The 72,089-nt window shown below is 35.5% G+C and overlaps 1 protein-coding gene across 5 annotated transcripts; it reads right to left on the reverse strand.

The window, feature by feature from the left end:
• Positions 1-7,628: 7,628 nt before the first annotated feature.
• Positions 7,629-36,806, reverse strand: GOS11 (golgi snare 11). Of its 5 annotated transcripts, none has more exons than XR_016046177.1 (6): positions 36,500-36,806; positions 34,936-36,300; positions 9,662-9,889; positions 9,399-9,563; positions 8,386-8,507; positions 7,629-7,931 (listed from the first exon to the last, which is right to left on the reverse strand). XR_016046177.1 is itself a non-coding variant. In XM_088854195.1 (6 exons), exons 3-6 carry the CDS (start codon positions 9,746-9,748, stop codon positions 7,818-7,820), a joined length of 480 nt encoding a protein of 159 aa, XP_088710321.1. In that variant the 5' UTR covers positions 9,749-9,889; positions 36,159-36,300; positions 36,500-36,806; the 3' UTR covers positions 7,629-7,817. The 5 variants fall into 5 exon arrangements, 3 of the variants coding, with proteins under 3 accessions (XP_088710321.1, XP_088710320.1, XP_011624305.1); XM_088854195.1 differs by having other exon boundaries at positions 8,386-8,499; positions 36,159-36,300; XM_088854194.1 differs by having other exon boundaries at positions 8,386-8,499.
• Positions 36,807-72,089: the final 35,283 nt, after the last annotated feature.

A 72,089-nucleotide genomic window follows, 5' to 3' on the forward strand; every position in this document is an offset into this window, starting at 1 on the left:
ATTTATTTATGGGGTTATATCTCATAGTTGGAGGGTGGTTTAAAAAAGGGTGAAAATTCGGCATTCCACTACAACTTCAGCATTTGGGACCAAATACTCTAAACTTTAATTGACATTGCCCATATATTATTATATTGAGCAACAACTGTTCCTTATTGTCTCTTTAGTTGAGAGAGAGAAAGAGAGAGATTAGTAGGGTGTCCAATCAAATCCCTAATGGGAATATATAGTTTCCACTTTGAAAGCAGTAGGTATGAAGTGTGGAAAGTCTAAAGCCTTAATCAGGCTTTGATTTGCCTGATTTAACATAAAGTAATATTTAAAAGTCGTCGAAATGCAAGAGGAGACATCCTTCAAACAAAAGATGTGGTTCGCACTCTTTTGATGTACATGTACATGTCTCTCCAACTAGACAATAATAAAAGAAAAATAATAATAATAAGTGAGAGCCATGTGTTTAAGACCAAATCAAAGATCCCCATGATGATCGAATGCATATATTCCTGTCTACTTTATTATTAACAGATCTTTTAAGTTGGTAATCAAGTTTAAGTCATATACACCAGTGGGTTTCTATTTTTTGGACCAAAGGCCAAGGGACATTTACGAGGTTCACCCAACCAAATGGATTAGGGATGCACTTAATGAGGTTAGGGTTTTGAACCATTTGACTGTTGGCCTCTTCTTTCAAATGCCCCATTTGGATAAGTAGGTCTATTCAACAGCTTTCAATAGGTTCGACATACTTTGATGGCGGGCCCAACTAACTGACTTTCAAATAGTGAGTTGCTTGCTCTTAAAAGTTCAGAGTGGAGGGAGCAAACTGTACACTTGCTCCCTGTGACAAAACACCAATTTTCTTATGAGTTTTGGGACCCGCTTTGGAATCAGTAATGAGTATTTTTGAAAAATTATTAGAAGAGAAAATAGTTTAGAGATCCTAACACCTGGATCTAACCTTCGAAGTGATATTTTATGATACTTTTAGAGAGCATAATGACTTTTATTTTCGAAGGTTCTTCTCTAGGTTGAGTTGGTTACGTTTCCAAAATTCGAGGTCTAAAAAACACTCCTTGCTAGGGTTTTATAAAAGGGAGAAGTGTATAATATGGTTCTGCAAAAGCACAAGATCTAATCAAGTCATCTCTTCATATATAAGGTACCAATCTGGTCCCCCCTCTCTCCAAGTCCCATCGATATACTGTTCATTAAAATCGCCCATTCGGATGTGATTTTGAGATAGCCATGGAGATGGAGCAATTTCAGAGTTCCAGATCGTCCTTTCTCATGAGAATGCTTTTGGGAAGGAGGATAAATTGTTTTGGGTCCTCAAAGAATTGAAAAATGGTGAGATGAGGTGCAGCTACATGGTTTCCGTTGTTCAACAGAGGCAGTTTTCCATCAAGAAGACGAGTATAGTGGACCACAATCCAGAATATAGAGACGGTGTTTTGTTTCGCACCTCAACCATCTGTTGTGAAAAAGGGACGGCTAAGATGTGCTCCCCTTCCCCTGTTCCAAGTTAAATATATAGATGAAGCAGCTCAGCCAAGGTCGCTTTGGTGGTTTAATGGTTTAGATCAATGAATATGGTGGTACATCATAGGAAAGCACTGTTAGATTAGCAGTGCTATTCCATCATCTTACCTACAAAGCTCGTAATTTTTCAACAGCGCTGATGAGGAAATTATCGTTTAAAAAAGGAATGGACAAAGAAATTTCACTATCATAAGGCTAAGTGGGAGAATACAACAGAACAATGATGCAATGGATGGATAATATAGGTCAGCTAATGGCTCCATCTGAGGGACCTCTTCCTACTTACAGCTCGCCCCGCTTCGTCCTGCCTAGCCCCTACCCCGCTCCCACCTCTCTACCATAGTTATGCCCACGTCATCCATAAAGGCGCTTCCCTTCACCCTGTGTTTTAAAATGCAAGATGTGGCCCGATGCATGGGGGGCGCCGATGCGGCAATGCGGTCTAGATGTGGGTGCATCACGGCGATGCGGTCAATGAATATAACAAAATTCTAAAAAATCTAAAAAAATAGGTTAATGCATAGAAAAAATATGGAGGTGATTTATGTGATAATAGGTAGTTAGTTTATTCATTAACTCTAAAAGTATCAGTTTTTACCTGTCAAAATTTTGTATCAACTATCCCCTGATAGAAACTAGAAACTTGAAACTACATTCATAAAACATTCAACAACCATAATCACAAATTGGCAACCACAAACTTTAAAGTTACAAAATACAAACTAAAAGTCCATGAAGATTAAAGAGTTTAAAAGTCAAGCTCAAGACAAATCATCATCATTTCTCAACTTTCCAAGTCTTGAGATTTTAAATTTCAAACCCCTAATTAGAGAAGTTATCTTGAGAGTTTCCATGTGCATCATCGTTCTAAACTTCGCCTAAATTTCCCCAAATCAACACCAAAAGAAGTAAATCAACAACCAATCATCAAGCAATACGAAAATCATCTTATATGAAAAAGTTCCGCCACTTCTCTTTTTGGATTGATTTGATTAAAAAAAGCCACGGATGTAGCTGTTTTTAGTTGTTTGTGGGCTATAATACCCCTCCAAAATCCTTTTCCCCCTTTTTTACAGGCTTCAAATGTCCAAAATACATGTGCTCGACGGTTTTGTTTTTCATATAAATGACTGACCACATATGAGAATTATGTAAGACGCGGCCGCATATCTAGAGAGATGCAGCGCATATGCAGGCACATCTCTCTAAAGCACAAATGCGGCCTGTTGCGATGCGCTGCCCAACGCATAATGCTTTATGCGGCCGCATTTTAAAACCACGCCCCCACCTCCGAACAGACTTTCATTCAAGCTTCCTCTCCTCGACCCCCTCTTACCCCGCTTCCTACCATCCACTCGGGGCCTCCCGCCCTTGCCTAGTTGACCCTTCTCCATTCCTATTGGGCAGTCTCACTCAACCTTATTGTCAGTGCCATGAGATTTCCTCTGGTGGGAAACTTCACTCCCATGAAGAATGACACAAAAGGGTAGAAGCTTGGAGTAGAGACATCTGGGAAGTACCGGACCACATATCGCTGTCTGTCCTCAAACGATGTACTATTGTATTTCCCATTCGAAGCCTGCTGTAGCAGAGCCCTGTAGGGACCTAATCCTCGTTTCGAAGGGGTAACCCTCTCCCTATAAGCCTGGAACCAAGAGATGGGAGCCATAGCTCCGCAAAAGATATGGCTCAAAGCCTCACACATTCCCATGCAGGAATGGCCCATCGACACTTTTAAGAAGATTGGGAACTCTTACAGAGCCTTCATTTTTGTCCACCGAAAGTCGTCAGGTTTTCTTCCCCTTGGGTCGAGCTAACTTCATGTGGATACCCTTATCCCTTCCCTTATTTTGCCTTTCCTATGGCTCGAAGCAGACACCATTTTCTTCCGTATTCCCTTGACATGGTCCTCTGCATCTTCCCCCTCTCCTCGCCATTTTAGGGACCACGAAATCCCTCCTCATGGTCCTTAGCCTCGGAATCCTTCAGTAGTCCAGACTATGGTTTCTCGTAGAAGACGTGCGAGGAAACATAGCACCCATCGTGATCACCATCAAGGCTGACCTTGTCAACAGGCCCCCCCACCCTAAGGATGCCCATCCTCATGGGATGACCAATCACGATCTTGATGTGACGACAGGGGTCACCCCCCTAGGTTAGATGCACTTGGTGCATCGGGCAGCATTTGGATCCTCTAGGATCCATCCTTACATTGGCTTTCCATATTTGGCTAATTCTCGATCACTGACCCTAGCTAGGATCTCAGACTCCATGCTATGGAAGTGCCCTGTGGTCCTACTTTCTGGAGAGAACTACAATTGGCGGCCTACTTTCCCCAACCTAGTGCCTAGGAGGAGATTTTAACGTAACCGGATGGTCCCATGAGCATAACTCCCACAATAGAATCACTCCATCCCATCGTCCAGTTTTCATATCCCTTTGAAAGGAGCTAAATTCATCTGGTCTAGCCACTCTGCCAGCCCTAGCCTCTCAAAACTCAATAGATTTCTAACCTCTATTGACTGGGATAATCTATTCCCCAGGCACCGCCCAAACCCACCTCGAACCAGCGGCCCATACTTTCAGACACCCAAGCCTTACCTCGGACCATCGGCCCATACTTTTAGACACCCAAGCCTTACCCCGGGGGCCAAAACCCTTCCGATTTGAGTTGGAATGGCTCCAAGGTGCAAGTTTCGCCTCCCTTGTCCGTTCCTAATAGGATTCCTTCTCTCTTCTTGTGAGAGGTTGTGCTGGTTTCAAGTAGCATAAGAAAGTTCAACTACTCAAAGCCTTTCTCAAATCGTGGAGTTCTCAACTCCCTGGGAATTTTCGCAGCCAAAAGGACTACATGTTGCAGTCTATACAACAACGGGATTCCGTCTAAGACAATAAACCTTTCTCCTTCTGAGATGGATTCTTGCTCCAAGGAGAAACATGATTACCATTGCCTCCTCAAGAAAGAAGAAATACACTGGTCATAACGTGCCAAAGTTAAAAGGCTTAAGATCGGGGACCAAAATACTGCCTATTTGGACAAAATCACCAATTGCCGGAGAAGGGAAAACTCCATTACCTATCTAAAGGTAGGAGAACATACTGTTGACCAACCCCATCTAACGGACCTAATAGCAGACCAATACTTCTCCTAGCTTTTCTCAACGCCAAATCGACCTAGACCGGAAATGGCAGACCTCTCCTTTTCAACCATCTCCCCTGAAATTGCAGCCTCCGTTGAAAGACCCTTCTTTGAGGACGAGGTCCTTCAAGCTATCAAAGATCTCAACGGTAACCAAGCTCCCGATCTCAATGGATTCCCTACGGCACTTTTCAAAGACTTTCGGGACACCCTAAACCCTGATATCACGGCTTTTGTTGCCGAATTCTACCCTAGGGCCACTATCCATAAGGCTATGAATGCTACCTTCTTCCCCTTGATTCCCAAAAAAGGGAGCTAAGGAGCTCAAAGATTTTAGGCCCATTAGCCTGATCAACTCTTCCTACAAGATACTTTCAAAGGTCCTCGTGTCTTGGCTTAAGTCAGGTCTCAACCTGGTTCTCTCTCAGTCCCAAGGGGCTTTTGTAGGTAACTGCCAAATCCTCGACGGGGCCTTAATCGCTCATGAATGTATCCAATCTTGGTCAAGCTCCAAAACTCCTGGCTTTGTTATCAAACTAGACTGGGAGAAAGACTATGACCATTTTGATTAGAAAATCCTAGATGAAACCTTTTTTTTTATGGGATTTGGGCTGCTCTGGTGAAAATGGATCCAAGGGTGCATCTCCAAACCCCAATGCTCGGTCCTCATAAACAGCACCCCAAAGGATTACTTCCAAGCATTGTGAGAGCTCTGCTAAGGGGACCCCCTTGCACCGTTCCTCTTTGCCATAGTGGCTGAGGTTTTCAGTGCCTCCATTTCTCGCATGTATAGTGCAGGTCTCTTCTCGGGCTTTGAAATTGGAAGGTCGGGTCCCTCAATCTCTCACCTCCAATACACCGGCAATACTCTCCTCTTTTTTTAATGCCACCCAACAAGAAGTCAATTGCTTACAGCTCTTTCTTCAATGCTTGAGCTGGCCATGGGTTTTAGAGTGAACTTAGAGAAAACCAAGATGATAGGCAATTGCCTAGATCCTGATGTGGTTCAAAGTTTTGCTAACTATTGAAGGTGCGCTATTGATGCCTTTCCCTCCACCTAACTTGATATTCCGCAATATATTGGCCTTCCTTGAATCCAACATTGAAGCCCTGTCAGACAAATTTGAGAGGCGATTGGCTACTTGGAAAGGGAGATTCTTATCTCCAACTGGTAGAGTGATGCTCAGTAAGGCCACTCTCTCTAGCATTCCCCTTTTCTTCATGTCACTCTTCTTTATGTTTCTGCAAGGTTGGAAAAGCTCATGAGAAAGTTCATAACCACAAATTCCATCTTATCTCCTGGGCCAAAGTATACCGACCTAAAGCTCTAGGGGGTCTTGGAATCCGGGATCTTAGATCCATCAACATCGCCCTAATGGGAAAGTGGTGGTGGCATTTTACGACCCAACCAAACCATCCATCTCTGGCAAGAGGTAATTATGCACGAGTAATGTTGTGAAGACCATGATTGGCTCCCCTTTTGTAGGATGGGAGGTAACAACTCACATGGCCCTCTAGACTGATTTGCTCCTTCTCTTTAACTGGCAGTGGGTAACTCCCCCTTCAGCCCCTCACCTATTCTCCACATGTCTTCATACCCCTTGAAGGAAATCAGGAGAACTACTTTGGAGGGCCTCCATATCCGCCACTCTCTAGATCATTTGGCTAGAAAGGAACAACAGGACGTTCAGAGGGGAGAAAGCCACCATTTCAACCCTCATCGAGAAGCGAAGGTCTCTCGTCACTTTCTAGACCATCAATCACAAAATTCCCAAGCTTCTTTTATGGAGGCCGCCAAACACCGGGGTCATTAAGTTGAATTTTGATGGTCGCTATCTCGGTGACTTTGGTCCCTCCAGCATTGCAAGCATATTTAGGAATTCCAAAGGCCTAATTATTCTCGCCTACACCTTCCCCATTGGAGTCACGAACCCCACTACTCAAAAGGCAATGGCCTTGCTAGAAGGGCTAAGAAGATTCGATCACAATTGGAGTTCACAGGTACCAGTCGAGGGTGACTCCAAAAATACCATCTATTGGGCCTCTGGAATTGCCCTTAGCCCGTGGACACTAGACCACATTTTTACATATATAGCTCATATCTGCAACAATACTCGTGTCTCTTGGAGACGCACACATAGGGAAGCTAACGATGTTGTCAACACCTTAGCAAGGGCAGGAGCTAATCTCAACACCTTGCAGGGGACTGCAGGCATTTTTTTAGCATGCATCCCATTAATTTTCTCGATTCTGGTGCTGAGCATTTTTTGGACCCCTAGGGGTTTTTGTACAGGGAACCCAATCATTGGGATTGCCTAATTTTGTATCTACCCTTAACCTGTATCTCTTTATACTTATCAATATCACAGTCAAACTTATTCAACAAAAAAATAAAGGAATGGATAAAATTTTTCTACATAAGCGTTTTGGAAGATAATAAGAGTGTTCGTGTGCCATTTATAAGACTTAATGCTTTGATTTCATCCTGAAGACTACTTGGGTGGTATGTTTTGAACAACCGATTTGCACAAGGCTCCTCCTGCAAAAAGGTATCCTCATGCGTGGCCTCGGTATGTTACTTTTCCTTTTTTACAGGCTTTATCAAGATAATGGGAATCAGTGTATCCATGTGGCCTTGTTGCCCTTAAGTTTCTGCCCTTTTTCTATATTCCCTTTAGTAATTGCTGCCCTTCAATATAGGTACAAAACCCAAGTGTTTGAGCCGACTTGACCACAGAGATGAGATGATAATGCCGAAAGATGGATACAGCTGCACATCGCTCCCTAGATCTTATTAACTGTGTTTTACTTCTATTTAGTAGGAGAAAATGGCATTGAAAGCACAATGGTATTCAGCCTCCAGAAAAGCGACGGGATTGAAATAGTTATCACACCGAGAGAACACCTACATGAGTTCTTAAAGAAACAAGATAGGCAAACACAGAGCATAGAGTACTGTGATACTGTGACAAATTTTCAATCATTAGAGAGCATGAAACAGTAAACAATGGACAAAAATATGCACTAAATCACAATGGAAATTGATACCCAAGTTAAAACCAAACTCTATCACAAATAAGAGAATCTATAATTACAGGCTTTTTTGAGGACAAGTGTGTTTCTTTCCTGGTGAAGCAACTCATTTTGACAGCCAGTAGAGAAGTATAAGAAACGTGCATGTTGATGCCACAAGGGAAAGAATGATAGTGTCCATTGACTTTCGTCGTTTTATGGCTGAGAGGATGTGGTTTACCTGCACAGTTGTTTCATAGCGTATCCATTGATACCAAACTCCAAATTGCATATCTCAAATATTCAAACGCCAAAAGTTCTAAAGTAGATCAACAATTGAGTATGTCCTATGGAGGACTGACTCACTGACTTGCATCCCAAAGCTTTAACCAAAGAAGGGAAACATTGATATGGGGAATGTAAACCATAGTTAGAAAAAGACCATGGTACCCCAAGGCTATATCCGTTGTGCATTATAACAGGGGAATGGTTAGAGATTAACTGGAGAGGAAACCCAATGGACACATTCACCAGAGTATACCAACCATCCATCCATTTAAACAGACAATGGATGTAGCTTGAGGGTACCATGTACCATCATCCTTAGGACTTGGATCATCATAGTACACATAGTTCATAGGACTATGGCATACTTCCCCTGCATTGTGAGCAAAGAAGAAAATATTGGCACTTACAGAAGGGAGTCGGCTGCTGACGTTGCTTATTTTATAGCTGATACCACTGAATGTTGAGCGCTGAAGAACGAGCTCACCAAAAGTAGCTTGGGCTTGGGAGATCACATTGTCAATCTGTACAACTGCAAGAGTTCAGATGATGACATTGGAAAAAACCTAGGCACAAGCGCCAGAATCTTACTTTCTAGTTTCAATTTCACTAATAAGCAGGAAATTCCCTAAGCCAAATTGCCAACCATTCTTACACATAATGAGGAAACAAAAAACATGTATCGATAATCTAATTTTACAAACACCCAAATTTGTTGTAGACACGGGTTCTGCAACCCACAAAGCTGCATAACCATTGTGGCACTCTTATCCAAGTACTGGGGTATTATATGTCAGCGAAAACAAAAACAAAAAAAAAAAAACTACTGCAACAATGGCCACATAATGGAATATATTCTAAAACACATATTTTAAGGACTTTCCCCAAATATTTCTTCCGACTAAATATCAAAGAAGATTAAGTTACAAACTCTAGCTTATGGTGCTTATACAAATTAATAGAAGAATTTGGAGGACTAGCAGAAATTGTATCGATTTTATAAACTTTACACTTCATATCTGCAGCAAATGTCATTAGCATTAGCAAGCCGAAATCCTATAACATACTAGTTAAACAAAAATGACTGCCCATTTAAATACTGTAAGTGAGGGCATTCAGTTGCTAGGATTGCGCTAACTGCAATGGATATATCACTAATAAACAACTGGCACATCTTTCTCTATGCAAGTTGAACAATTAAACTAACTATAAAAATATGAAAACGGCCATTTCTAAGTGAAAGAATAACATTTCCCTGATAACAGTTGCATGAAAATAACTAGTATTTCCGGCGTGCTATATTTAGCACTAAGCTAATTTGTATTCTAGTCGAATACTACCCAAATTCATAAGCCACTGAGATACTTTTGAACCTAAATTGAAAAATACATACAATACACACATTGTGTAGTCTTTATCCTACCTGTCCTGTACCTCTGCTCAATGCTGCTTGCTCTCTAAGAAGGGCTTGCTCAGCAGAACTACCATCTTCTAGATCTCCCTTTGACTGATCAGAGACACCATAATTTTTTAGTAGTGATGCATGCTCCTGTGCAGCTCTGAGGCTCGACCGAAGTCGGTAAAATTCCTGGGATTTTAATTAGGAGTACATGACAGAACAAGAGAAATGAGGAACCTCTTCCATACTACTTAATAATGCTAAACTAAAACATTGTAAAATATTACCTGAGTAAAATCGTGGAGAATCTCTTGATGCCGAGTCAGAGTATGAGAAAAAACTTCTGAACTTCCAGAAGATACCCAGATTTGCATCTGTGAATTCACATGCTGAAGCTGTTTTAACAGATGGTCGATTCCAGATTCAAGATCCTTCTCATTCACATCACCTTTTGCAGCTACCAATTTGCGATACAAATTTATTTGCTCATCCAATTGTGCTTCGAGCTTTCTTGCCTGCATGCCAAGCAAAAGTTCTTTGGATTTGTCACACATTCAACAGAAACAGCACAGTAAAGAATTTACATAATATTGGTTCAAGCATACAGAAATGACACCAGATTTCAATCATTGGCATGTTCATCAGTTAAATGTGGATGTCCAGAAATCCATCAGGAACAGAAGAATGACGTGTTAGATAAAATAGTATCCTATTAGCTCTGTTTTCAGTACCTTCTTTAGTAAGAGTACGGTTAGCATTCAGAACCAGATCTTAGATTGAAGGCAGACCAGCACCAGAGAGGATGCTTGTTAATTAATTTGTTTGCTCCCAATGGCTAGCATGAGAAATTTGCAGCAGGCACACCCACTGATTTATCAATTCACAAACATGACATTTCCATTCGTAAATGTATAATAAATAAATATAGATATATATATTTCATGCTAACCCCATACTGCTGACTGATCTTGTTTGACTTAATCACATGCGTGTAATTTACTGGAATCCACAAAAATGAGAAATAAATATTAAAATGATTTAGTGCAATATAGGACGATTGAGCCCCAACTTCTAGGAGGGGAGAGCCCACGCCTCCAAGACCTTGCCGGGGGCCTTACCAGATGGTAAAATCTAGGAACTTAACCATATGTGAGTGTTGCACCCGATTTTCGTGTGTGCGTGAGTATGTGCGTGAAAACACATATAGAAATGACACCAAAATAACAAGAAGCAAACACACAATAAAATAGAACACAATCTTCCAATTAAATCAAGTAAAATACTTACAAGATGGGGTTTGGAATCTCCCAGGGCTCTATCTCTCTATCTCTCTCTCTCTCTCTGTGGCATGATTTGAGTCAATTTGAGGTATAAGGGTTGGAGTTTCTCTCTCTCTAGAATTTTGGAACCTAGAGGTAAAGCAAGGGTTTCTCTCTCTAGGAGTTCCTCTCTCTAGCTCCCTCTCTAAGGGGAATTTCTCTCTCTAGGTTCTAAGGTTAAGGTTTCTCTGTCTAGAATTCTCTATACCTAAACTACACAAATAAACTCCCCCCTTCAAAATGAAGGTGCTTAAACCCTTCTATAAAGGGAGTTTAGAAAAAGGGTATATGGTCAATTTTAAGGGGGCAAGGGGGGTGGATAATCAATTTTTTATCCTTTCCAAACACAAAATGAAGGGAAACAAGGTCAGCAATACTTGGAATCCGACTTAAGTGCCTCATAAAGCCTTCCCCAACCCATGCCTATGAAATGAGCCTTTTATTTCTTATTTTCAGGCACCAAAACAACCATCTGTCACGAGAAAAATGTAGACCAGAATCCCACGACCGATTTGCAAAAACTTTCACCCAAAAACTCCAAGATATGAAGGAGTTTTGGAATTTTTTGTGGGCTTGAACCAGAATTCAGTAATATCCCCTTTTCCATACACAATCCTCCCAATCTCCAGCAGGTTTTGGCTGGATTTTTGGTTCTTTATGAAGGGGAAAAGATTAAGTTCCACACTATGGGTGATGTGGCTCAAAAAATCATCAAAAAACTCTTCATATTGAGTGAGTTATGGATCTTTTTGCTGCATGAAGATCATAACAATCAGCTACATCATAACTTTGGATGCACATTTACTTCAAATCAGACCTCGATCTTTGTCTGATCATAGATTCCCATAAACCATGATAACGGTCATCGAGCTGAGATTCCAACGCACCAAATCCCACAGCCGGATCCTTCCTGAATTGAGAATCGGCCGAGATCAATAACTTATGAGGTTTCCCTAGCATAAAAAGTACCCAACTTCTCTCTAGATTTCAATCACCTTCTAGCGGAGGATACCCTTCGATGCATCCAAATCCCAGTTCCAAACTTCTCGGGATTTGGAAGAAATGGACCGTCATTACAAAAAAGTGCTGTTTTAGCAGTATTTTAGCCCACTTGCTATGGACCATGGAAATTAAATGCTCGATAGTATGCTCCAACCTCAACCTTTTAGTAAACATGGCCAAACAACGTTGGATCATCCTGAAACTTAGGGGTTCCAGTTTTCCAGCCTGTGTACCATGCTTCCACAGACTGCATCTGCAATAGCTCCTTCACTCGAATCGTTTTAAGCTGAAACTTAGGAGATATCTTGGGGTGCTTGGGGCTAGTTCTGGGTAAAATTCCGGCTATTTTGCATCCATTATTATAAGCTGCCAGCGCCCTCCTTTATTATGTACTCCACAATACATTTGGGGTTTCCCAAAAAGAGGGGTTTCCCAAATTTGGGGCCAAAATGCATGTTTGGGGACCTGTCTTCCAATTCCTATATTTCAAATATTATTCTAGTGTATATGGTACTGGAATCCCACCGGGGCTGTCAGCTCGGCATGTCTTCAATATGTCGTCTATTTTAAGGTACAAAGAGGGCCTCATTCCCACCCTCCAGTTTCAAATGAGCCTTCTTTCAGTGCACGTTTGTTGTTATGTGATCCACTAGGTGAGGTGATGCAAAATTTGTGAAAATAGTAAGAAATCCCTCACCTTTCTTGCTTGAGACTCTACACACTCCTCTATGCTTTTTACCCCAATCTATGGGTTTCACTACCCATGAGATGCATGGTTAGGGCTATTTTTCATAATTTTCCCCAGTTTTCCACTCCTCCTCCGCCCCCTCAACACCCCACCTTTCTATTTTTATATTTGTTTCTTCCTTGCTTAATTTTTCTTTCTATTTTTGGTTTACACAAAACATGTGGCTTGCAAGGGGGGTGACACAAGCCGACTCGCAAGTCTAGAATCGGTTTGTTAAATCTTTGAAATGATGGTTTGGGTTTGACATGATTTACATTAGTTGTTGTAAGTGCCTCTTTGGGAGGGCTTTTAGATTGGATTTTTTTTTTTTTTCCTAGTAAGTTATATTGTATTAATTGGGGATATACATACATCAAATTGCACTTTAAAAGATACATATGAATGGAGACGTATACATCAAAAAGAAAACAAACGGAAATGGGGGGAGGACAGGCATAACGATAAGATGTCATATTCTACATGAGAGGGGGTATTGTATGCGTAAGAAACTCGATATTTCTCCCCTAGCAATTCAATATTGTTTCCTCCTTAGCAGGACCATCTACCATCCAATTGGATTCCCTAAAGATGGGAGTGAACATGGAACTAATGGCTTCACTCAACAAGAATCTCCTCCACAATATTTGCCAAATTCCATGGAAAGAGGGACTTTCTCTCTTCCAACATATAACAATTAGAGAGTACTCTCCACGCTAAGAGGCAATGCAAAGGAGTCCATAGAACCTTAGTCCTTTCAAAAGCATCGACCTTTCAGTGTTTGTGGAGTCATGAGTCCCCAAAGGGACTGAGAAGGACATCGAAGTGTTCCCTATGCTATCATTAAACACTCCTTCCACAGCTGCAAGGCCCGGCTTACCTAAGGAGCTACCATCAAAGTTAAGTTTCATAGTATCAACCGGAAGAGGCGGCCATCTAAGTTATGGCCTCAGTTTAAGCTCAGCCCTTCGAGCAATTGTCATCAATCAATAACGAAGTTCTGAGCTCTCACCCCAAAAAGGTAGGCCCTTACAAGAGCCCAGGTCATGATCACATCATTTATCCTCTTGCATATGATGGCATGGTGGGTCCTAAGCACAACAAAGATGCTTCCACTATGCTCCTTCCTAATTTCATAGAGAATCTCTAAGAGGTATAGGTCCAGATATAGAAACCCTTCCAACATGCTCTTTCCTAATTTAGTAGAGAATCTTTGGGGTCTATTTATAGAAACCCTTCCCAACATGTTGCAAGGACCTTTATTGAGGAAGGTTTCACCCATAGTGAAGGGAACCTTGTGGGTAGAGTGACTATCCCACTCCAGAACCTCGATCCCACGGTTCCTGCAAGGGATCTTGCAGGGACCCCAATTTTTCAATTTCGAGATCTTGCTCCCAAAAAAAGGTGGCCACGTTCCTTCCATCAATTGAATCCAGTTCCATTTTAAAATATATCCATGCACCAATCAACCATGGTCCAATGTTTTGGTGCATTAAAATCTTGGGTTCCATGTTTGTGGTTTTACTTTAATTAACAGATGACACCAGGTTAGAGATTGTCATTGTCTGAAGTTGCCATTATTTAGGAATCATAACTTCAATGATGTTAAAATCCACTCCCTTCTTTGCATAGCACGAAGTTCCATTATTTTAGATTCTTAATTTGAACTAAGTATAGTCTAGAGTGACCCATTGTTTTATTAGGTCCTATTGTGTAAGCCATCCCTCTTAGTTGTGAGAATATATATTTTATTTAAAATCTTATATTTATAATGTCCTATTGTTTTAGAGTCTTAAATCTGATTACAGTTGTGAGATGAGAATATATGCTTTCGTTTCAAGCTTTAAAAAACTTCTTTTATAGGAGTCAGAGAGAGAGAGAGAGAGAGTATAGTTCATCTTGGGTTCCATGCTTGTGGTTCTACTTTAATTAACGGATGATACCAAGTTAGAGATTGCCATTGTTTGAAGTTGCCATTATTTGGGAATCATAAGTTCAATGATGTTAAAATCCAGTCCCTTCTTTGCATAGCACGAAGTTCCATTATTTTAGATTCTTAATTTGAACTAGGTATAGTCTAGAGTAACCTAGAGTAACCCATTGTTTTATTAGGTCCTATTGTGTAAGTCATCCCTCTTAGTTGTGAGAATATATATTTTATTTAAAATCTTATATTTATAATGTCCTATTGTTTTAGAGTGTTAAATCTGATTACAGTTGTGAGATGAGAATATATGCTTTAGTTTCAAGCTTTAAAAAATTTCTTTTACATCAGTCAGAGAGAGAGAGTATAGTTCATCTTGTCCTCTTGCCTCTTCGAAGAGCCAGCCTTTGAGAAACAATGGAAGTAGAGGAGACTACATTCGAAGAAGATGACTCTTAGTCTTGAGTGGTAAGATTCTGGGTTGATAGAGACTCAAAGGGAATGGTGCATGCCAAACTAGTGTTATGGCCTGTAGATGTAGTGATCATAAGAAAGACCGACTTCTAAAGCTACATAATTAATGTGTTGTTATTCACGCAAAAATAAATATTCCATTATTAAGGGCGAGGGGCACTTGATAAGCGATCTCTGGTAAATGGCACTTGCAGACCTCGGGCCCAATCAGTTGAGGACCTTGATTCCTATACTTTAAGAATCTCGATATTAGAACAGGAGGGAACTTGTTATATAACATACTTAAACCTCGGTTCCTTAACCAAGGGAACTCGTACTAGCTCTACTTACAACCTCATTTTTTTGTATAGTGGAGCTTAGATTCTTGTTAGTCAAAACATCTAACCAATTGACATCGGATCTCGCTCCCATAAACCTAAGGATCTCCCTTTTTGTCTTGTTCACTGTACAAACGCCAATCCTAACCCCAGGGAACTTCCACTATAGGGCCGTTCAGCAAATCTCGAACCGATCCCTCTCCCAATCCCTCTCGCATCTCCAACAATTATGGTTGCACCCAACTCATATATTAAATTAACCAAGGGAAAACACCAAATGTGTCTAATAAAGAGCCACAGTATTAGGAGGCGATCCATCATTTCATCAGCTTCCCAACATAGTAGCATATGTTGGGAACTAGAAGCCTCGACAATGCAGATGACAAGAGGTTTGTCCAATATAGCCAGCCACCCAAAAGCAATTTCTGTTGGAAGGGATAGCACGGAAGTTATCACTCGGGTAAGATGGACCAAGTATCTTGTTTGGCTGTTGGCAGAAGAAAAGAGTGGAAAGTTCTCACATAGAGCTATGGGGGGGGGCAAATAATCTTGCTGAGGGCACCAACAGCATGGGGAATAAAGACAAGCTTCAAACTCAGCAAAACTCACATAACATATCACACTCTACATCCCAAAGATTTCTTCTAAAGGAAGGACTCCACACTACTTTGCCCCACACACTACACTCAAAACAACCACACATTGACACACAAGGATTGGTGGCCAACCTAGAAAGAGATAGGAAATGTGATTAGCAAAGAGGCCTCCCTACTCCAAGTGTCGAATGAAAAGCATACCCTCTCCCCACTCCCCACTCTAAATCTCTTGAAACAAGGTGTACACACTAAAAATATATCTCCAAACTCCAAATGCCCTACATGTTTGAGCCACCACCCTCATTCCCCATCATTCCTCCAAAGCCACTTGCCTTGAATAGCTCAGCTCATCTACCATCTATGCCCAGGCCCTCCACAACCCTAGGCATGCACATATCTTCCCACTTTACCAAGTGGGATTTACTCTCCCCATGGTTTCTTTGCCAAATAAAGTCCTTCATAGTCTCTCCATTCTAATTATGACACTACTGGCATGGCAAATATGGACGTAAACTAAATCGAAATACTACTAAGGCTAGACATCAATGTTCAAAAGACAAGAATTGTAACTTCCAAGGGATTAGAGACCACTAAGACCCAAGGGCTCTTCCTTGGATTTTCAATACGCATAGGAAGCCCAAGATACGAGTGAGGTAGTGGGACTACTTTGCAGCACTGTGAAGTGTTTCGGGCTGCACTCACCTCCATGATGAAGCTTCCATAAAATTACTTTTTGGCCTAAAACCATCTCAAATCAATGAAAAACCATGCGTAAATTATCTACCTTTCTAGGGTTGCAAAATGAAACAGTAAAGGAGATTTTGTCAACCTTTATTAAGCCCCATTTTCCAAAAGCCTCGGTGAAAAGCCATAGTAAATCCATTTGGGCCAAAAGCCTTAACCCTACTCAAGGAGAAAAGAGCTTCTTAAACACTTTTGTTAACTGCCTCTCCAACCTAGATGCTTCCAGTGATGGTACTGAATTGAAGTCAACACCCTCCAAAATTGGCCTCCTAGCCTCCCCCGAAGTGTAGACATGGTGGTACAAACCCACAACTGCCTACGAGATGCTATCGACCTCCTCAATCCTCCGGCCCTAAATGCTATCTTAGTAATTTGATTTCCACCTAGCATCAGCTATCTCATGGAAGAAAGCAGTGCTCTCTCCTTCAACCACTTCATTCTAGACTTTCATCTCCATAAAATTCTTCATATCTAGTAATGTCCTCATATTCTCTCTTCAGTTCCTCTTTTTCCATTCTATACTCTTTGATAAGCAAACTGATCTCCTCTCTATCAAAAACCTCAGTCTGTCTTAATATGCTGAACTTTTAACATCTGGATGACAAGGGATTTGTTCCACTCATTAGTTCTTAATCTTGTGGCTGCTTTCAAAATTTAGATCCAGCCCACCCATGTGGAACAATGTTCCCCAATTGGTCAAACCCCTCCAAAGTAGGGGGAGTCCAGTCACGTATTTCATATCTAATGGGAATGGGGCCTGTGGGCATGGGTTCAGTTGAGAGAACAATGCGACAACAATCTGAGGAGGGTTTAGATAAAGCTTTCTAAGTCCCATCTGGGAACTTAGACACCCAATCTCCAGATATGAAATGTAGTCGAGTCACAATCGGATCTTTGAGGTAATGGCCCAAATCTATGAACATGTCCCCAGCCCCACCCCCAGAAAAAGACAACGTCTTCTCAAACTCCTATAAAAGGCAATGGGTGTACCATTTATAAAACCAAAAAGAGATGGTGTTGAAACAAAGGCCATACACCATGGCCTCCATTTATCCCCAAATTCCATCTGACCCATAAGATAATCAAGTAAATTCCACTCCATTCTGTCATAATCCTTCTAAATATCGATTTTCACCACCATCCCTAGAAGCTTCTCCTTGTATCTAGGAATAAATACATTCTTTAGCAATCAAGACTCCATCCAGGATCTGTCTCCCCCTCACAAATGATATAATCCTATCCAGCACCACCCTATGTTTGGAAGCTAAGATCTGGTACAAGCTTCCAACCAAATTAATCAGTCCAAAGTCCTTTTATGTGCACTACACCCCCAACTTTACCAAGAATGGTAATGAAGGTGGTATTTAATGTGCGACCCACTACCCTCATGGAAATCAGTAAAGAAAATGGGATTCTCATCCTTTATTAGACCCCTTGTCCCAAAAGTGTTGCTAAAAATCCATAGTAAAGCCATATGGGTGAAGAGCCCTAACCTTATTCAAAGAGAAAACAGCTTTCTTACTCTCTTTTTCATTAAACTGCCTCTCCAACCTGGAAGCTTCCAACGATGTTACTGAATTGAGGTCCACACCCTCCAAACTTGGCACCGAGGCCTCCCTAGAGTTGTACAGATGGTAGAACCCCAAAATCATCTCTGGGATGCCATTTACCTCCTCGATCTTTCAGCCTTAAATGTTTTTTATTTTATTTTCTTCTTTGAAACTGTTGGCAATATATTACTAAAAGAGATAGCTTACAGTTTCCTCACAAGAAGTGAGTATCGAACAACCCACAAGCCGGGTGCTTGGAACAAAAAATTTCCAAGTATGAATAAACAAAATGTTGGAAAGGAAGGGTGAAATAAGGCAAAATGCGAAACAAAGGATGTTACAATCTCTCTGATTCCAGGCACGATTTATCGCTTTCTCAAGAAAATATTTGCCCCATACTAATAAGAATCAGTGTGAATCTAAGTTTTCCACCAGGCAAATTTGTTCTCAAGATAAATGGGAGCAAAGGATCGTGTAAACTATCTTAACGATGCAAATGCACAAGTACAGCAAGATCTAGAGCACCAAAGTTGTCTCTTTTTAGAGAGAGAAAGTTCTCAAAAAACCCTTTGGAAAGAAAAAAGTTTCTTGACTTGTACACAAACTAGAGGAAAAATGTTTGTATTTATACAGAGATAAAGTGCCTTTCACCTACTCCACGTGAATTCAAGTACGCAATTACGTTTCTCAAAATCTCAACAATCAAAACGATGCATCTACTAACGTACAACAAGACAACCAACAGTCACAGCGACTCCTTGAGTTCTGCTAAACTAACAACTACAATTTGCACGCTTGTTGGGTTCTGCGAAACTAACAACTACAATTTGCACGCTTGAGCCAATAGTGACACAATGTCTCTTCGAGTTCTGCAAGAACAATCGTCTCTTTCTAATTGCATTTCTACCGATAAGGCATAATTCACCGGAGTGCACCAATCAACCAAAACCACACGTCTTCACTGGTGGGGCACAACTCATTCGAGCGCACCAGCCCACCAAAGCTACGCCATATTCATAAGCGAGGCACAGTTCACAAGAGTGCACCAATCCACCGCATCCAAATTATTGTAACACTCCTACAACCACCGGACCACCAGAGACTTTGCTCACTGAGGCAAAAAGATAGACGAGCTATGAGCCCAACCCACACACGTGCTCAAGTAGGGTGCCTCATGCACTGATGAAAACATCAAGCTACAAGGTACAAAGTGCAAAGTGCATCATCAAATGTCATATGCCCTCGCACGCATGCATGCGCATTCACACGCTACGAGTGCTTAGCAAGGCCTTCTCTCTCTTTGATTCTTAGAACATAAGTGAAGAGGATAAACAAATATTTATAAAAGGCTTCTCTCATCCACATCTTCAATGTGGGATAAATAAACTAATTACTTCTCTTTACAAAAAAGACAAAACAAACTCTACAATACATTACACTTTCCAAAGCACTATCTTACAAAGGGGATATTATTTTGCAATTAGACAAGTATTTTCAAAGCAAGATACAACAATGTTCTCCACTATTTCAAAATAATATAAAACCATTAAGCAACATATATCATTCGCGTGTCATTAAGGTATCTTTCGATTTGAACCTCCACTTAGTGTATGCACTAGCTTTGAACCAATGATCTTATCCAACATACTTGGTAACACACACACAAAGACAACCCTTCGGTGACTCTTTATACTACCAACTCATTATGGGCCTTGAACTTCTATCCCAATTTTAGGAGCGGTCCAGGTACAAGTACGATCCATGGGAAGTTGCCCCACTTCCACACTTATATAGGTGAGTCTATTAAGGCTGCCCCTGCATATAAAACACCCCAACTGATACTAGTCGTTAGATCTCATTATGAGCATAGCTCAACCTCTTTCACGCAGGTCATCATTAGACTTATCCACTATATGGATTTCTCTAGAATGGGTGCTTACAAATAAATATTTGTCTAATGATCCACTAACCATGCAAACAAATTGTTTTTACCACATTGAATCTCAACCTCTTGAGGTAACAAAAGGCCTAGATTGAGTTCCCACCATCGATGTTTACTCTGTAGACCATAGCCCTGTTCAACTCGACATCCAACTAATGTCTTCTTTGGCTAGGCTTTTTATAGGGATTGGCCAAATTTTCTTTTGACCTCACAAATTTTAGACTTACTTGTTGGGGTTATGTGGCCATTTAAAGGCCATATGAGAGCATGTACTGAATTTGTTATAGTGAAATGTTGGCTCCAGTGGGAGTGTGGTCCACTTTCAACCATGACGAATTACTAATGCCAAGACTCACCTGAGTTTTGACTGGTTATGGCTCAAGGTGATGTGGGGTTATCCCTTGATGAGGTCAGGGGACTGGATATGACCTGTGTGTGATGGATGACCAAAGAGGACAAGGGCCAAAATCCTCATCATTACTATCACACGGCATGTACACTAGATACCCGTCCGAGAAGCAGACCTCTAGAGGTGACTCCTTGCAACACTAGACTGTGCTGGAAGGACCCATGGAGCATAGTACTGGAATGGGGCCTGGACTTGTCCTTAAGGAGGGACATGTAATCCATGGACTAGGATCGTATCTCCTTCATTTATTGGATGCTTTGATAGTTCAATCATGAACTCCTACGAAGGGATGTGGGTCATGGAAACTATTGAGTCAGTTTCAGAAAGTGCAGTGAGATACAATTTCTAAAAAGGATGGAGTCCTCAGTATATTTGTTATATTGCTAACTCTTTGGATTAATTCCCATAAAATCTTCTTAAATATGCTTTATGTTTTAATTATATTTTAGCATCTCTGGATATTTTATTTTAAATGAAAAATAATTTTTAAATAGGAAAAATTAATTTTCTCGACTAATTTTAATCAGAAAGGAAAATAAAATACTAAATGGTTTTATAAAATTCCTTTTAATGTTTTAAAATATAAAATAAGGTGTCTGGGCCCATTGGGATTCTTTTGGGCCCACCACATATGGGGGCATGGGGCCCACAAGAGCCTCACATCAGTGGCACGCCCCACTTCCACCTCTCTTTCCTATTCTACTGGCTTGTGAAAGAAGCCATGCACTTGATTTTAAAAATAAAGGAAAGTGTTTTGTGGAGAAATTAATTGATTTCAAATAGGAAAGTGTAAAGATTAATTGAAATTGATTTGCAAGAAGATAGTATTTTCTCTACACAATATTTTGACGTAAATAAAGATATGGAAATTGAGGGATAATGGTTCCACCTCATTCATTTTAATCGTGATGGCTGACCTAAAGAATAAGTGAATGAGATCTCTTCACCCCACAGGTCTCCATGATAAAAGTCAAGATTGAGTCGCATGATGATGGCAAAACCCTAACCCTAAAAACCATAGCCTCTATGTTATATATACACTCTATGGGATCTTCTCTCTACACACATATGAATAAAGTGGTCTCTCTCTCTAAAACCCTCGAGCAGGTACACCCCTCTCCATCTCTCTTATTTTCTCTCCCTAAGCTTAGGATTCCAATTTGATCAGAAGTTAGAACCCTAAGGCCTCACCCAAGCCACAAGGGTGGCACGCCCTAGCCCATATGTATTGAGTATGTGATTCAGCCTTGGTCAAGCTCTGTCTCATATCATGCTCTCGATCGGTTTGGACCAATATGGAATTCCATGAAGCAAATTCATTGACCATTCCACTTCTCCACAAGAAGAATCCAATGCAATGAACTCCGACTCCATAGTAGATCAAGAAATGCGCATTTGTTTCTTCGAAGCCCGTAATACCTCACCACTACCTAAGGTGAATATCCATCAGGATGTGGATAGTGACTCTTTGAGTTCCGTGCTCCAACTCGCATCACCATATCCTTCTAACAATGCAGTATAAACAGTATAAAGTATGCCAAAATTTATGGTTCCTTTGAGATATCTCAAAACTTCAAAGATCGCATTGCATCTCTCTACTTGAGCAACTAGTATCTACTAAGTTTACCTACCACATACGCAATGTCCATCCTTATATAGCTCATTACATACATCAAACTACCAATCACTCTTGCATACTCAATTTCAGAAATACATCCTCCTCCATTTTTCATTAACTTTATATGAGGATCCATTAGTGTGAGTGCTGGCTTACAACCACCATGCTCAAATTTACTAAGCATCTTTTCTATATAGTGAGATTGGGCAACCAAAGCACCATCCTTTCTCACTATCTTGACACCAAGTATCACATCAACCTCTTCTAGATCCTTCAAATCAAAGTTACATCTGAGGAACCTTTTGGTTTCTCCACAATTTCCAAGTTAGGGCCAAATATTAACATATGATAAACATGCAAACATATTATGACACACACCAAATTAATTTCCTTACTGTACACACACTTTTCTGCCTCACTCCTCTTAAATCCATTCAACAATATTACATTATTGGATTTCTTATGTCATTCTTTTGGAGGTTGTTTCAGCCCATAAGAAGATTTAACCAGTTTATACACTTTGTTTCAATGGCCCATAACAAATCTATCCGGTTGTTCCATGTTAAATTTCTTCGTCCAACTCATCATTTAGGAAAGCAACTTTTACATCCATTTGGTGAATAATCAAACAGTTAATACGAGCAAGAGTAAGTAACATGCATACAATAGATATCCTAGAGGTAGGCATAAGTATCAAACTAGTCTATACCTTTTGCCAACCAATGTGGCTTTATACTGCTACGGACCCATAGGCATTCTTTTTCCTTCTGAAAATCCATTTTCGCATCCAATAGGTTTAGAACCGGATGGAACGTCTACTAGCTTTCGCGTATTATTGGCAAGAATTGAATCTATCTCACAATTATCAGCCCCTCTTCAAAAGACAACATCAAGAGATGCTAGTGCTTCACCTAATGAGGAAGGTTCTTCCTCCACATTTGAAGCCATGAGCATTTCACTCAATACTTTCTTTTGGTCAAACTCCACTAAGTGGATATAAAAATTAGGGCTCGAAACTGTATGATGGATCTTCTCGTTGTCTTTCTTCTCCACAGTTCTAAAACCTCTTCAATGGATTTAATACAAGTTTCTGGTTCGTTTCTTCTTCGAAGAGGATCAACACATTCCGATTCACTTTTATGAGTTAAATTCTCAAAGAATTCCACACCTCTAGATTCAATTACTGCATCAGAACTTAGTTTTCGAAATCGGTACACCTTACTATTTTGTGCATACCCTATAAAAGCACATTTAGAGAATCAAGGTTCCAATTTGTTTCTTTTCAGATCTGTCAATCTTAGATATGCTAAATAAACCCCACACTTTGATAAAACCCAAGTACGGTTTCTTTTTGAACGGAAGTTCATAGGGTGACTTTCCTACTTTCTTACAAGGTATTCCATTTAGGATGAAGCGCGTAGAAAGTAAAGCCTCACCCCACAAAACCAAAGGCAAACTGAAATTAATGACATAGCATTAACTATCCACCCATATCCGGTTCTTTCTCTGGGTTAAGCCATTCTGTTGAGGGGTGTAGGGGGTAGTGGCTTGGTAGATAATTCTAATGTCTTCAAAAAAACTTGAAAACTCATTAGATAATATTTCCCTCCCCGGTCACTCCTCAAAATCTTAATTTTCCTCTCAAGTCTATCTCCATCTTCAACTTTATATATTTTGAATTTCCCAAATGCCTTGTCTTTGTTCCCTAATAGATATACATTTGTCTACCAAGAGAAATCCCCGATGAATGTGATGAAGTACCTCTTTCCGCCTCTTATGCGGACATTAATGTATAAGCCCCAATAATCAGTATTCCTCTCCACTGAAGGGAAAGGCTTTCTTGTTATTTTGGCTTGAACACAAGTTTCACATTACAATCAAATACAGCACCACATTCAGGGATTAAGACTAACTTAAACCAAGGTTTTAATCAAAAAAAATTCAAGTGAATTAATCTAGCATGCCATAAATTGGAAACACTCACAAAATACGTGGAAAAGTTCTTTCTTTAAATCGAGTTTGAACATCCCATTACATATGCACCCTTTGCCAACAAAGACACCTCTCTTGGTCAAAATGACCTTGTCAGATCGTATAACCATCCGGAAATCGTGCTTATTAAGCAAATAGCTTAACACCAGGTTTCACATCATTTCAAGCACATAAAACCATTGATTGAAAAAGCAGTTCACCCAGCGCCTAGGCGCAGCCTAAGCAGGCAAAGGGGGCCTAGGTGCATTGCCTAGGCCTGGGCAGACCAACTAGGTGGGTTGTCCCTACGTGCACGCCTAGTACCCCCGCCTAGGTAGGCGCCCAGGGGACTGCCTAGGTGCAAAAGTACCCATCAGGTGGGGTATTTTGGTATTTTTTTGTTTGGATTATCAAAAATACAAAATCTGGACCTAAAACAGGATTATTGAGCACCCCCTGCCCGCTTTTGAACCTAGGCAACCCGGGTTCTGCCCGTCTAAGCGTTGGGCGGAGCGTTTTGTGGAACACTTGAATAAAACACATTCTCCAAAGTGAGAACCTTGGCCGAAATGAATTTAGATCCATTGTGCCTTTACCAAGCATCCTTGCCTACAAGATCTGCTGAAAGTCCCTTTCCAACTGATTTTCCATGGCCACATCTTTCGTTTACCGAGACCGATTCTCTTCCTCAATATGAAGAAATTGTTGAAGTCGGAACAAGATCAACATCAACCTTTTCATATTTACTTTCATTTGGTACGCTCTCCAAGCCTCACTCAACTATACTCGGCAGCCTTTACATTGACTTACGATAAGTTGAAACTCATATACTTAGTAAAGGCACATTTTCAGTGAATTTAAAATCAAGGTAATTGCAAATAAAAAATCATCTATTCCCAAACTCTTCAATCTTGTATTTAATCTCCAACTCAGTCCATACATCTTTCGCTGAGGACAAAGATCCATAGAAGTCGAAGATGGGCCCTGTGAATATGTTGAGGATGTCTCCCTTTCATATGAAATCATCCTCCATCCACTTTTGGTGAAGCTTCTACTTTTCTTCCTATTGTTGGGCTAGGTTCGCCATGTCTCCTTCTTCCGGTGGCTCCTCCAGCATGGGATCAGTGATGACATAAGCCACTTTAAGCATGGTTAACAAAGATAAGAGCTTTTGTTGCCACCTCCGAAAGTTAGATCCATCAAAGCGGTCGGTGTTCATGACTTTGACAGACTACATGTTTCACCCAAGCTATTTGTCTTGAATTGTTGGAAATGGAGGGTGAAAAGGGGCAAAATGAGAAACAAAGTATGTTACAATCTCTTTGATCCCAGGCACGATAATCGCTTTCTCAAGACAATATTTGCCCCCTTCAGATATGAATCAGTGTGAATCTAAGTTTCTATTGTGCCTCTATGCCAATTTGTCCTCAAGATACATGGGAGCAGAGAATTGTGTAAACTATCTTGCCCATACAAATGCACAAATATTGCAAGATCTAGAACACTAAAATTGCCTCTTTCTAGAAACAAATGGTTCTCAAAACATTTTGGAAAATAATAAAGTTTCATGTGTAACCTATACACAAACTAGAGTAAACATGTCCTATTTATAAAGAAGTGCCTTTCACCTACTCGGCGTAATTGTTCAAGTATGCATTATGTCAACAGATGTTCCTCTCGAAGTCTCAACCTTCAAAATGACACATCCGCTGATGTGCAATAAAATAGCCAACACTCAGGCGATGACTCTTTTGGCTTCCGGCTAACTAACCACCGCAATTTGCATGCATGAGCCAACAATCACACAGTGTCTCTTCAGGTTGCGACAGATCAACTGTCACTATGTAAATGCATTTCTACTGGTTGGGCATAATTTACTGGAGCGCACCAAGCCACCAAAACCGCAAGTCTTCACAAGTGGGGCACAACTCATTAGAGCACCCCAGTCCACCAAAGCCGTGCCATATTCACAGGCGAGGCACAATTCACCAGAGTGCACCAATCCACCGGATCCAAATTACAAGAACACTTCTACAACCACCAAACCCCCATAGACTTTGCTCAATGAGGGAAAAACATAGAATTTTTATCAAAAATGAGTATATGGCAGCACACATTTTGGTGCTTGAAACTCATGTGATAAAAAAGAATAGATGGCAACACACATAATGGGTGCTCAAATACTCGTTTGCAGAGTAGATGGAGTGGAGTGTAAAGAGAAGTCTCAGGGTTAATATAAAAAATTTGATTCCACGTCTCCTAGTATTAGCTATCTAATGGAAGAAAGCAGCGTTCTTTTCTTCAAGCACTTCACCCTAGATTTCTGCCTCCATAAAATTTACTCATGCCTAATAATGACCTCATATTCAATCCTCAATTCCACTCTTTGTGTCTATCCTCTTCGGTAAGCGAACTAGTATACCTCCTCTTTATCAAGAGCCTCAATCTCTCTTAATATACTGAACTTTTAACATACCAAAGATTTCTTCCACTCATAAGTCATAAATCTTGTGGCTTCTTCCCAATTTAAATCGAGCCCTATTTTTGAATGCTCCCATGATTGGTCAAATCGCTTCTAAGTACTAGGGACTCAAGTCACATACGTTCAAACCTAAAAGAAATGAGGCTCGTGGGGAAGGGTTCAGTTGAGAGAACAATGGGGCTATGATCTTAGGTGGGATTAGCTAAGGCTCAGTCACATATGAGAACTTAGACTCCCAATCTCCAGATATGAGAAATCTGTGTAATCGAGTCATAATTGGTTCTTCCAGGTAATGGACCAGTTGTGCATGCGCGTGAAACCTTGCTTGCCTCTCCCTTAAAAGTAAAAAAAAAAAAAAAACAAATTGGAAGTTTATTTATGAGTATTACCACTAAATCAGAACATCTCTCCATATTGGTAGTTTTTAGATTAGATTTTGAAATGCATAATGTACAACTTATGCATTCTTTCACAGACAGTACAACATAAAGCATTTTGAGCTTGGGATGGTATAGCGTCGATAGGATGTAGATGCTTGAAGGGTGCACAAGCACCCTTCCACCCTTCAATGGTTCGCAATGAACCTAGCCTTATCCAAAGGTCATAAAGTTATTATGCGTTTTATTCTTCATTTTTTTTTTTTTTTTTGCACAGATGACATTGAGACAGAAATTGGGGCATAAATATATCAACATAGGGCACACCCAATACAAATAATTAAAAATATTTTGAACAAAAAAATGACTAAAATACCATTGAATGTTTCAGGGGTATTATGGTCAACATTTTTGCTTTAAATTAATTTTTCTTATTTTTATTGGGTGTACTCTATAAAAACGATTGTACACCGCAATTTTGGGTAAAATGAATTTGTAAATAAAAATAAAAAATAAAAAGAAAATGAATTTTTGACCCTTGGATATGGTCTAGTTCAATCGAAACTGTTGGAAGTGCTTGTGCACCATTCCACCATCCACGTTATGTGGACTTGGAGACTTTTCCTTTGATCTTAGCAACAAGATGCAACGCATAATGAACATTGGCGGGATAACCCTCTAAAAATTGCTCTCTACTAAGTTACAAAAGTAACTGCAATCAGGGAGATAAAACAAGAATAGGGGGAAAACTTGAACTAGAAATTAAAGAAATTCACAAGTCCTAAAATTGCACATCATGCAAGTTTATTATACTTACATTTATATTATAAACAGGAAAAGCAAAAAACACTTCAAAAATAGAAATGATAGAGTATGACATTCTGCATGTAGTATACAAACAGCTTACTTCATGTGGTCTTAGGCCTTCATTCCCAACAACAGACAGTTGAGATAGATCATTCCTCCACTCAAGCCATCTCAAGATCAATTCAAATGGAGGAAAATCCATCTTAAACATCTGTGGATAAGAATGGATGGTTGTGACTAAAGATGGTCTACTGTTTTGTGTACTGCAAGTAGTATGGAATTTTCCCAATACAATTAGTTTTATATAATGAATGATTTTGCATGTGGTTCATCATTCATTGATTATAATATCTATCTGCTAATTACAGATTTATATCACCAAGAATTAATCAATTGGCCATCATTTCCACCACTCAAAATAAAAATGGAACTTACACATCTATTGTAAAAAATGGTCCAAACCAAGGCTCTAAAACACAAACTCGTGCTCGGACTCACCAAGGTTTCAAGCCTACATCAGGGGGGTCGACAGGCCAAGTCTTGTTGAGACTCAATCGAAACAAAAAGAATCATCATACACTCATAGTTGTAAACCCTGCAGATAATATCAACATCATCCTCGAGTGACATTCAGTAAGCAAAGGATCATCGGATGGGGTTCATTCATCCTCATCCTCCTTTATAAATTCATCAATGGGAATATTCTTATCTTCCTCAAGGTTTTCTGTTTAACCTCTTTTCAATAAAGCTCGCGGAAACTAGTTATCAACATCTATCAACCCCATTTCCGGATTGGATATGTGACAGGAATAGCTTTCTAGAGGAAGTAGAGAACCCACGAAACCTTAAAAAACACATAGTACAAAAAAGGGCCAAGAGAAAAAATAATATTTATATATACACACACACACATATACATATATATGATAGTTTCAGTATCCAACACCTATTAAGAGGTGCGAGTTGGTTCAAGTAGAACGCTCAAAAAAGGTAATAGGTAGGCCCAAAAGAACATGGTTAGAAGTAGTAAGAAAATATATAGGGAATTATAGCCTCACTAAGGGTATAGCTCTTGATAGAGTAAAATGACGAACCAAGATTCATATAGCCAACCTCAAATAGTTGGGAAAAGGCTCTGATGATGGTAATGATGATGATGATGATATTTTCAGTATCCACGTTCCTAGACTGCACTCCTAGGAAAAATAATGTAGACAGTAGAACAAGGCGACATGCAACTCCAATGTCTATGAGAAAATCCCAAGACTTGACTAGATCAAGGTCATCAAAACAAGGTGATCTTCCAGACTAAGATAATTCTTCAATGCAGTCATTCCATTAGAATCATGGGAGAAAATCAGTGGGTAAATGAGGATGTGGTAAAAGACCATAGATGATCCCCTGAGCATTGTAACTCATAGCATGGCAACATTTTGCACCCAATGCGAAAGTTTATAAACAAAAGGGATCTAAAAAGAGCAACTTACACCATACTTTTGTTGAAAAACTTGAGGGAAGAGATGGAGCCACTCTTAGGATTAGGGGCAATGTCTTGAGACTATCAATCGTAAAGATCAAGCTTTTACCAGAACTATGGGAACTCTGTAAGTTTTTGCATCCCTCTTCATGGCCATGAAACCCTTCTTAAAGAGGGATGGAGGAGGTCATTCTCCAACGTTTGGCTTCCTCCTAAAATCTTTGAGAATACGTGGCCCTGTAATCCTAGGAAGTGAGTGGTTACTTTCTAACCGTTAGATAACGGCACTTTCTCTCTCTAAAGAGCCTCCCTTTTTTAGTGATACGTATTAAACTATAAGAGAGAGAAATATTACACGTTTAAAGGCCCCATGGCCACACACACGTACCAACATCTCCCACTTGGTCATGAGGGCCAGATATATTGAAATATCATAAAGTCTTCACCACTTAATGAATTTAACATTTATGTGCATATTTTTGTCATGAGGCTTTCACGCAAGTGCGGTTATACATCTCACAACAAAAATATCCAAAGTCATGTCATGGTTTTTCACGCTAATGCGGTTTTTCTTCTCATGACCAAGACATCAAAAAATATTCCATTTGGGAGTTCCTGACTTAAATATTTCTAAGTCTCATCAAAGCTACATGCTTTAATAATATTTCTGCACTCAATCCCTTTGTTAAAAGGTTTGCAATCATATCTAAAGATGGCAAATAACTTACAGTTATTTCATTCTTTCCAATAATATCATAAATATAATGATAATCAATTTCAATGTGCTTACCCTTTGAACTATACGCTCCATTTCTAATTGAAATAGCAGCCTGATTATCACAAAAAAATTTAACAGGTCCGTCAGCTATATCTAGCTTCAAATCATTTATGAAGCGTTTTATTCAGACGGCATAAGTTGTAGCAATGCTACAAGCAATATACTCAGCTTTCATAGTATACCGAGCTACACAACCTTGTTTCTTACTAAACCAAGAAACACATCCACCTCCAAAGAGGAATACAATTCCTGAGGTTGATTTTCTATCATCTGGGTCTCCTTCAAAATCTGCATCAGAGTACCCAATAACCTTTAATTGTCAGCTTGGAAGCACAACTTGTAATTTTTAGTTTTCTGAATATATTTGAGTATCTTTTTTACAGCTTGCCAATGAGCCATACCAGGATTACTCTGATATCTACTTACAAGACCAAACGCATGACTCAAATCAGGTCTTGTACACAACATGGCATAATTTATGCTTCCTATAGCTTGAACATATGGAATTCTTTCCATTTCAGCTTTGTCACTATCATTTAATAGACACATTTTCTTTGATAATTTCAAGCCTTTACAAACAGGTGTATCTATGGGCTTGCAATTTTCCATCTTAAATCTCTTTAAAACACTTTCTAAATAATTTTCTTAAGATAAACATAGAAGTCTTGAACTTTTATCTACATATGAGGCTTTTCCCATATCTTTCATCTCAAAATGGAAACTTAGCCATGATTTAGTATGGTTAATTATGCCAATATCATTATCGGCTATCAAAATATCATCCACATATAGATTGCATTATGAAAAGTAAAGTACCATTGCCTAGAAGACTGTTTTAGATCACATAAAGATTTCTTAAGTTTATATACTTTGTCTTCTTGGCCTTTAATTACATATCCTTCTGGTTGTTTTATGTATATATCTTCTTTTAATTCTCCATTTAAGAAAGTTGTTTTGATATCCATCTGAAATAATTCTAGATCATAATATGCAACTAATGCAAGGATGATCCTAATAGATGAAAATTTTAGTACTGGAGAATAAGTTTCTACATAATCTATGCCCTCCCTTTGGGTAAATCCTTTAGCTACCAACCTAGCTTTATATTTATCAATGGATCCATTTACATTAAGCTTTTTCTTTAGGACCCATTTGCAACCGATGGCTTTTCTATCTTTAGGGAGGTCAACCAACTCCCAGACTTGATTTCTTTTAATAGAATCAAGTTCATCATCAATGGCTTGAGTCCACTCAGCTAAGTCATGTGAGCTAATAGCTTCACTGTAGCTTCGAGGTTCATCTATTGTATCCTCACTCATTGAAGAGTACTTATCTTCATTCATAAATACATAAAATTCTTCTAAAGTCGTAGGTGAGGCTCTATTTCTTTTAGGCCTATCTGGTATACTTGATTCAATTGAATCATTCTCACCAAATGTAGAGAGAGTCAGATAAACAGGGTCTTCCAGACCCTTATCTTTATCAATTTCATGTAAATCAATAGGCTTATTTAAAATATTTTCATCATCTAAATTTTTTAAGAAATGAGCATCACGACTCTCTACTAATGATCTAGTATCATGGTTATAGAGCCTATATCCTTTAGAATTTTCTGAATAGCCCATAAAAGAGCATTTTATAGTTTTACTTTGTAATTTATCTCTATTTTGTGGTGGTATAAGCACATGTGCCCAAGAACCCCAAACTTTCAAGATAGTAAGGTTAGGTTTCTCACCTATCCATAACTCATATGGGGTTAAGTCTATAGATTTAGTTGGAACACGATTAATGATATATATTGCAGTGTTGAGAGCCTCACCTCAAAAATGAGGTGATAAATTTGAATGGCTCATCATGGACCTAACCATGTCCATTAGAGTTCTATTTCTCCTTTCAGCTACACCATTTTGTTGTGGTGTATATGGCATAGTTGATTGGTGAATTATACCATGCTCTTTACAAAATTCAGAAAATAAGGTGGAGCAATATTCACCTCCCCTATCTGTTCGAAGAATTTTAATATGTCTACCTAACTGATTTTCTACTTCAAATTTTTATTCTTTAAATGTTTCTAATGCATCTGATTTCTTACTAATTAAGTATACATATCCATAACGTGAATAATCGTCTATAAATGTTATGAAATATTCCATACCTCTATGTATTTTCACATTTAATGGGCCACATATATCAGAGTGAACAATACTAAGTAGTTCACTAGACCTTTTTCCTTTAGGGAAAGGCTTCTTAGTTAATTTAACAGAAATACATGGCTCGCATGTTTGAACACAATTTCTCCTAAATTGGGGAGCAAGCCTCTTTTAACCATTTGATTCATTTTGTCTTTATTTATATGTTCTAATCTTAAGTGCCATAAATATAGATCATCCATACACATAAAAGCATCAAAAGAAGCATTACTATAACCAAAAAATGATGAACTTTCATTAATATTCAGTCGGTACAAATCGTTAACTTTAGTACCATACACCAAAGCTCTAGAATGCTTTTCAGACCTGAACCTTATTTCATAACCCTTGTCGTCTAGCCTTGGGACATAAATCAAATTGCGTCTCATATTGGACGCATACAATGTATCAATCAATAAGAGATTTGTTCCTCCTGGTAAACACAGCTTGAAAGTACCAACACCTAGTACATCGCAGTAGGTGTCATTTCCCATATAAATCCACTGGTTACCGACTGCAATCTCTTTTAATCCGTGAATCCATCCTTGGTCCTCGAGACATGTCGAGTGGAGGCTGAGTCGACCCACCAATTTCTCAGGTCATGATCGGCAACTATTGATTCTAGGACTACGCAGATCAAGTCATTTCTCCTATTTTGATTATTTCGAACAGGGTTTTGTTATTTTGGTTCCTATTTTTATTTTTCAGCTTAGAACAATTAACTTGATGTGCCTAATTTCCTTACAATAAAAACAGGTCTTCTCAACCTTATTCTTTTGATTTTTAAAATTTCTCCTCATTGCCTTATACTTATTATTTTTCTGATAATTGAAAGGTTTCTTGAGGATATGAGAAGATAAACTTTAGGCAAAGTGGAGCTCATTTGATTTCTTCCTCATTCTTCTCTCCGCTTCAATACTAAGATGCATGAGAAGATTTAACATGGTTATCCCTTGTGCAGAATGGTTCAATGCAATTACAACTAACTCCCAAGATGGAGGAAGACTGTTAAGGACAATAGACACTTGCATGCAATCGAGGACTGGATTCCCAGTTGCAACAAGGTCCTTTACGAGCACTGTCATTTTATTGACATGCTCAGTCACTGAGTCCGTTTCTTTCATTCTGCAAGAATTGTATTTTTCTAACAACAATTGTACATGGGTCTCAGAAGTGGTCCCATACTTTTCAGATAGGGCGCCTATCATACTTTGAGCTGTGGTGTAATCCTCAAAGACTCTAATTAAATCATCTTCCATAATGCTCAACATAGTGGTCCTAGCTACTTTGTCATCTTCTAACCATTTTTCAAGTCGCCTTCTGGCTTGACCATTGGCATTAGGCAGCTCTAAAACTGGTGGTTCTGTTTCTATGACATAATCTACCCTATCTTGAAAAAGAATATATCAAATTTTTCTTTTCCACATAGAAAAATTGGTCCCATTGAGTTTTCAAGTTTGGATAATTCTGACATGACTAACCTAGATGCCATTTTATATTTTTAGATAATACCTAAAAGTTCAAAAACAAATTTAAATGTGTATAAGAAAAGGTTGTCTGCTAGCTAAATCAATAAGTTCGCCGACTCTCAGTGAGCTGCAACTTCAAAGAAAAATTTTTTCGAACAGTTTATGTTCGCACTGCTGTGATGCAACAAAAATTAATAAAGTAAGGCAACAACTACTTTTAAGTCAAATCTTGCATAAGAATAATTTTCATAAATATGTGAATATGTCTTAGCACAAGATGGAGAGTCTACAATGATATTTGATATTTTTCAACAAAAAATATGGCATTGCATAATTACAAAAAAATAAAGAAAAATTCACAAAATCAAGATCATAAAATTTTCTAACTTAAAGAGACCACAGCCTAGGATAATTATGCAATGCAATGACAATTATTATGCAAATAAAATATGTCGAAAATCCCTAAATTATAGGTAAATTATAGGTCACAAAAAAAAATAAATAAATACATGCAATTGATATGTAAGCCTTTACTGCAATAGAATTGGCGCGTGCATAATAAGATTCAATAAAAAAAAAAATATCCACTAATTTTCAGCAACAAAAAGATGGAAGAAAGAAGATGCCAACCGCCTGATTTTGAACAGTCCATGGTCAGTAAAAAAATATATAACAATACGCAAATTTATATGCTCAGCTACCTTGCATAGAGTAGAAGAAAATTTTTGGACAATCTTTACAAATTACTATTATTATTATTATTATTAATTTTATTAGAAAATAGAGAGAAGAATTATTTTCCTTATTTTCTGTTACTTGACTGTGGACTCAAGTACATACTGTGTCAGCAACTTGATCTTATAGAGAGAGAAAATAACAACACAACTCGTTCCTACACTAGAGAGAGAGCCTAATATTAAGGCGTAGAGAGAGAACCTAATATTGAAGTGTATGCTAAGTCAAGATAACTCTTCTGCAACAACCTTAAACTTCTTTTCTCTCTTTTCCTATTCTTTTGATGATTCTTCTAGCGTCTCTATCTCTTTAACTTTTCTCTACAAAAGATTAAATAGAGGACTTATCCGAGTACGCTATGATCACGTAAGCCAAACGCAATCTAGAGAGAGGAAATATGGAAAAAGAATTTACGGAGAGAAAATATTCCAAAACCAACAATACCAGTAAAAACAAACACTGAATCGTAAATGAGGAGCAATAAATTAAGAGAGAGAAATTCATAAAAAAAATAAATAAATAAATTTAGACTATTAAATTTAAGGTTAGAAAAAATTTACAGCAAGATATACGTGAATGACAAAACACAATATCAAAGTTACTGTAAATTAAACTCAGGAAAAAAATAAATTCTAAAATACCAAAAGAAATTTGAACCTGTAGATTATGAGCCCACCACGCTTCCATAACCTGCTCTGATACCAATGTTGAAATACTTTAGGGAAGAGATGGACCTACTCATAGGATTAAGGGCAGTGTCTTGAGACTATCGATCGCAAAGATCAGGCTTTTACCAGAACTGTGCGAACTCTGTAAATTTCTGTATCCCTCTCTATGGCCATGAAACCCTTCTTAAAGAGGGATGGAGGAGGTCGTTCTCCAACGTTTGGCTTCCTCCTGAAATCTCTGAGAAAATGTGGCCCAGTAATCGTGGGAAGTGGGTGGTTACTTGCTAGCCGTTACATAACGGCACTTTCTCTCTCTAAAGAGCCTCCCTTTTTTAATGATAAGCTTTAAATTTTAAGAGGGAGAAATACTGCACGTTTAAAGGCCCCATGGCCACACACACGTACCAACAACTTTGCGCAAATACTAAGAGCTATAGGTTTTTCATTAGGAGGTGCCAAAGGTTCAAAAGCTCATCTAGCGTTTCATAAAGGAGCATGTGAGTGAACTAGAGGAGCACAAACTCTGAGGAAGCATGGAAAGACATCTCAAATGTCAAGGTAACAATGCCAGGGAAGGTTTCAAGTCAATTGTAGTGGCCCCAGTTATAGATAGGGAAAATATCGAAAGTGTACCAAGAGACAATGAATCCAAGATGGATATAGATTGTTAAAATTTGAGGTAACTAGTCATCAAACAAAAGTATAAAGTGTATGTCAGAGTAACCAAAAGAGACGAAAAATAAAAAATTAAAATAAAAAATAAAAGTAAAAAAATAAAAAAGGAGAATAGAAACAGTTTCTAAACATTTTGGAGACTGCTGCAAATATAACTTGGGTCCATAGACAATAGAAAGAGGCCCTCAATTGGGGGGATCTAGTTGTGTCGTGTGAGTGGCTTCTATCTTAATGAGGGTAGAGGTTCAGATTTGAATCCTCCACCAAACAAATCCCCCTACCCCAAAAGGGATTGAGTTCTTAATGATCACTGGTGAAACAATTGAGAATTTGTGGTACATTCATAGGCCTGTCACATGACCAATAGAAGGCCAGTGTTAACACTCTGAAGTGAAAGATGATACAAGTAGATTTAAGTATCAGAAAGAGGAAGGACAGGCTTTCTAAGTTTTAAATAGGGATGAAGAATTTAGAACCCTGATTGAGCCAAATGATAGGAACTAAATTCTCCTCCATAAATATGTTTGATCCCATTACCTAGTCCTCACCCCTAATTTGTCCCTTCTTTTACTGTGTTTGTCTTTGGTAAAGAGTACTCTGCTCCTTCATGGAAAATATGCAGAAACATATCTTAATGTTCAAACAATTCTATGATGTAGACCGTCTTTCTCTGCAAAATCTTGAATTCAAAAAAATCACCATCAAACATGAATCAATCTATAAAACTAACACGCTAATTGCAAAGAATACATCATCTACAATATTAACCATACCTACCAGCAAAACATCAAAGAGAATTCATTAAAATGATAATCATAAAAAAAATCAAAGAAATGCAGTTAAAGGACCCAAAGAAATAAGATCTGAAATTCAAATACCTGTTTCCGAAGAACATCCCATGAACTAGGTAAATCCATGAAAATACAACCAAGCTTTCTAGCTCTCGAAATTCTTCATGTTCAAAGGATGATAAACAACAAAAAGAAGAATTAGGAGGTCGATATCTGTGGAATTTAGGTGAAATGGGTTTGAGTGCCTTAGGAATTAAGGAAAGAAGGAATTGGGAAAAAGTAGTAGGGCATCAATTATCTATCATGGATTTAGGCTTCAGGTGAAATAGAAAAAGAGTAAATGCCCTGCGAGTCATTTTTTTTCTTACACAAATATCGGTCCAGCAACCTACGAAAACCCTGGGCGCAGTTTTTATTATAAGGTGCCCATCGTCGAGAATCAACCTTATATATCGAAGTCCCTAAAAATTCATTTTTATTTATATAATTATGAAATTTAAAGCTATAAAAATAGTGGAGATCGAGCAATGTCAGAATTTTTTAAAATGGATGGCTGAGATAAGATGTTATATGATAACATTGTTTTTAAGACTTCAAATGTTTTTTTTGTACGTCAATTCATCTTAGGATCGAGATGATCAATTTTATGGTTTTTAATATGAAAACCGTATTTTCAGATGGAGTTTTTAAGTACATCGTATTTCTACAGTGTTAAGTTGACCCATTATATGAGCTTTTTGCTTCCTTGAATCAAAGATTTTACCAAATGTGCCCTTTTCAAAAAAATTTACGTCCCTCCTCGGTCCTCAAGAATTCTTTTAAAAATGTGCCTTTATTCCAATCTTGAGGCTATTTTGATAATTAGGAAAATTATTATTTAAGGGCTTGTAACATCTTACAAAATCATTAATGGATTAAATGATCTTAATTAATATTTGAGTAGTTTTTTTTTTTTTTCCATTCATTTAGGAACTTCCTTAAATTGCCCTAGTTATGATTGAAAAAGAGAAATAATCAGGTCATTTAAGCCATTTAAGGTTATTTAAGTAATTTGAAACCTCATGAGGTGGATATTTAAGTAATTTGATATCTCATGAGGTCCCTACTGGATGATAAAAATAATGCTACTACTTGTTCAAGATTACATATAAAGAAAAACTAAAGTTATTTTTATCATTTGACACCCAAATGCCTTGCATTAATCAAGGGACACAAATGCTCCTGGTTGCTGCTAATTAGTAATCCTAAATAGCGTGTAACTTATCTGTCACTTTGAAAAAACATAGTCATTTTCATCATTCAGCCAAAGCCTCTTGGTTGTCAAATTATTTAAATGCTTGTGACTATTCCTCCTTAGTGCCAGGATTGTTCCTCCTTAATGATCTTGAACAAGGGCAATTTGAAACTTTTAAAAATAGCCTTTCCAGGAAGTACCCAATGAAATAAAAAAAAAAAATAACCCACCAAATATTAATTAGTCATTTGACTTTTCCAATGACTTTTTGTAAAAAGTTTCAACTCCTTAAATAGTATTTTCCCTTGATAATTCAATCTATATAAGTACCTTGAGTCAAGTTTTCTAATTCCAAAATACACTTTCTTTCACGTTCTAAATCAAGAACATGTTTTATTAAGAAAATTTTATTCCAAGTTTGGAACCCAATACGAGGAAGGCATTTAATAATGTGACAAAACTCAAGTCACTAATCAAAAAGACATAAACCACCTCTCCTGTTTCAAGTTCCAACACGGCCAAGATCTTCAATAAAAATTTGTTTATGGTATGGAACTCCAAACAAAAAAAAGATACTAAGGGGCATTTGGATACTTGAAAATACATTTCCAGAAATGCAGTGAGATGACAAATTTTTTTGCTTTGGTATCAAAATTTTGGGATTGAAATATATTTTTGCCCTTAATTATTTTCTTCATTTCAACCAAAAAATAAAGAAATATGTATCATTATTTTTACCCTCGTAATTGATTTCCGGCTAGATTTTCTTGTCATATAGACATTCAGTTTACAAAATATACTTAATTCCACAAAAACACCCCATGAATTAGAGAGAGATACTATCTCAAATTTTACATGTTTAGAATAAGAAAGTATCTTAAAATTTTAGAGAGAGAAACAATTTCTAATTTTAGAGAAGGAAACTATCCATATTTTTCAAAAAGAGAAATTATTTCAAAATTTTTGTAGAGAGAAATTATTTCAATTTTTTAATTTTCAAGAGAAAATCTTAAAATTTTAGAGAGAGAAACTGTATCACATTTTAGAGAGAGAAGTATCTAAAAAATGTTTTAGAGAGACGAACTATCTCAAAAATTTAGAGAGAAAAACTTTATCAAATTTTAAGTTTTAGAGAGAGAAAGTACTTGAGATGTTATACTTTTCTCGAAATGTATTTCTCTTTAAGTTTTATAAAGAGAAAGTATCTGAAAATTCTTAGAGAGAGAAACTATGTCAAAGTTTAAGTTTTAGAGAGAGTAAATCTAAAAAAAATTAAAGAGAGAAACTATCTCAAAAATTTTAGAAAAATAAACTATCTCAAATTTTAAGTTTTAAAGAGAGAAAGTGTCTTAAAATTTTAAAAAGAGAAGCTATATCAAAATTTAGAGAGATGAACTATCTCAAATTTATCAAATTTTAGATAGATAAACTATTTCAAATTTTAAGTTTTAGAAAGAGCAAGTACTTGAAATTTTTTAGAGAGAGAAAATATATATCATAATTTTTAGAGAGAGAAACTATATTAAAATAAACTATCTTAAATTTTAAAATCTAGAGAGAGAAAGTACTTGAAAATTTTTAGAGAGAGAAAATATCTCAAATTTTTAGAGAGAGACGCTATATAAAATTTTTAAAGAGAGAAACAATCTCAAATTTTAAGTTTTAGATAGAGAAAATATTTTAAAATTTTTAGAGATAGAAACTATATCAAATTTTAAATTTTATAGAGTATTTTAAAATTTTAAAAAAGGGAAACTCAAAATTTTTAAAGAGAGAAACTATAGCATATTTTAAGTTTTAGAAAGAAAAGTATCTTAAAACCTTAGAAAGACAACTATGTCAAATTTTAGAGAGAAAGTACTTAAAATTTTTAAAGAGAGAAACTATTTCAAAGTTTGAGTGTTAGAGAGAGAAAGTATTTAAACATTTTTAATGAGAGAAACTATCTAAAAGAATTAGAGAGAGAAACTACTTGAAATTTTTAGAGAGAAATTATCTAAATATTTAGAGAGATAAACTATCTCAATTTAATTATATAAAAAAAAAGAAATTATAATGAACAATATACTAAAAATATTTAACGAAATTTAAAAAAAAAATGCATGAAAATATTATGTATCCATGTAGCATCCAAACAGTCGAAATCTATTTCATAGGAAATACTTTTCTCGAAATGTATTTCAATTGAAATAGATTATGTAGAGTAATCTATTTCCATGGATCCAAACAGCCCTTCAGATCATTTGTCTAGAATAATTTAATTGCTAAATTACTAAAGGGACATGGTTTCTATGAATCCATGTAGAAATGAGTCTCCTTTTAAAATTATATTTTTGGGATGGATTTTTTGTCCTAATTGTTAAGGACGTGTAATCTTTAACATAGAGATCATGAATATGAATAAGTAAATAAATTTGAAAATTAAAAATAATAACTCTATGAAGGTAACATTTGGATTGTCAGTTTCAATTATTTTTAGATGAGCTACCTATTTACGTCCACCTTTGAGATGTATGCTTCATACCTTGGGAACCGCAAATGTAGAAATGTGGTCCCCACCGCATGAAACAATTTTCTTTACCAAAAGGCCGTTATTTATTCAGGGTTTTGAATTGAGATCAGAGCAATTTAGGCATTTTTTTAAAAAAAATAATTGAGAAAATTTATAAAATAATTTTTTAAATAAAAAGTAACCACTTTGTTGTTAAATTAGTTGAATCAATCGCCTAATTAATTTTTATTAAAGGTAGTTTAACTAAAGCATTGGTCAATTTTCCTCACCTCAAGTTGCCTCGGCATAGAGTGAGGTGATTCAGGCTTAAAATACATGAACAGCTCAAGTATCTTGATCTTTCATAGTATCTAAAATTCTTATTAAAAAGGAATTTTTTAAGAAAATTGGCGTGCTTGAAAAATACATCTTAAATGCTTTTTTACCTTAAAAGCCCCTATTAAAAATTGCCCAGTTCAACTCAGAAAGGAGGCTCAGGCTCTAATGATTGAGTATGATTAAAAAAAAAAATTTGCTCAAAGCACATTTGGTTAGTGTTAAAAATATTTTTCGAAAAATATTTTCACCGTAAAATTTTCTTACCCATGTTTGGTAAGGGAAGAAAACATATGAAAACAAAACCCATGGTAAAAAATTTTACCATAAAATAGTATACTTTGCATGAAAACAAAACCACACTTCAACACTGGGTTTTATTTTCACATGTGGACCTACTTATCACTATTTATTTTTTACAATATATATTATATATTAAATAATAATATTATATTTAACTTTAATATATTTATTAAACAATATATTAGTTTATATTATACTACGTTGTATACTATGATATATAATATACTATATTGATATTTTACATTAAACAATATATTAGTTTATATTACACTAGGTTATATAGTATTATATAAAATATTACTTTATAATATAATATAATGTATATTAGTTTATATATTATATTATATTATAACTAATATACATTATATTATATATTTGATATATATATTAGTTTATATTATATTATATTGTATTGTATTATATATTATATATTTATATGTTATCAATATATATTTTTATTATATATCATCATCATCATTTTAGCCCTTTTCCAATTAAGGCTACGTGAATCTTGGTTCTCTATGCTGCTCTATTAAAAGTCATATCGTCAATGAAGCCATGTCTTCATAACTTTTTTGGCTACTTCCAACCACGTTCTTTTGGGCCTACCCCTTGCTCTTTTCAGTCCTTCCACTTGAACTAACTCGCACCTCTTAACATGTGTTGTACTCATAGTTAGCAAGTCGGAGTTTAAAACGTGACTTTTTAAAAAATATAGAGTTTTTTTTAAAAACGTTTAAAACTATGACTTTTTGAAAAGATCGGCAACAATATGCGTTTTTTTCACATAAACATTTAAAATGCTCCTTATTGATCTTTATGAAAAAATCGATCCAAAAAAACTTTGCTTTTTTTGCTAGTATTTTTTTTCCTCTAAAAGATGAAAATGTTTTTCCTGCTTTATGTAATTGTTATTTCCATGCTTTCTAAAAAGTATATTATTTACAAAAAAGAAAAACAAAAACTTCCCTAAAAAATAAATTTTTATCCCCAAGTATATTGTTAGGGTTTATTATCTTATGGTTTGTGCTCAAATCCATTGAATCAAATTAGAATAAAATACCATAATAACCATTGAATAAAAAATCCCCAAAATTTAACTTGGCAAAATTCTACCAAAAAATCCATCCAAATTAGGGCTCAAAGATCCAGACTATCACAATTTGTACATCTTAAATCCCTAAAACAAAAGCTTAAAAAAAAAATCATATTAGAACTCAATCTCCAAACCAAATTCATGACTGGAAATCTTGGATTAGTAAATCCCTAAAACAAAAGCTTAAAAAAAAAAAGATTAGGGCTCAATCCCCAAACCTAATTCAAGACTGGAAATCTTGGATTAGGGTTTATATCCACCGTGTTCTTAATCTTCTCTGAGATTTTATGTCCATATTGTTTCTTTGTGCCTACGCATGCTCTCTCTCTCTCTCACTCTGCGTTTCTTTATGAAAATTTTATGCTTGCGTAATTCTCGTCTTCGTGTTTTGTGTTTCTTCTTAGTCTACTGCGTTTGTTACTCGTCGAACCAAAAAAGGTGTACATCTTCCCATTGCTTAACTATGGTTATAAAGGAACGGTCACCATACGGAGAGAGACCCAACTCAATTCTACTTATCTCATCTACTTTTCTCACATTGCCTTTTTTTTTTTGCGTTATGTACTAAGTATGTGTGATGTTTGTTAAAGCATTTAATGAGAAAATTCATATCATATATTTATCAGAAACTTATTATTAATTTTTTTATTTCAACTTAATTTTATTTTAATTTTTACTTAATTTTATTTTAAACATCTTCATTTTTTTAACTCCAATTTTCTGAGCCTAGTCCGATATATTTGCGATATTTTTACATGAAGTATTTTTTCGATCCGTATTTTTTACTCAATTTCTTCATCCGACTTTTTAAAATAAAAATGATTTATTTCTCTCATTTTTATTGTCTATTGGTGTCATGCCTAAATTTTCTCGAATAGATTCATTTTGAATAATATCCCTTCTTGTATTGCCATTCATCTATCTTAACATCCCCATATCTGCTACACTCATTCTATGGGTATATTGTTTTTTATTTGCTCAACATTCCAGCCCATAAAGCAAAGCTGATCTCACTGCTGTCTTATAGAACTTATCCTTTAGCCTCATTAGTATGTGGCGTTCACATAAAATTCAAGTTACACATCTCCACTTAATTTACCTAGCTCTAATTTTGTGTGCAACATCTTCCTCGATCTCTTCATTTTCCTAAATTATCGACCAAGATATCAAAAGTACGGTCTTTGACATACTTTTTTGCCGTCAAACTTAACTACTTCATCTTCTCTGCTCCTATCGATACTACATTAATAAGCAAGAGTTAAGGGGTAGACACATGTCGTAAAAATAAGAAGGAACCCTAATTCATTAGAGGTTGTAGGAGATATTCCTTCCTTTGAGGGAAGAGAGAGAGAGAGGGGGAGAGAGAGAGAAAAAGAGCGACCAGTCTCCTAAAATGAGAGAGAGAGTTAGATAAGTGTTTATTAGTTATCTACGGTATTTTAAAAATGGACGATCCGATCCGGAATCGGGGGATCCGGATCGGGTATCGCCCAACCCTTCCTGAATCGTGTAAAAAAATAGGATTCGGTTTTTCTATTAAGAAATTGAATTAAATCATCACCTCACAACCACTTTAGCATAAAACCCCTCCCGTCCGTTGACATGTGAGAGAGAGAGGGGGAGAGAGAGAGAGAGAAAGAGAGACTAGTCTCCTAAAATGTGTGAGAGAGTTAGATAGGCGTTTATTAGTTATCTACAGTATTTTAAAAATGGACGACCCAATCCAGAATTAGGGGATCCGGATCGGGTATCGCCCAATCCGTCTTGAATCGTATAAAAAAACAGGATTCGGTTTTTCTATTAAAAAATTGAATTAAATCATCACCTCACAACCACTTTAGCATAAAACCCCTCCCGTCCGTTGACATGTCTGGTGCATAAAGCCCATCAACCACATCCGTTGACATGTCTGGTGCATAAAGCCCATCAACCACATCCATTGACATGTCTGGTGCTTATGCCAGCATGCATAAGCCCCTCAACACGTGGCCTACAATATGAATACCAATTGCACCAGGTTGGAACAATTCCTTTATAAATCATTTTCTTCTCACATCCCTTCAATGTGGGACAATTCATTCAATAAACTTCATCATATCTAATAATGCTAATAGATGTACTATATTACATGGGTGTACTATTAGGTAGGGATGGGCACGTAATGAATAAGAAGGGTGTACATTTGATGTTGAAAATTAAATTATATGATAAAAAAACGAAAAAATTTATTAAAGATAATAATTGGGTGCCATCACCCCTATTTTTCACCAAATTCTTTTTAATTTACTTACCCAAAAACATATAAAAACTCTATTAGGCTATTATCTCATCGGATTATTTTATTAAATGATTAATAATTAATTAATTAATTAGTTAATTGGGATTAAAAAATTATTACTAGGATATTAAAAAAAGCAAAAAAATAATACTAATACTAGTTTATTGAATATTAAAAAAATTACTAGTTTAGAAGATATTTTAAGAGAGAAAAATAACACTAACTCATACCACTTTAGAATTTATTTGAAGCTGTTTTATCAATTATCCCACATTGCAAATATGAATTTTTTTAATTTATTAATGACAAAATCTTGTATTTTATTTATTAATTTATTTATATTATAAATTTTGTAATATATTATTTTTTCTTATAATTGTAAATAAGATTTTAGATTTTTTAAATTAGATGATATTATAAGACATTTTATATTTTTATTTGTTTAGTAAAATAATTATAAAATATAAATTTATAAACCAACAACTTCAATTTCAATATATATTATTATAGTTAGTTAGGTTATAATAATTTTGGATGAGTAAAATGAATTAATAAATGTTTGATACTTGATGTGATACTAATTTATGCAGGAAATTAAATTTTTTAATCTTATAATATGGAAGTATTTTCTAATATTTTTAAATTATTTTGATATAATATTATAATATTACATTACAATCAATAACTATACAGACATCCAGACAGGAAAACAACATCTCAGTATGTATTTATTTTTACAAAATAATGAAAGTACACAATGCATCACTCCTAATTTTTTTTAGAAACTAGAAAAACACTATTTTTATATATTTATAGTATATTTAATTAGGTTTTTAATAAATGTTTGATGAGAATCTTCATAAAGGGAAAGAATATCTCAATATTCGCATATTGATGCAAGAAAATAAAAGTTATTAATATTGTACCCTCATTTTTTATTGGATTCCTAAAAGGAAAACATTTATAATGATTTTTAATAAATTTTTTGAATTTTTTTTTAAGGCCGAATCCGACCGATTCGGGTGATTCCCGATTCGAAATGCTGATTCACCGATCCGAATGAGTTTTTAGGGTACCCGATTCGGGGCACCGATCCATTTTTTAAACCACTAGTTATCTATATCTTAGGAAGGACAACCAATTCTTCTACATCCTAATTAGGGAGAGTGATGGGTGCATACTAAGAGATTCTCTCTCAACCGCTTTTCATAATAACTCCTCTTATCTATCAATGCAATATTTATTAGTTATCTATATCTTATGAAGACAAAGGAAAAACGACCAATTTTGTTTTGAATTATCATATCTATACATAATAACTATGGACCATTAATTAGATATGCATGTAAACTATATTCTCTCTCCACTCTCCACAAACTCTCTCTCCTCTCATTTATTCTCTTTATCTCTCCCTCAACATAGTATCTCTCCTTTAATGATCTATCTCTTACATTCTTAGCTCTCTTACTTATTTATTGATTAGATATGCATGCAAACTATATTTATGGAGATTTTATTCTCTTTTATCTCATTTACTCTCTCTCAAAACGTGATTTCTCTCTCTCTATATATATAATTGGTTTCTCCCTCTCTCTCTCTTTCTATTCTTAACGTGACATCTCTCTCTCTCAACGAGGTTTCTCTCTTTCTCTCTCAATGTGGTATCTCTTTTACTCGATTTTTGACGTTTCTCTCTATAGGTTTGTAAAATCAAGCTATCAATGGTTCATAGTTAACGTGTACGTTTTTCCCCTCCTTTCGCTTTGTTTTTTTTTGAATTATTCGCATACTTCCAATATGAATTGTAGTGTTTTAAAAGAGTGCATGATGGTACGATGGAGTTGGAGATGGACGGTAAGGAAGGTGATTGCAGGAAGAAAGGAGTTGGGAGAGGAGATCATCTCGCATTCCTTGGAACATGGAGAAGTTGCTGAAGCAATCAAGATGATTGGGTGTATTGTTGTTGGTTCGTTTTCATCTCCATCCAATGATCTAACCCAACCAAAATAAGAATTAGACAAGTTTGGGGTTTATCTTACACCCCAGGGGTGAAATGGATGGGGCACAATAAGTTTTTCTTTTGTTTGTATTCGTAATTGGAAGCTGAGAATGCTTTAAGGGTGGCAGTGGTGCAGGTGTGAGGTAGAACTTTGTCGCTTGGAAAATGGAAAAGGTCAGATCATGGATCTTTGGTCCAAAAGATGGCCTTCTTGATTAAGTTCTAAGGGATCTCAATTCATATTTGGAGCTTGAATGTTTTTCAAATATTGGGGAATGCATGTGGGGACTTCTTGGAAGTTGATTGTGTGGCTCTGAGAGGGGATGATTTGTCTTTTGTTAGAGTTAAAGTCAATCGAAATGTTCATTCCCCAAGACCATGGCAGATTCGTATAGTTATTCGCTCAGAGAACTTTTTGATCAGTGTTGATATTAAGGATAATACAGTTTCTCTCATTGGTTTTGATGTCCATAGGTCCCTTAAACACATGGCTCCGCTTGTTGTAGTGGATCAATCGATTGTGGTGAAATAAAAAAGGGATAGAAGGAATGATTCTCACAGAGTTGTGATTTTCAGCAGTAAAGCTTCGATGAAGACAACAATAGCAGCCTTTTCAAGAGGAAAACAATTTTTGCATGGTAGGACAGATGGTGATAGATCCCAAGCTCCCATGATCTGAAGGAATTTTGGAGCGTTTCAAAAGTTTAAAAAGGTTTAGGTCCCTAAGGTTGGAAAATTTTTTAATAATGATCATTCTGTAGACCCACTGTTAAAGGAACCACCAACTAAGGGGGCGAAGGGTATAGGTGTGAATTTAAATGTTGATAAGGGGAAAAGTGTTTTGATTGAGAAGTTGGATTTGGTAGATTGCATGGGGAAAAGAAATACGACAGGTAATGAGAGGGAGGTGTTATGCGATGGCGACGGGATAGGTCATGCAATCAGTGGCCCTCTATCCGAAGAGAGAATTGTTGAGATGGAAGTTGGAGGGAGAGCTTGTTTTCATGTGCATTTCCCTACCCTGAGCTCTTCAGAGATAGAAGGCGGTGCATATCAAAGTTTTGAAGAGTGGAGGGTGGAGAATATTGTGGGCTTGCTTAAGCTGGTGTCCAAAGGAGATAAAAAAGCCTTACTTGATTTGCTTGAATTGCTATACAGGATTATGGCTGCTAGGCTCCTTCCGTTTTGCAAAGTGGGGCACAAGAGGATGGTTCTCATGTTTCGCCGGAAGAGCAGGGCCTACCCATTGTTGTTTTAGATGATGGTGTATCTACCCTCTATATGAGTCTAAACAGTTTCTTTTGATGAACTATTTAGTGTGGGGCATGAGGATGTTGTAGATTTTGTTCCGCCCCTAAATATCATACTGGTTGAGGAGGATGCGACTGGTGTGGAGAAACCTCCATTATTGCTAGTTAATGCTAATTCCATTGGGCATGCTCATGTGGGTGGGGGAGATTTCGTTTCTTACCAAATGGATGTCGCGATGATTGTGGGGGTCAATATAGGAGATGTTGTAGTGCTGGGGGTGGCGGCGGAACCTATCAATCCTTTGGGCTTCACCCAAGAACAAATGGCTACCATGGTAGATGAAATGGGTGTTGAACTGAATGTTCCTTTAGCAGTGGTTTATGAGGCCATCAGGCAGAATGGACTGAAGGCAAACAATGTTGAGAGTGTGGGTGGCAAGGTTACTTCTCCAACATGGACCAGTAAAGCTCGTTCTAGGTCGGCAGCTACCAAAGGAAAGTTGTCCGGTGTTAAAGGAACCCGCTCATCTGCTTGTATCGCAACAAAATTTCAAGTTTCGGCACCCTTCAAGCCTTTTTTAGGTGAGGTTCTACTCTTAAGTGATGAAGATGATGATGATTTTGTGGGGGTTTTGGCCAGTCTTTCGATGGTATTGTGATTGCCGCCGAGACTAGTTCCTCCTCTTATCCATGATTGTTATTTCATGGAATGTTATGGGATTAGACAATGCTAAAAGAAATCAGAAGTTAAAGCTTTTGGTTCAAAGATATAGACCTGATGTTTTATTACCCCAAGGGACTAAATTGTCTAATCCTACTGTTAGTATTGTTAGGGAGTTTTGGGGTTCTAAACCTGTGATGTTTTGGGGGTGGATGCTATGGATTTTCTGGAGGTCTTTGAACTGTCTGGGATCCTTCTGTTTTAGTTTACTCTCAAATTATTAGTAAGGACTATTTTGCTTAGTAAGTTTTTTAAGGTCTTTTTTCTAATTTTGGATGGCTTATGTTAAATGTTTATGGACCAAATTTATATGCTCTTAAGCCCATTTTTCTTCTTGATTTATCTATCTGTGTGTGGGATGTTGGTTTGCCATATACTTAGGAGGGTTTTAATTTCATTTGTAAACCAGATGAAACTTATGCTACTGTGACCTTTAATGCTGGAATGAGGATGTGACAATTATGGTATCAGAGCAATAGGTTTAAGATTTTTAGGAAATTTAAAAATATTTTTCAATAATCAGGTACACAAATTTAGAGGACTAAATTTCTTTCAGGAGGGAAGAATGTAACAATCCTAAAATTTCAAAAAAAAAAAAAAAAAAAAAAAAAAAGGAGAAAATATGCTTATAAATAGGTGATGTTCTGTTTGAGTATGATGGTCCTTGGGGACCATCACTGTTTTCAAAAAATTTTACTTTGGATTAACTTTTGCTTTGCCTTTACTTTTTCCTTTGCCCGCTTTTGCCTCCTACTGCTTGCAGCTGGCAGCGTCCTTTAGCGGACGTGGTTTTCGTACGATAAAAGTCTGCTTTTAACGCGACACCTCAGGTATGAGGTAGAGCGTAAGAAAACAATATAATAATACGTTATAAGAATTTAAATAGGGGATGTGAGCACTCCCACCCTAAAACAAAATTTTGAGATCTCTCTCTCTGGTCGAAACACAGTGAACTTCTCTCTCGAACAGAATTTTTTATCGGAAGCTCCCTCTCAAATAATTGTGGGTAAGTGATATCGTCTTCGTGAAAAATAGTATATTTTTAATAAATAGTGATATTTCTGTCTAGGATCTTTATTTTATAAGTTTTGTGTGTAAGTGACATCGTCTTCCTGAAAAATAGTCTATTTTTAATAAATAGTGATATTTCCGTCTAGGATCTTTATTTTATCAGTTTTATGTGTAAGTGACTTTATTGTCTCGAAAAATAATCCATTCTTTTTAAAAATAAAATGAAATAATTATTTCTGCTTATTAGCATGAATTTTAGGCGCGATAAATTTTATGCGCACGTGACCTCATTATCTTGAAAAATAATCTTTTTAATAAAAATATTGATATTTTATCTATGTTAGAAATTTTGAATGCTGTAAATTAGAAAAATAAATTTATTTATTTTTCTTGTCTATTGTTAGAAATAAATGTGATATTTCTGCTTTTAGTAAAATTGTGATATTTCTTTCTACTGTTTTGAATATTTAGACATTGTAAAATTCATGTGCAAATGACTGCCTTATTATTTAAAAATTGACATTTTTGCAATTGATTATAGTATTGTTGTGAAATGTTTATTTGTGAATTGATATTCCATAAATTGTGATAATTCCGTATTCTTGAATTTTTATAAGAGTTTTTCTATACATATTAAATTGGCAATTATGCTAGAATGCCTTTACAAACTGCTACCTTTCTAAATTTGAGCCCAAAATATTTGATTGGTTATTTTTGAAATGTTATAGAGAGTGATTGTTATTAATGGTTTAAGTGAAATTCATATTAATGATTTCAGTGATATGTTGAGTACATGATATTGCTGCTTTCGAATGTTTAAAGAGATTTAGAAATAATTTAAGTATGCAAGTGGACTCATCCGGTTCGCCGGTGAGGTATAAGTGGACCTATCTGGGACGCCGGTAGGGTTTAAGTGGACTCATCCGGTACGCCGGTGAGGTATAAGTGGACCTGCAGGGATTAAGTGGACCTATCTGGGACGCCGATAGGGAGTAAGTGGACCCATCAGGACGCTGATGGGGTATATAGGTGACCTACTTGGGACGCCAGTAGGGTATTTTGTGAAATCTTTTGAATTATGCATTGACGCGTTAAAGTGTTATGTGCATTTCAATTATTCGGATTATACTTAATTATGCATTTTTTTTAAAGTGAACCTGTTAATGTATTTCTGTTAATAGATCTCATTTTGGAAAATATTGATATCTTTCAACCATGATTATTTTTAGGATTATGATGATCACTTACTGAGTAGCCAAACTCATCAAACTATGGTAAACATTTTTCAGGATAACTGCGGTTTCATTTGTGTCCTCGTCAAGATCAACTTTGGGAAGATATTGTAGTTTTGCTTAAACTTTTTTTTTGTTACTTTGTAAGACCTCGCCATTGTAAATTTGTCCTATCAATAGATGTATATATGTTTTGTCTGTCACATCTCGGGGTGTGACAGAGGATGTTTAATGATTTTATTATTTCTAATGGTTTGATGGATTTTGCCGGTTAGGGGTGTGGATTTCACTTGGTCTAATAATAGTCTTGTGAATTTAGTTATGAGTAATTTGGACCGATTTTTGGTATCTGATGGGTGGGAGAATCAGTTTTCTCGGTTGTCAACGATACCAAAATTATCATCGGATTATGTTCCTCTATGTCTTCAGTCTTGTAAAGAAGTTTTGGATCCTAGACCTTTTCCGATGGAGGATGGATAGCAGTTGGAGGCGGATGTGGTTCAACTTATCAAGGATACTTGGTTGAATACTATTGTTCTTGGTTATTATGGTTATCGAGTGCATAAGAACTTGGTGACTGTTAACCACATATTGATTACTTAGAGAAAGTCAAATATGTTTTACTTGAAAGTAAAATTAAATGAGGTGCTATCTAATTTGAAAGTGCTAGAAGAGAACATACAATATGTTGGAGTTGTTATAAAGGAGAACCTTGGTGAGAAGGCTAGACTGGACTTTAAATTACACGAGCTGCTTAGACAGGAGGAGATCTATTGGAAACAATAATCTATAATTAAGTGGTTAAAAGAAGATGACCTTAATACTGCCATTTTTATGTTAATGCTAATCTTAGAAAGCACCAGAATGATATTTCAGATATTTAATTTGGTAGATTAGGAGAAGAGGATGGTTATGTCTGGGAGGAGGAATTTGTGAATCACTTGATAGGGCTTTTTTAAGTGAATATATTGTGGGAGTAACATTCATAGGGGTGCTATTTAAGGTCATGTCTTCTTTGAGGTCACAGGAATTAGAAGCTTCAGTGACTTTGGATGAGGTGAAACATGTAGTTTTTTCACTTACTGAGGACAAAGCGTCAGGCCCTGATGGTTACCCTTCATGTTTCTTTCAGAAGTTTTGGGATGTTGTTGAGGATGTGTTTGATATGGTGGTAGAATTTATGGAAAGAAGGGTGATTAACAAGAGTATCAATTCCACTTTCATAGCTTCAATTCCACTTTCATAGCTTCAATTCCAAAAGAAAGATTCCATTTATGGGATTTTGGATTTGAGACACATTAGTTTACTTACTAGTTTATATAAAATCATTGCTAAGTTACTATCGCTTCGATTGAAATTGGTTCTTCCAGAAGTTATCTCTAGGTTGCAATCTGCCTTTATTAAAAGAAAAATTATTACGGATAGTATTTTAATTGCTCATGAGCGCTTGCATTCTCATTCTTTGGGTATGGTGCCAGGGGTTATTTTAAAACTTGACATGGAGAAAGCTTATGACCAGGTAGAATATAATATTTTAGATGAGATTATGATATGTATGAATTTTGGGAGTAAGTGCGGAAGGTCGATTAGAGGATGCCTGTCTTTGGGCCATTTTTTAGTTTTAGTTAACGGCTGCCCCAAAGGTTTTTATAAAGCTTCGAGGGGATTAAGGCAAGGGGATCCTTCATCCCCATTTCCCTTTACTTTAATGGTCGAAATCTTTAGTTTGATGTTGACAAGAGTAGAGCACAGAGGTTAGTTTACTGGTTTTAAGGTGGCCAAGGGGGGTCCCATTATTTCACATTTCAGTATGCAGATGATACTATTATCTTTTGTGATGCTGATTTGCAACAAATACAAATCATTTCATGTTTTTTAAGGTGTTGTGAAGTCACTTTTGGTTTCAAAGTTAACTTTTCAAAAACTACTTTGGTAGGAGTGGGCTGTGATGGGGCCTTAGTTAATCAATTAACGTCATCTTTGCACTGTTATGTTGGTCACTTTTCTATAACTTAATTGGGTATTCCGATTTTTGACTTTAGGCTTAGTAGAGCAGTGTGGCACCTGGTGTTGAAGAAAGTCCATTCCAAGCTGATCTTTGGAAATCTAATTTCTTTCATCGAGGGGACGAGTAACTTTGATTAAGTCAACCTTATCCAATATGCCAATTTATCGTTTATCTTTGTTGCATATGCAAGCGAACATTGTAAAAGAAATAGAACGCTTGATGCGTAGTTTTTTGTGGGATTCGTTTGATGGCAGATGTAAATATCATTTGGGTGGTTGGAATACGGTGTGACCTAAGTCTAAAGAGGGGTTGAGTATCCGTAAAATTAAGCTAATAAATCAAGCACTTCTTGCTAAATAGTGGTAGAGGTCTATGGCGGAAGAAGATCAGTTACGGAGAGAAATACTCATTGCTAAATATGGTGTGGATTATACAGGCTTTATTGATAAGGGAAGATGTGGTATTGGTCAATCACAAATATAGAGAAGGATTTACGCAAATAAGGAGGTGTTTGTGAGGAATTTAAGATGGGAGATAGGTAGGGGATCTATCATTGACTTTTGGAATCATAGATGGTTGGGTCCTGATATTCTAAAAACCCAATATAGAGAGCTTTTTGATAAATCCACCAATCAAGTAATAAATGTGGAAGATGTTTGGATCACTTGGGATATTTGTCTTTGTTATAATAGGGTGCCAGATAGCGTGATCGTGCAATTTTGTGACCTTATGATTGACTTGTTAGTAGTATATGTCTCCACTCTTCTCAAAATCAAGCTAAAACTTTCAGCCATTAAAGTACAGAGGAATGGGGATAAAGAATCATCTTGCCAATATGCCAGTTTATCTTTTATATTTGTTGCATATGCCAACGAACATTGTAAAAAAAATAGAACGCTTGATGCGTAGCTTTTTGTGGGGTTCATTTGATGGCAGCTGTAAATATCATTTGGGTGGTTGGAATAAGGTGTGCACACCTAAGTCTGAAGGGGGGTTGGGTATCCATAAAATTAAGCTGATGAATCAAGCACTTCTTGCTAAATGGTGGTAGAGGTTTGTGGTGGAAGAAGATCACTTATGGAGCGAAGTGCTCATTACTAACTATGATGTGGATTATGCAGGCTTTATTGATAAGGGAAGAGGTGGTATTGGTGAATCACAAATATGGAAAAGGATTTATGAAAATAAGAAGGTAGATGTGAGGAATTTAAGATGGGAGATTGATAGGGGATCTACCATTGACTTTTGGAATCATAGATGGTTGGTTCCTGATATTCTAAAAGTCCAATATAGAGAGCTTTTTGAGAAATCCACCAATCAGGCAATAAAGGTGGAAGATGTTTGGATCACTTGGGATATTTGTCTTTGTTATAATAAGGTGCAGGATAGCGTGATCACGCAGTTTTGTGACCTTATGACTGACTTATTAACATTATATGTCTCCTGAGATCATGATGATGAGGTTGTGTGGGAGTTAACAAATGATGGGGTTTTTACAGTAAAATCAATGTATCTATTGTTATTCCATGATAGAGTTAGATGGGATTAGGTAAGCCTTAAAGCTAAATGGAAATGGCATATACCTCATAAGGTCCAGATTTTCTTATGGATTTTGTCTCAAAATAAAGTATTGACAATGGATAATCTGAGATGGAGGGGAAAAATCATTATCAATTGCTGCATATTATGTAAAGAGGATGAGGAGAATGGTGATCATTTATTTATCCATTGCCATTTTACTAGTTCTATTTGGAGGTGGGCTCTTAGCGTAATTGGTTTCTCTATTCATTTACTTGAATGACATGTTCATATTATTGATCATCTATCTATTCCCTCTTTGTCTAAGTTGGGTGTAGTATTGTGGCACATTTTTAAAGCTTCAATATTATGGGAATTGTGGTTGGAGAGGAATAGGCATATCTCTGAAGGACGATGTAGTGAGAGATTTCGTGTTAAGGAGAAGATCATTCATGATGTTTGGTGTTAGTTATCTAATTCCAAAGAAGGTCTTAGTAATTCTAAGGTTGATATACTTCTTAACCTTTGGTTTTTGGTGTAGCAAAAGGGTTTTAGACCAGTTTCTTGAAGGGTTTGGTTGCCTCCTAGTCGTGGTTATGTGAAGTTTAATTTCGACGGGAGCTGCTTTGGGAATACAGAGCCATCGGGGAGTGGTGGTGTAGTGAGAGACCATTAAGGAATAGAAAGTTTTTCTTCCAAGGCCCATGTGGGACTATGACTGCCAATAAAGCTAAGATGTTGGTTGTATTACAGGGAATAAAATTATTGAAAGAGCGCTGTCTAAATATGGGCTGGTTGGTGAAAGGGGATTCCTTAAATGTCATCAACTGGTGCTCTGGGTCTAGCAAACCACTTAGAAGCTTAAGGAAGTATTGGTTACAAGTGATAGATTTATATAAGAATCAGGTGGTTGCTTGAGAGGACTAATCTTCTTGCAAAAGAAGGGGTCCAGAGTAATTATATTTTCATTTCCACGATGTTAACGTCTTATTGGATTTTGATTAATAAAGTTATGTGCACTTGTCAAAAAAAAATTCATGCAATTAGATGCCATAACCTGATGCATGTTTTGTTATTGTAGTAGTTGTGATGGCCATAAAACACCGTGTTTTGGTATCAAAATCACTTTTGAATATGGTTTTTCTCTGTAGTATGTATTTTTTTTGTGTGTGTGTGTGTTCTATACTGGATTGGGTGGTGGTTGTGTTCATGCAATTAGTGAAGCTTAATTTCTACGGGAGCTGCTTTGGGAATCCAAAGCCATCGGGGTGTGGTGGTGTCGTGAGAGACCATTCAGGAATAGAGAAGTTTTTCTTCCACAGCCCATGTGAGATAGCAACTGCCAATAAAGATAAGTTGTTGGCTGTATTACAGGGAATAAAATTATTGAAAGAGCGTTGTCCGAATATGGGCTAGTTGGTAGAAGGGGGCTCCTTAAATGTCATCAACTGGTGCTCTGGGCCTAGCAAGGCACCTTGGAGCTTAAGGAAATATTGGTTATAAGTGATGGATTTACGTAAGAATCGAGTGGTTGCCTTCAATCATGTTTATAGGGAAGCTAATGAGAGGGCTGATCTTCTTGCAAAAGAAGGGGTCCAGAGTAATTGTATTTTCATTTCCATGATGTAAACGTCATATTGGATTTTGATTAATAAAATTGTGTACTTGTCAAAAAAAATTCATGCAATTAGATAACATAACCTAATGCAAGTTCTGTTATTACAGTAGTTGTGATGGCCATGAAACACCGTGTTTTGGTATTAAAATCACTTTTGACTATGGTTTTTCTTTGTAGTATGTATTGGTTTTTTTGTTTCTTGTTTTGTGTGTTCTATATTGGATTGGATGGTGGTTGTGTTCATGCAATTAGATGCAATAACCTGATGCAAGTGCTGTTATTGCAGTAGTCATGATGACCATAAAACACCATGTTTTGGTATCAAAATCACTTTTGACTATGATTTTTATTTATAGTCTATATTGGTTTTTTTTCTTTTTGGTTGTTTTCTATATTAGATTGGATGGTGGTTGTAGATGGGTGTTTAGAGAGAGAGAGAGACGTCATCATAGTGTAGCGTGGGTAAGATCTTAGTAGGTTTAGAGGCAACGGTTGCTGTCATATTTATGATTGCTCAAAGTGCAACGAGGGTGCTAATTTTAGAGAAAAGATGGGCAACATCCAGACATAGGTGAGCGAATGGATGGGTTTTAAGGGTGTGGCCATGGATGACAACCTCAGGGATGAGATGAGGAGGAGTATTTCAGCGATTGCTCATCTAAATATAGTAATTACCTTTATATATTGTAATGACTAGTAATTACCTTTCTCTCTTATCTCTTTCTTTGTTTTGATTATTAATTTGATCCCTCAAACTCGAGGGAATATGATCACTCAAACCAGAAGGAACAAAGGAACAACTGTTTCTTTTTGTTTTGCGTGGGGGAAGCATAGAGTATAGAGAGAGAGAGAAAAGGCTGTGGGGATATTCATTAACGATGATCAAGAAAGCTCATTCATTCCCTTTTTCAAAGTTTCATGACATGGGAATAAGTCTATTACTTGGAGAAAGAAAACCTTTAAACTTCGTTATCCTGCTTCTATTTCAAGTGCACCATTGACGCATACTATTCACTCATAATCAAACCAATTCTCTAATGCAATGTATATTATATTTTGATTTTATCATCTTCTTTTATCATCTATTTTTATGTATTTTTTTATATCATGTAGGTTGGTTACTTAAGAGTAATTGAGGAGATCTCTCATTCTCTCCAAAGCCAATATTTAAATAAGGTATGTCATCCTTATAATTTTATGATATGGATTTTAATTTTTTAATTTCTATTAGAAAGTGAATTGATTGAATTTCTTTTGGATTTGTATTCAAATTTATAGTGAAACATTTATGTATGTAGGCTAAATTATTTTTTCCTTCTTTAGTCAATGATGTTTAGTTTTCTTTTTTTCTAATATTATTGAAAAATTATTTTGTAAGGAAATGATTTCATTTCTTTTATTTTTCCTTTCTTTGGCTTTCATCTACGTGATAAAATATTAGATTTTTTTTGTAGATATGTCCGAATTTTATGGTGAATTTATGTTATTTTTATGTATGTAATTATAATTTTGTATGTTTAATAAAATATTATCTTACCGATGACTTACTTTTGTCAACGACATTTTTACTTCCTTTTTTTTTTTTTTTTTTTCTATTTCTAATTTTTTAAATATTTTTAAATGCTTCATAGAAATTATGTATGATTTTTTTTTGTAAATATTTATAATTCTTAAAATTCCTAAATTATTTTTTATGTTTTAAATATTTTTATTAAGAGAATTATAACAAATATTTGATATGGAAATATTTTATGAATTACTTTTCGATATTCTTTGTTTTATGGGCTATTTCTTCTTTTCGATATATGTCGATAAAATTTGATGTTGTAGTTTTTATATGATATTTCGTTGTTGGTGAATATTGAGTGTCTCATGAAACAAAGAGTTTGTCTCTCGTTTGGGCTAAATTAGGACTAAAGGATAGACATGTTTTCTATTTTCTTTAAGTTATTTCACTCCAATTTTTATTTAATAATTCTAAATAATTTATTTTTTTATTTTTTGGAATAGTCTCTAACTACAAAAAAATAATATCACTTTTAACTATTCCATTATTTTAATTCTAAATTTTGATATTTTAGATTTTTTAATTAGAATTTTATAATTTTATGTAAAAAAATTTTCCTTTAAAAATAGTTGAACTAAATTTCAAATTAAATTATCAGTTTTTAAATATTTTAAGTGATATAAATTGTTTACTTTTGATTTATTTATTTTTTTATTTTATTTTATTTCTAATTTCAACTTTTCAATAGATTTTAAATTACATTATGATTGATTTAAGAGGTTTTCTAATGTTATGAAACTTAGTATTTTATGTTACCCATGTACGTTTTATTTTGATGGGTGGTTGCATTATCTATTTATTTTTATGCTTATATGGTCCTTACCAGCTAATCCTTTACTGAAATTTGAATTTCGAAGTAAAAATTTAATGTGTCTCAAATAAATTTAAATATTCAATATTACATATTTTATATATTTATATTTAAATTTTTATTATTTTGAACTTTCATTTAGGATTAATATTTTTAGAACATTTAAAATATAAGCATTGATATTTTTTTTAGCAAATTTTATATGTTTTGCAAAATAGTTTATAGCCAATTTCCATATGTTAAACCACAAATTTCTATAAACAATAAATGCTTCATGACTAACACTTTGACATAATTTTATAGAATATAAAATAGCGAGAGATATAGAGAGAGATAAAAGGTTTAGAGGCCAAAGATGTGTTCTAAGTAAAAAAAAGCATGTGAGGCTAGAGATAAGTCTAAGTAGAAAAGCATGTACTCTCCATGGTATATTATGCGATTTTTTTTCGCGATCACTTATTTTACTTTTAAGTTAACGCATGTAGTCCCATTGGTTATTACTAAACTTAAATTCTATATACTATATCTTAGTTCGACTAATTTTAAAACATTTGAATTATAGGACATCCCTCCAAAGTTCTAACTTTGTGTTGACATTGGTTTAGGTCGCATCAATCAAAACTATGTTATTTGTGAACAACATGCATCACGGCACCTCATCCTGTAGGTGCCTAGTTAAGTAATATATAACTAAGACAAAGAGGTATTGGTTCAATGCTAACCCTTGATGTAGACCTACTGTCATTGAAACTCACTCGTCTCTCCACTAGTTGTTAATACATTAGTTATTACTCTATCGTACAATCACTCACCAAATCGATATAGTGCCTAGATATGCCTTTCTTTTCCAAGCCCGTCAAATCAAATCTCGAGGTATATCATAAGCTTTCTCTATATCAATAAAGACCATGTGGAGGTCTTTTCCCTTTGTCCTAAACTTCTCAATTAATTGCCTATGTAGGAAAATAATCTCAGTTGTTGATCTTCCTTGCTTAAAACCAAATTGGTTTTCAGATACACTTGTTTCATGCCTTAATATGACTCATCAGCTTGATTCCTCGATAATTTGCACAATTTTGTATGATATGTTTGTAGTATATATAATATATATGTATTATATTATATATATATATATATATAGGCAAAAATGAACAGTGATTTTGCATACTCCCATCACCGTCCAAAAGTCATCGCGCGATCATGATTATCCGCTAGTATTTTATTTTTTTATTTTAATTTTTACAAATCGGAATGACCTGAAATTTAGAGTGTGTATCCATCAAAAATAGCGGAATCTTTGAAAAATATAAAAAAAATATTTTACATGAAAACAATTGACCAAAATACCCCCAAAAGCTTTTGGGGTATTTTGGTCAATTTGTTTTTCCACGGATAATTTTTTTATATTTTTATTAGATGCGCTTTAGTAAGATGTACATACTCTCCAAATTTTAGGCCATTCTGATTTATAGAAAAAAAAATAAAAAATAAAATACTACCAGACAATCGTGACCGCACGATGAAATTTGGACGGTGATGAGGATAGGTGAAATCACTATTGATTTTCACCTATAGACGTATGGAAGACTTTTCCTATATATATATATATATATTATTATATATTCTTTTGTATATTTTATCATATTGTATTATAAGCTTTTGGTCAAGACCTTTGACGGGCTTGCTTGCTCCCGCCTCGATTCATGGTTGGGACAACTTTGATATTGCTTTCAATGCTTGAGTTTCGAAATGGTAGGGACAAAAAATCGTAGTAGTTGGCCTCTTCTTGTATTGTATTATATATTATATATTTATATTTATATTATTAATATATATTTATATTATATATGATATATATTTATTATATTATATATTTTTTATTGTATATTTTATTATATAATATATATATTTTTTATATAATATGTTTCCAATATAATATATATGAGTAATGATCCTACGAGACCTCCCACATCTATCTGTGTAGGGCCCTAAGGGATCAACATTAAATTTGGTACATATTTCTAGAAAAGTTATCACATAGGTATAATACTAGATTTTGCAGCAGATCTCTAAAAAAAGTTATCACATGGGTATGAGATTTGATTTTTCTAGAGATATGTGCTAAATTTAATGGTGATGTTTTGGAGTCCTATACACATGGGTGTGGGAGGGTTTCATAGGATCGTTATTCAATATATATTATGTAATATTTTATATTTAATATTAAATATGTAATATTTTAATAATATTTCAATAAATAGAGCTGTATATTTTTAATTATCTATACTACATTATTAAGTAAGAGTTAAGAGGTGGATAAGTGTCCCAAAAATAAAAAAAAAACCTTATTTTTAAGAGATTCTAGGACACATTCTTACCCCTAAAAGAAGAGAGAGACATAGAGATGTGGAAAGAGAGATATATAAAAGAGAGTACTGCATTCTAAAGATGGAGAGTGTGATTAGGCATATATTTTAAAGAGAGCAATATCCTAAAAGCACATCCGTAACTCTAAGGGACGAGAGAAATAAAGAGAGATAAAGGGAAGAGAGAGAGTAAGCCTCCATCTCACGTACTCCACCTCTCGATCTATCTCTTTCCTTTTGCTCTCCTTCATATGTAAACGTATCTCTTTGATTATCTCTCCCTTATCAATGATCTCATTGCTCCCATATTTATGGGATGTTTTTATCAATGATCTTATTGCTCCTATATTTATGGGATGTTATTTTTTTTTATGGGATGTTACTTTTTTTTATTTTTATTTTTAACAAATAGCAAAGTATTTATCATTATCAATAGAAATAGAAAGAAAAGATAATGGGATGTTACCTTTTTTTTATGGGATGCTATTTTTTTTTTTGACAAATAGCCAAGTATTTATCATTATCAACAGAAATATAAAGAAAAGATAAGGATGCGCCACCACTTTTAGCAAGTGATTCAGCTAAAAATAGCAAAGTATTTATCATTATCAACAGAAATAGTAAGAGAAGGTAAGGATGCGCCAACACTTTTGGCAAGTGATTCAGCTAAAAAAATTGGTTTCTCTGTCACCGCATGGATTTTAATCCCCAGGGTACCCTAAGTTGTTTTTTACACCAACGAATAGCATTCATCGAATCTCCTTCAACAATACGAAGAAACCCCAAATTACACTTTTTTTTTTTTCTTAGGGTAGTAATCTATATTTTCTGTATGAAAACTTATCTCTTTGATTCTCATTCTGTCAATTTCCTGGCCGCGTATATTCTCTCTCTCCTTATTATGGAAACTTATCTATGGTGGAAGCTATTTACCAATGTTTAGCCTTTTACCACCGAAAACTTTCCTTTCTTGATGTGTATTAAGAAATAGAGAGAAATTCTTTGCTTATGATGTAGGTGAAGAGAAATATAGATTAGAGATACGCCCGAGTTATATTTCCTCATTAAATTCAAATAGATGTCTTTCTCATCATCTCCCTTAAAAAACTGTGCGAGTTTTATGGGTGACGATTAGCATCTACCAATATTTAGATACATATTTTTAGTTATAGAATTCAAAATTTTACCTTCTTTCTTTAATTTTTCTTAGGTTAGTAATCTATATTTTCCATTTATACGTACTCTCTCTCTCATATATTGGGTTTATATTGTTATTTCTCGATGTAGGTATTATTTCTTGGGTTTATATTGGTCCAAAGATGGAGTTTGTTATTTGAGGTAATGGTTTCCCATAATATTTTATAGTCTCGTTATATTGGTTCAGTTTTGTTAAATTTTGTGTTTTTATTAGATAGTTTTGTCATATTTTTACTCGATTTTGGACTTTTTTGAGGTAATGGTTCCCCGTCATGCTTTATGATTTTGTTATATTAGTTAAATTTCGTTAAATTTTGTATTTTTATTAGATAGTTTTGTCATGCTTGTACTTGAATTTAAATTTCCAATATGCAAAAACATTAGATAAATAGATAGAGAGAGAGAGTTATTGCGTTAAATTATCTAGCAAACCATTAAAGAGAAGTCAATAGGATGTTTGGCAAACTATTAAAGAGAAGTCAATAGAATGTTAGGCATGCATATGGCAATGGGTTGTTAGATGTATAATACATAGAGAGAGAGTACATAGGGAAGCATCATGGAGAGAACTCAGGGAAACATCACGTTTAGAGAGAGGGAAAGGATTCTCGAGGATAGAGAGAGAGACTACTTAGGGAAACATCACGTTTAGAGAGAGGATTCTTGGGGATACATGCTGATCAGAGACAGCGAGGTCATTAAAGTGTAGTGTGGGTAAGATTTTGGGGGATTTAGCGGCAATGGTTGCCGTTAAATATATGATTGCACGCAGTGCAATTTTTCGCTTGATGAGGTTGATTTAGAGAGAAGATGGGCAACATCTATACATGGGTGCAATTCTGATTTTAGAGAGAAGATGGACAACATCTAGACATAGGTGAGCACTACACTAACTGAATAGGACACATGTATGGATGGGTTTAAAGTTGTGGCTATGGATGACAACCTCAAGGAAGAGATGAGGAGGAGTTAGTGAAAGAAAGATGACAACCTCAAGGAAGAGATGAGGAGGAGTTAGTGAAAGAAAGACTAATGTGATATTGTCAGTGAATATATATTTTTATTTTGTTCCTTTCATTTTTTTTTTTGACAAAGATCACAATAAATAGTCTTACTACAATAATTAATTCTTGCTTCACATAAAATAAAACTAACAAATCCAAGATCTTAAAAACCTTCATGCCACTTCTTATGCTTGAGTACAATTATAAATTACTCCATAGTGTGAACACCCTAACATAATCCTATAATAATATGTAAATAATGTAAGGAAAATATCTCTATACTTTTCATTTTTAAATTTTATACCTCAATAGACCTAAAGTTTCAAAACATATATTGGGTCATAAAAATTCTAATTTTTATATCTTTTAACCCCCTAAGTTAATTTTATCTCCTTTAAGCTTATTTTTTTGCCCCAAACAAATATTTGAAAGATATATCGTTTCTAAACACCATCCTTTTTTTCTCTTCACGTGATTTTCCCCAAATCTCTTTCTCTCTTTACCTATTTTCCCACTCTCTTCCCTCTCTCTCTCTCTCTCTCTCTCTCTCTCTCTCTCTCTCTCGTTAGAGAGACAAAGTGGGTGAATATTCGTGAGAGAGAAATTTGAGAGAATATATCACGTAAAAGAGAAAGGGTTTAAAATGAGCATGTCCTTTTTATATTTATTAGGCTAAAAAAATAGTTAAAATTAGGTAAAGTTAGTCAGGAGATTAGATGATATATTTTGAATATTTAAGTCTATTGAGATATGAAAACAAAAAATAGGGAGTATGAGGATAATTCCCTAATATTATATAATCATATGGATAAATTCTGATCGCTCGGGGTTGGGCCATAATAACGTGGAACCCACCCAATAACGTACTGGATAAAGAATAGACCAAGACCCAACCCCGGTCTAATAACATACCGGAGAAAGAATGGACCAAGACCTAGCCCCGGTATAATAACGTACCAGATAAAGAATGGACCAAGACCTAGACCCGGTCTTGTTGTGTCAGCATCTAGGTCCTTGACTCCAATAACAAGACATAGTAGAGGTGCTGTAGGAATAAAGAGGCTATGAGAGAGAGAGGAGAGATCTTTCTCACCTCTCAATTTCACCTCTCAAGTTCATATCGAAGGCTAAAAAGACTATTATGTAATGAAGGAGAAAATTGAGATTGAGTAAAGTTCCAATTCGGTTTGGAAGAAAAATATGATGCCATGGGAAGTGAAAGACAATTGGGTTAAGTGGAGAAATATTAGGTTTGTCTATATCTTTTACTCATAGCTTCTTTAGTCCACAGCATGGGCTCCTCTACTCTGTCTTGTTATTGGAGTCTAGACCAGTGTACGAAAAATTGGGTAATTCAAACAGGAACATCGGGCGATTCAAACTCGAACAGCCAGGTTAGATCGGAACCTGCCCTAGCCGGTTTCGATATCAAGTAGCTATGGTGAACTGGCTATTTTTTTAATTTTTTTTAAAAAATATTATATAAAATCCCAAAAAGTAAGAAATTTTGTTAATAATATATTTTTTAATGTTTATTTTTAGTTTGACAAAGATTGGAAATTGTTTTGCCCATTATTACCTATTTTAACATTTTTCCATCTTTTTGGGAAACTTTCAAAAATACCCATGGGCACAAATCGATTTCTTAAAATCCATCTTTTTCTTTAATTTTCAATTTCATTTTGATGTTTTTCTGTTTAATCATACTTTAAATATATTTTGCATATTTTTTTAGATTTATATATATATATATATCTTTTTAACACTTTTTTGACTGTTCGAGACTTGAACCCACCAGTTTACAGGATAGCACCAAGTAACCGTTTCAGCCCCACGTTCGGTTAATCATTCTAGTTCTATTTTTTCAACACTGGTTTGGACCAACATGTTGGACTAAGACCCAATCCTGGTTTTGTTGGGTTCAGTATCTATGTCTAAACTCTAATAACAAGACAGAGCAAGACATAGTAGAGGAGCCCACACTGTGGAATGGAGAAGCTTTGACAGAGAGAGGAGAGATCTTTCTCACGTTCCAAGTTCACCACCGTGATACATAATCCATATAGAAAGATTTAGGCTTTCAATTCCTTTGAGGTCTATTATTTATTGTGGGAATTTTTCTTTCTGTAAAAACGATAGTCACCAAAAAGTCTTCTTCTCATAATGGCACCTTTCCTATTCACTATTGAAGCCTTAGAAAGTTGGAAATGTTTCCATGGAACTCCACCCACATATGTAGTATATATGATCCATGATTTCAGCCGTCAGATCTGGGTAGATGGCTGAGAGGGCTTAACTGTTAGATCTTGATCTGACGGTTCAACATTTTTTATTTTTAATTTTTATTCTATAAATCATTTTGAACCAAAATTTGGGGCATGCATAGATTGTAAAAATAAACCATAGACTTACAGATTTAAGAACCTGAAATCATGTAAATCTTTTTAGATTGTTGTTTATGATTACCAAAAAACAAGAATAAACCATTAGATGTAAATATACCTTCCATGATCTAACAATAAAAGAAAATGACTTCTTGTTCTGATCTCTGAAAGGGTGGACAGGATTTCACCTCTTTTCTCTTCCAAGCTTGATGGGAAACTTCTTTAGGAGAATGAGCAAGAGCTAGGACAGTCACTTTATATCATTTCTTTATTATGTTTCTTTCTTTTCTTTGTTCATATCGAACGCTAAAAAGATTATTATGTAATGAAGGAGAAAATTGAGATTGAGTAGAGTTCCAATTCGGTTTGGAAGAAAAATATGATGCCATGGGAAGTGAAAGACAATTGGGTTAAGTGGATAAATATTAGGTTTGTCTATATCTTTTACTCATAGACTCTTTAGTCCACAACATGTCTTGTTATTGGAGTCTAGACCAGTGTACAAAAAATTGGGTAATTCAAACAGGAACATTGGGCGATTCAAACTCGAACAGCCAGGTTAGATCGGAACCTGCCCTAGCCGGTTTCGATATCAGGTAGCTATGGTGAACTGGCTATTTTTTTAAAAAAAATTATATAAAATCCCAAAAAGTAAGAAATTTTGTTAATAATATATTCTTTAATGTTTATTTTTAGTTTGACAACTATTGGAAATTGTTTTGCCCATTATTACATATTTGAACATTTTTCCATCTTTTTGGGAAACTTTCAAAAATACCCATGGGCACAAATCGATTTCTTAAAATCCATCTTTTTCTTTAATTTTCAATTTCATTTTGATGTTTTTTTGTTTAATCATACTTTAAATATATTTTGCATATTTGTTTAGATTTATATATATATATATATATATATATATATATATATATATATATATATATATATATATATATATATATATATATATATATATATCTTTTTAACACTTTTTTGACTGTTCGGGACTTGAACCCGCCAGTTTACAGGATAGCACCAAGCAACCGTTTCAGCCCCACGTTCGGTTAATCATTCCAGTTCTATTTTTTTTACACTGGTTTGGACCTACATGCTAGACTAAGACTTAATCCTGGTTTTGTTGGGTTCAGTATCTAGGTCTAAACTTCAATAACAAGACAGAGTAAGACATAGTAGAGGAGCCCACATTGTGGAATAAAGAAGCTTTGACAGAGAGAGGAGAGATCTTTCTCACGTTCCAAGTTCACCACCGTGATACATAATCCATATAGAAAGATTTAGGCTTTCAATTCCTTTGAGGTCTATTATTTAGAGTGGGAATTTTTCTTTATGTAAAAACGATAGTTACTAAAAAGTCTTCTTCTCATAATGGCACCTTTCCTTTTCACTATTGAAGCCTTAGAAAGATGGGAAATGTTTCCATGGAACTCCACCTACATATGTAGTATATATGATCCATGATTTCAGCCGTCAGATCAGGGTAGATGGCTGAGAGGGCTTAACTGTTAGATCTTGATCTGACGGTTCAACATTTTTTAATTTTAATTTTTATTCTATAAATCATTTTGAACCAAAATTTGGGGCATGCATAGATTGTAAAAATAAACCATAGACTTACAGAATTAAGAACCTGAAATCATGTAAATCTTTTTTGATTGTTGTTTATGATTACCAAAAAACAAGAATAAACCATTAGATGTAAATATACTTTCCATGATCTAACAATAAAAGAAAATGACTTCTTGTTCTGATCTCTGAAAGGGTGGACCGGCTTTCACCTCTTTTCTCTTCCATGCTTGATGGGAAACTTTTTTAGGAGAATGAGCAAGAGCAGGGACAATCACTTTATATCATTTCTTTATTATGTTTCTTTCTTTTCTTTGTTCATATCGAAGGCTAAAAAGATTATTATGTAATGAAGGAGAAAATTGAGATTGAGTAAAGTTCCAATTCGGTTTGGAAGAAAAATATGATGCCATGGGAAGTGAAGGACAATTGGGTTAAGTGGAGAAATATTAGGTTTGTCTATATCTTTTATTCATAGCCTCTTTAGTCCACAACATGGGCTCCTCTACTCTGTCTTGTTATTGGAGTCTAGACCAGTGTACGAAAAATTGAGTAATTCAAACAGAAACATCGGGCGATTCAAACTCAAACAGCCAGGTTAGATCAGAACCTGCCCTGGCCGGTTTCGATATCAGGTACCTATGGTGAACTGGCTATTTTTTTAATTTTGTTTAAAAAATATTATATAAAATCCCAAAAAGTATGAAATTTTGTTAATAATATATTTTTTAATCTTTATTTTTAGTTTGACAAAGATTGGAAATTGTTTTACCCATTATTACCTATTTTAACATTTTTTCCATCTTTTTGGAAAACATTCAAAAATACCCATGGGCACAAATCGATTTTTTAAAATCCATCTTTTTCTTTAATTTTCAATTTCATTTTGATGATTTTTTTTTAATCATACTTTAAATATATTTTGCATATTTTTTTAGATATATATATATATATATAAATAAATAAATAAATATATATATATATATAAATAAATAAATAAATATATATATATATATATATATATATATATATATATATATATATATATATATATATATATATATCTCTTTTTAACACTTTCTTGACTGTTCGGGACTTGAACTCGCCAGTTTACTGAATAGCACCAAGTGACTGTTTGATCCCCACGTTCGGTTAATCATTCCAGTTCTATTTTTTCTACACTGGTTTGGACCTACATGCTGGACTAAGACCCAATCCTGGTTTTGTTGGGTTCAGTATCTAGGTCTAAACTCCAATAACAAGACAGAGCAAGACATAGTAGAGGATCCCACACTGTGGAATAAAGAAGCTTTGACAGAGAGAGGGGAGATCTTTCTCACGTTCCAAGTTCACCATCGTGATACATAATCCATATAGAAAGATTTAGGCTTTCAATTCCTTTGAGGTCTATTATTTAGAGTGGGAATTTTTCTTTCTGTAAAACGATAGTCACCAAAAAGTCTTCTTCTCTTAATGGCACCTTTCCTTTTCACTACTGAAGCCTTAGAAAGATGGGAAATGTTTCCATGGAACTCCACCCACGTATGTAGTATATATGATCCATGATTACCGCCATCAGATCTGGGTAGATGGCTGAGAGGGCTTAACTTTTAGATCTTGATCTGACGGTTCAACATTTTTTATTTTTAATTTTTATTCCATAAATCATTTTGAACCAAATTTTGGGGCATGCATAGATTGTAAAAATAAACCATAGACTTACAGATTTAAGAACCTGAAATCACGTAAATCTTTTTAGATCGTTTTTTATGATTACCAAAAAAATAAAATAAACCATTAGATGTAAATATACCTTCCATGATCTAACAATAAAAGAAAATGACTTCTTTTTCTGATCTCTTAAAGGTGGACCGGCTTTCACCTCTTTTCTCTTCCAAGCTTGATGGGCAACTTCTTTTGGAGAATGAGCAAGAGCTGGGACAGTCACTTTATATCATTTCTTTATTATGTTTCATTCTTTTCTTTGTTCATAGTGAAGGCTAAAAAGATTATTATGTAATGAAGGAGAAAATTGAGATTGAGTAAAGTTCCAATTCGGTTTTGAAGAAAAATATGATGCCATGGGAAGTGAAAGACAATTGGGTTAAGTGGAGAAATATTTGGTTTGTCTATATCTTTTACTAATCGACTCTTTAGTCCACAACATGCGCTCCTCTAATTTGTCTTGTTATTGGAGTCTAGACCACTGTACTAAAAATTGGGTAATTCAAACAGGAACATCGGGCGATTCAAACTCGAACAGCCATGTTAGATCGGAATATGCGCTGGCCAGTTTCGATATCAGGTAGCTATGGTGAACGGGCTATTTTTTAAATTTTTTTAAAAAAATATTATATAAAATCCCAAAAATTATGAAATTTTGTTAATAATATATTCTTTAATGTTTATTTTTAGTTTGACAACGATTGGAAATTGTTTTGCCCATTATTACCTATTTTAACATTTTTCCATCTTTTTGAGAAACTTTCAAAAATACCCATGGGCACAAATCGATTTCTTAAAATCCATCTTTTTCTTTAATTTTCAATTTCATTTTGATGTTTTTTCATTTAATCATACTTTAAATATATTTTGCATATTTTTTTGGATTTATATATATATATATATATATATATATATATATATATATATATATATATATATATCTTTTTAAAACTTTTTTGACTGTTCGGGACTTGAACCCGCCAGTTTACAAGATAGTTCCAAGTAATCGTTTCAGCCCACGTTCGGTTAATCATTCCAGTTCCATTTTTTTTACACTGGTTTGGACCTACATGCTGGACTAAGACCTAATCCTGGTTTTGTTGGGTTCAGTATCTAAGTCTAAACTCCAATAACAAGACAGAGTAAGACATAGTAGAGGAGCCCACACTGTGGAATAAAGAAGCTTTGACAGAGAGAGGAGAGATATTTCTCACGTTCCAAGTTCACCACCGTGATACATAATCCATATAGAAATATTTAGGCTTTCAATTCCTTTGAGGTCTATTATTTAGAGCAGGAATTTTTCTTTCTTTAAAAACGATAGTCACTAAAAAGTCTTCTTCTCATAATGGCACCTTTCCTTTTCACTATTGAAGCCTTTGAAAGATGGGAAATGTTTCCATGGAACTCCACCCTCGTATGTAGTATATATGATCCATGATTTCAGCCGTCAGATCTGGGTAGATGGCTGAGAGGGCTTAACTGTTAGATCTTGATCTGACGGTTCAACATTTTTTATTTTTTATTTTTATTCTACAAATCATTTTGAACCAAAATTTGGGGCACGCATAGATTGTAAAAATAAACCATAGACTTATAGATTTAAGAACTTGAAATCATGTAAATCTTTTTAGATTGTTGTTTATGATTACCAAAAAACAAGAATAAACCATTAGATGTAAATATACCTTCCATGATCTAACAATAAAAGAAAATGACTTCTTGTTCTGATCTCTGAAAGGGTGGACCGGCTTTCACCTCTTTTCTCTTCCATGCTTGATGGGAAACATCTTTAGGAGAATGAGCAAGAGCTGGGATAGTCACTTTATATCATTTCTTTATTATGTTTCTTTGTTCATATCGAAGCCTAAAAATATTATTATGTAATGAAGGAGAAAATTGAGATTGAGTAAAGTTCCAATTCGGTTTGGAAGAAAAATATGATGCCATGGGAAGTGAAAGACAATTGGGTTAAGTGGAGTAATATTAGGTTTGTCTTTATGTTTTACTCATTGCCTCTTTAGTCCACAACATGGGCTCCTCTACTCTGTCTTTTTATTGGAGTCTAGACCAGTGTACGAAAAATTGGGTAATTGAAACTGGAACATCGGGCGATTCAAACTCGAACAGCCAGGTTAGATCGGAACCTGCCCTGGCCGGTTTCGATATCAGGTAGCTATGGTGAACTAGCTATTTTTTTAATTTTGTTTAAAAAATATTATATAAAATCCAAAAAAGTATGAAATTTTTTTAATAATATATTTTTTAATGTTTATTTTTAGTTTGACAAAGATTGGAAATTGTTTTGCCCATTATTACCTATTTTAACATTTTTCCATCTTTTTGGGAAACTTTCAAAAATACCCATGGACACAAATCGATTTCTTAAAATCCATCTTTTTCTTTAATTTTCAATTTCATTTTGCTGTTTTTTTTTTTAATCATACTTTAAATATATTTTGCTTGTTTATATATATATATATATATATATATATCTTTTTAACACTTTTTTGACTGTTCGTGACTTGAACCCGCCAGTTTACAAGATAGCACCAAGTAACCGTTTGAACCCCACGTTCGGTTAATCATTCCAGTTCTATTTTTTCTACACCGGTTTGGACCTACATGCTGGACTAAGACCCAAACCTGGTTTTGTTGGGTTCAGTATCTAGGTCTAAACTCCAATAACAAGACAGAGCAAGACATAATAGAGGAGCCCACACTGTGGAATAAAGAAGCTTTGACAGAGAGAGGAGAGATCTTTCTCACGTTCCAAGTTCACCACTGTGATACATAATCCATATAGAAAGATTAGGCTTTCAATTCCTTTGAGGTCTATTAATTAGAGTGGGAATTTTTCTTTCTGTAAAAACGATAGTCACCAAAAAGTCTTCTTCTCATAATGGCACCTTTCCTTTTCACTATTGAAGCCTTAGAAAGATGGGAAATGTTTGCATGGAACTCCACCCACGTATGTAGTATATATGATCCATGATTACAGCCATCAGATCTGGGTAGATGGCTGAGAGGACTTAACTGTTAGATCTTGATCTGACGGTTCAACGTTTTCTATTTTTAACTTTTATTCTATAAATCATTTTGAACGAAAATTTGGGGCATGCATAGATTGTAAAAATAAACCATAGACTTACAGATTTAAGAACCTTAAATCATGTAAATCTTTTTAGATTGTTTTTTATGATTACCAAAAAACAAAAATAAACCATTAGATGTAAATATACCTTCCATGATCTAACTATAAAAGAAAATGACTTCTTGTTCTGATCTCTTAAAGGTGGACCGGCTTTCACCTCTTTTCTCTTCGAAGCTTGATGCGAAACTTCTTTTGGAGAATGAGCAAGAGCTGGGATAGTCACTTTATATCATTTCTTTATTATGTTTCTTTCTTTTCTTTGTTCATATCGAAGGCTAAAAATATTATTATGTAATGAAGGAGAAAATTGAAATTGAGTAAAGTTCCAATTCGGTTTGGAAGAAAAATATGATGCCATGGGAAGTGAAAGACAGTTGGGTTAAGTGGAGAAATATTAGGTTTGTCTATATCTTTTACTCATAGCCTCTTTAGTCCACAACATGGGCTCCTCTACTCTGTCTTGTTATTGGAGTCTAGACCAGTGTACGAAAAATTTGGTAATTCAAACAGGAACATCGGGCGATTCAAACTCGAACGGCCACGTTAGATCGGAACCTGCCCTGGCCGGTTTCGATATCAGGTAGCTTTGGTGAACTGGCTATTTTTTTAATTTTTTTTAAAAAATATTATATAAAATCCCAAAAAGTAAGAAATTTTGTTAATAATATATTTTTTAATGTTTATTTTTAGTTTGACAAAGATTGGAAATTGTTTTGCCCATTATTACCTATTTTAACATTTTTCCATCTTTTTGGGAAACTTTCAAAAATACCCATGGGCACAATCGATTTCT

The sequence above is a fragment of the Amborella trichopoda genome, chromosome 12, assembly GCF_054954075.1.
Source record: "Amborella trichopoda isolate Santa Cruz 75 chromosome 12, AtrichopodaSantaCruz75HAP2 v2.0, whole genome shotgun sequence".
Taxonomy (NCBI): Eukaryota; Viridiplantae; Streptophyta; class Magnoliopsida; order Amborellales; family Amborellaceae; genus Amborella; species Amborella trichopoda.

Coding starts and splice junctions, on each gene's coding strand:
- GOS11 (XM_011626003.3), bottom strand. CDS start 36,538: ATGGATTTACCTAGTTCATGGGATGTTCTTCGGAAACAG. Junction 9,890..36,499: donor GGGATGTTCTTCGGAAACAG/GTATTTGAATTT, acceptor CTTGGCATGCAG/GCAAGAAAGCTCGAAGCACA. Junction 9,564..9,661: donor TTCTCCACGATTTTACTCAG/GTAATATTTTAC, acceptor TTAAAATCCCAG/GAATTTTACCGACTTCGGTC.